Here is a 72,089-nt window from a genome sequence, read left to right on the forward strand (position 1 = left end):
ACATTTTTTTTATTTTTAATGTGTATTTTTTAACTTATTTTTTTTGCATACAGAAGGTTTAAGACCTCTGAGATGGAACAGGCCAAAACCAGCATTTGATGTGTTTAAAACAACCTAGTTTTCATGCTATGTTAATTATAAATGTATCACAATCTTGCCTCCTTACTCTTACACTTGTACATTTTATTAAATATTTTCTGCTCAACTGGACTAGGTGTAGGTCAGTGTAGTTAGTTAGTTCAGTGTTGGCAGATCAAATCCTGCTTTAAATACTGATTTTATGGTTTAGAATGGTTTAGGTTAAGTCTAACCTGCATATAACATTTATATAACATTGCATATATGTATAACATTTTATTACAATAGTTTGAAATCAGTAAAAAACAGTAAAGAAATCTTAGAATCATTTAGAAGCATTACAGTAATGAGAAATTGGGGGTTAATGTTCTTAAATGTGATTACAAGGAATGTCACAATGAAATATAAATAGGACTCGCTTTCTTTATGCAAAATATGATTTCTTCTTTTCTTTTGATTTTAGGGTGAAATGTGACCTGTGATGTTTATGTGACATTCGTCCTTCAACACTTTTTCTGTATTTATGGGGAACATCTTTGTTGAAATTTAAGACGATGTTCTTCTCATCCTGTGATTCTGTGTTATGTCACAGTGACACATTGCTTCGAGGCAAATTCCTGGCAAATTATTCAATTGTTTTGCTATTTTCATTATGTTCAGTGGAGATAAAATATCTGTGCACATAATAATGTAGAAACACAAGTGGAATGCAAACTTACCATGAGTATCTCTTGTGAGGACCCATAAAGACTGTTTTCTCTGTAGTCAGCTCTAAGGCTCTTCTGACATATAATGCCGGCATGTCCATGTACTTTGTTTTGTGCAGTATGATAAACATGATCAGCATTGGTTGAGCCACAAGCTGACATGTTGGGCAAACAAACAGAGGTGTGTTTTTACAGAGCTACAGCCTCAGTGTTTACACTCTTCAGGAAGTCAACCGTGATATTGACCATTTTGCTGCCGCTGAATTAGACCCCGTTCTCAAAAACACAGCCATCAGTGGATGCTGACTGGCCATTAAAATACACAACACAGCTAAAATGCACAATATATTTACAGATTAGTGCTGGAGGTCTGCAAAGAAGATACATAAAACACTGTTTTACAATGTTTTTAAAAGATGTCTTTTCTGCTCACCAAATTATATTCCAAGTGTTCTGAAATTGTCATAACAGAACAGGAACAGAAATGCATTGAAAATATTGCCCTCCACTGTAGAGGCCAAATCCATTAGTTGCTGTTATAGACATGTACACTAAAAAATAAACATACATTTTTTTAGGATTTACTTTGAAACATTTTTCACTAGGGAATTTCCTAAAGTTCAAATTTCAATAGTTACAAAGAATCGGCAAATAACACATTGAATAAAACATTAAACAAGCATTTTCTTGTAAAACGTACTCCTGTAATCTTTGTTTTATTTACAACTTTGAAAAAGAAGTTTGTACAGTGTAGCATTAGGTTTTATGTTGTCATGAACTGCAAGTTATTGCATTATATTCCAAGTGTTCTGAAATTGTCATAACAGAACAGGAACAGAAATGCAATGAAAATATTGCCCTCCACTGTAGAGGCCAAATCCATTAGTTGCTGTTATAGACATGTACACTAAAAAATAAACATAAATTTTTTTAGGATTTACTTTGAAACATTTTTCACTTCGAAATTGCTAGGGAATTTCCTAAAGTTCAAATTTCAATAGTTACACAGAATCGGCAAACAACACATTGAATGAAACATTAAACAAGCATTTTCTTGTAAAACGTACTCCCGTAATCTTTGTTTTATTTACAACTTTGAAAAATAAGTTTGTACAGTATAGCATTAGGTTTTATGTTGTCATGAACTGCGTGGTGACATGAAGGTAGGGGATCCAAATGCAGTAGTTTATTGAAGGAGTAATCCACAAATGTCATCCAAAGGCAGGCAAAGGTCATACATAAATAGGCAATCCAAAACAAGGACAGAGTAAGGGGTTGAGGTTGAGTAATCCAGAAAACAGGCAGAATAACAAGACCAGGAACCAAGATACTGGAGTATACAAGGCTTAGAATTGCAGTAGACACATTCAAAACTTAGCAAAGAATGACAGTAGCTATGTTTCCATCACTCTATTTTAATGCGCATTTTGAAGTGTCGCATGAGAAACGAGTGATAGAAACGCCAAATTTCGAATAAAAATCCCTTAATTCGCAAAAAGTTTTTACGCTCACTTGAGGTGGTTTTTGATTTGTGCAACAAAGGGTTGATGCGAGTAATGGGAGATGGAAATGCATTTGGCAAATAAATTCCTCCAAGCGTATCAAAAAAGTAATGTGACTTTGCGCTATGGGACGGCAAATCCCGACTAACCAGTGGACCGATCTCATTCCACAGCATCTGAAATGTTGTTATGGTCATTTGGAAATGCACGAGCAAAGTCTGTCATCAAAGTATTTCTGTATAATTGCCTCCCAGAAATGTCTTACACGATGTCTTAGCATCTACCTCCGAAAGCAATGACCGCATTCATTGTGTTTCGTCTGCTCGCTCTGAGGCGCAAGTAACTTATTATATATGAAAATTATTATATTCTCCTCCTTTTCTTAGTGATTTATAGTGCCAGTTTATCAGGAAGTGACGATTTTGTTCTCTTTGAACGATGCTTATTCACAAATGTTTTATGCGATATTCCAGTTTTGCGCACAAGTTAAATTCACAAATTTGGATGGCAACCCAGCTACTGAGAACCTGGCTTATATAGGGTGAGCTAACCATGCTAATGAGACACAGGTGCAAACAATGAGGGCTGATTAGCCCCGGGCAGAGGATTATGGGGAATGAAGTCCTTGATAGAGTGGCCGAAATCTGGGATGGAGTGCCCACTAGTGGACAACCAGGGCACTCCAGCTGGTGATCACGACGTCAATTAAGTCAAATATCATTGGCTCTCATTTGTATCTTGTGACCAAATTATATTTGCATTAAACATGATATGGCACATTTATTGGCTGTATGTGATTTGAGAATTACAGTGAAGGGCAGACTTTTAGCAAATAAATTACGTTTAATATTTTCAGATTTTTTTTTTTAATGGCCTACTAAAGCAATTAAACGAGGTAATCACCATCCTATATGGCTATAACGCACTATTGCGAGTGTGATATTGCTTTTCTGCAAGTAAATGTTTTGACAGACTGTAAATAGTGACGAAACGGCGTATATAAGTAAAGACAAACTTATAGTGTCTCAAAGACCCTCTTTTGTGTGAGACTACTTTTTATGCTAAAATGTCTATTAAATCTATAAACATAAAGTTATATCATTATAGGTCCCCATGCTTTGACCAAACAGACAAATTATATAATCAGTGTTGTTAGCTGAACCCTCACCACCAAACTTCTTGCTGCAGTTGGCTCATACAAAATAGCCTAAAAGTTGACTTTATTTCATTCTTGATGTAATGTCAACTTTTTCTACATTTAATAATCAATAAATCTTTAAAATAGAGTTTGCATTAAAAAAAAAGAATGTGAAACCAGAATAAAATAAGTCATTTGAGTTTGTAACGAAATTAGTAATGATGACAGAATATTTATGTTTGATCACGTTCATCATATCATATCATCAGCTCGTGTTTTCTGTCTCCTCAGATTCGTCCCTGGCCGAGGAAGGAGAGGGTCATCGGATCCGGTGGCAGCGTTCCTCTACAAACAGCTCCAGTTCACAGAAATCTCAGAGGAACCGTAAGGAACGGCGCAACCGCAAGCGAGGCCGGAGCAGCCAGGACTGCCGTTTGGAGAGAAAAGAGATGAAGGTGCGTGATCTGGGCCTCGGCTACGACTCGGACGAGATCGTGCTGTTTAAGTACTGCGCGGGGACGTGCATGAGCGCCCGTAAGAACTACGACCTGGCCCTGAAGGTGCTGACAGATAACGGCAGTATTCCAAGCCGCAAGGTGAGCACTCACCCCTGCTGCAGACCCACACGCTTCGAGACCATCTCTTTCATGGACGCCCAGACGAGTTGGCAGACCATCAAATGGCTTTCAGCAGCCAACTGCAGCTGTGTGGGATGAGAGAAGCCCAGGAGATGCAGCCGGTAAAATCAATCCAAAGCTCCGGTATAGAAAGCGAGGAAATTCCAGTGCAAGGAATCGGATGCAGCGCTCCTGATGATGCACTACAAACCCAGCGAATCTGCTACCATCAGCACGGGAGCCACAGGAATACAGGACGTCCTGCAGGGAGACAGTCGGAAACCGTAGGGATTTGCATCATGTGACATCAGAGAGCTAAAAACTGTTCCTGTGAAGCGAGTCGTCAGATTCCTGCTCCAGACTGCATGGAAAGTTTGTGAAAAGTAACTTGAAGGCCTACATTTCACATGATCTGCCTCTAGGCATTATGAGATTGAGAAACTGGAGATGTTTTAAGAACGTGGATACCATGAAGTTTCATTATAACAGAACAGAAGGTGCTTTTAATTCACTTATCAGCTTAGCATGTGTGTTTAATATACACATACTTTCCTTAAGCCATGTGCACATTACAAGACTGAAGCACGTCACCTTTTTATTCTTGTGTGTAGTCTACAACAAAAAGTTCCAGGTGTTTTGCAGACACAGGCCAAACATTTGTTCATGCAGCGGAGTTTGCAGGCCGGCTCTGAATGCTAAGTGGTGGATTTCTGCATCAGCTCTTTATAATGATGAAATCGTGCTCGGTTACACTGCATGTCTGGACATATGCCCAGTTATAACACTCTCTTCCATCATCTGATCATCATTAGATTAATTACTGCTGCCATGATCGCTAAAAAATGTACACAAACTATTTTTAACTCTTTTCAACTCTTTTCACTTTGAAACAAAATTCCGCCTGCTTTCCATAAGCAGTGCACGTGTTGAATTTTGTGAATAATGCTGTAATGTCTATAATAGGCCTGTTTTACATAGAAATTAATCATTCTTGGATTTAAAAGAATGTCAATGACCCAATTTACTCTATTGTTCAAAAGTTTGGGGTCAGTATGATATTAATACCATTATTCAGCAACAATTGACTGAAAGTGAGAGTAAAAACATTTATAATGCTACAAAAGATTTATATTTCATATAAATGTTCTTTTGAACTTTCTATTCATCAACAAAATCCTGAAATAAACATTCTGGTTTCCACAAAAAAATTGAAGCAGCACAATTGTAACCCTGGAGCACAAAAGCAGTGTTAAGTCGCTGGGGTATATTTGCAGCAATAGCCAAAAATACATTGTATGGGTCAAAATTATCGATTTTTCTTTTATGCTAAAAATCATTAGGATATTAAGTAAAGATCATGTTTCATGAAGATATTTAGTAAATTTCCTACCGTAAATATATCAAAACTTCATTTTTGATTAGTAATATGCATTGCTAAGAACTTCATTTGAACAACTTTAAAGATGATTTTCTCAATATTTAGATTTTTTGGCACCCTCAGATTCCAGATATTCAAATAGATGTATCTCGGCCAAATATTGTCCTATCATAACAAAACATACATCAACGGAAAGCTTATTATTTATTCAACTCATGGCCATTATGACTGGTTTTGTGGTCCAGGGTCACAATTGTTTTCAGCAATGATATTAATACGTTTCTTGAGCGGCAAATCGGCATATTTTCATGATTTCTGAAGGATCATGTGACGCTGAAGACTGGAGCAATGATGCTGTACCAGCGCAGATTAAACAAGACTGTAGGTCGTTAATGAATAATATGCAGGTTTTTGCGTGCAAAACTGTTTAGTGAGTTCATCCCCCGTGAGTGTTTAAATGGCTCAGGTTGACTTGTGACCGTCTTGTAATGTGCTCTTGGCGTTACACACTTTCACAAACACAACCGACAGCTAACCAGTTATCCTGATGCCATATTCCATAACCTCTGCTATCAAGAAATACCTCTTTAAATTCAAACTTCTTTGATCAACATTGTTATTTTGTTTCACCGCTCGAGTGGACATCTGATTATGGACTGGATCTTTGTCAGGGTACGTGACATATTTGATTTGTCAGTTAAATGAAAAGGTGTCCTGGCTAAAGTTCGCAGCACACAGCACTGTACCGGTTTACCAAAATGTATTTTAATTGAGACATTGTCACATTTCATTTTTTTGTTCTATGTTTTTGGGTGTTGACTTATTGTTAGGTGGATGAAATACCAAAGCAATAGATACATAAATAGCAGATGACCTCAGGTAGGGACAGTGAGCAGTAGAAATGCAATCTGTGGTTTACACCTCTGTAATCGACCGTCACGTTCTTCTGTTCCATTTCTCACACTTACTGTATTAATCTCATGGTTTACTTTACTCGTATATCACTTGTAATGTTCTCAAAGTCACTATAACTACCTGTGAACTTATTCTCAGTTTCACGCTAAATTCAATAGAAATAAACAGGAAATTTGACCAATTGTTTAAGCCAATTAAGTCAATATTTTGACATTTTCATGACATTTTTATTTTCATTTCATCAATTCAATACATTTCCTCCAAAATTCACATTCTCAATAATGTAATGTGAAAAATGAATGATGCATAACTTTTACATTGTATTTATGCATTATGGTTCAGCAGTATTTGTTGTACATGCTTTTTTACTGTAGTCACAGTAATGAAAACCCTAATCAATTTGTTTTTGCATTATTTTATTTTTATTTTTAAATGTGACCAGTCATGCGATTCATCCTCTTTTTTTGGCATTTTATGACTAAGGGAATTTCAAATCACAAATTCCATTTTTGTTACTGCGTTTGAATGTAACAGGGATTTTATCAACTGTTTTGTATTGATATTAAGCGTTCAATTAATAGAAAACAGCATTCAGTAGACACCTGTTTAACCTCCTAATGTTTCATTCGATTACTTGCAGTGTTTTGGCCCTGTTTGTTTCTTTTCTGCATTTCTGTTTTTTGACTCGTAGATCATAGATCTAATAGATTATCTACTATACAACCCAACGTTTGAAAGACGTCATACAGGGAGAGGCTTTATTCATCATGTCATGTTCTTCACTGACACTTCACTCACCTTTATATCAAACGCAGTAATGCTGTTCTGATAATCTGGAAGGTTTTGGTCAGTTTTGTTCCTCTGAGATCTGAGGGAAGCAGGTTTAGTCTTGAACTGCTCTTTTTGTTTCCCAGCGGCGCAGTGAATTCTTTTCTTTCAGGGTGGCATCATTTTACCCTTTGGATGCTATGCATCCCCTGCTTTATTTAAGGGAAATTACTGCTATTGTTTGATGTATTTATTGTATTTTTTTCATATACATGTTATCATAATTATATTTTTTATTATTTATAAACTGTATATACCTGGAATTTATTGCTCAGATTTTTATACAGATGATGCATTTAAAGAGAAATACATTTTATCTTTGTGTGTCATATACCACGTGGCTCATTTTGTGTTTTGCTTTGCACCAACATTTTCAAGTCACAGTTTCTCTCTCTAAACCACTATTTAAAAAAAAAAACAATAATGCATTTTCGAACTAATATATGTTATACTAAATGTTATTGCAATAGATTAGATTAGATTCAACTTTATTGTCACTGTGCAGAGTACAAGTACAGCACCAATGAAATGCAGTTAGCATCTAACCAGAAGTGCAAATAACAGAGTATATAAATAAATATAGATTATGTGTATATACATTAAGCTTTATGACATATAGTGCAAGTTATAAGGTTGGAAGGCAGAGACCAGCTCAATGCAAATGACTGTACATACAACATAGGGTGCAAGGAAAGTATAAACAGAAGGTGCATTATACAGTGAGGTACGTAAATAGCATGTTTATATATGGCCAATGACCATAACAGTGCAAATGGCATCCGGAGGTAGAAATGTGCAAGGGAATGTGCAACATATCAGAGAAATGTGCAAAATAGCAGAGGGAATAATAAGAACATTGAGAGTGAGGAGTGCAGACAGTTTTTTTTTTTTTTCAATAGTATGTTAACTTGTTTGAGGCCTCGTTTCCGTAAGAATGGTGTGTCTGAATACTCTCACAGCACAACATGTTTCCACAAAACACAGACTGAAGCGTCTGATCATGCCGCATGCTGTTAGTGTCTGGGTCTTTTAGAACAAAAGTTGAGTGAAAGCATGGGATCGAGGCAACTGTGCACCATGCAATGGAGATAGTTATGTTCTCCGGGGCTTTAGCAATGCTGAACTACTATCATTTTACTTATCTTTTCTGTTATTTTTCACACAAGAGATGATGAATTCATGATATTTGACCCCTGAGAATCAGAATGCACAAGACCCTGCTGCTGCTGTCAACGTAAATAACACAACTGCGCCATCTAGTGGACAGTCACAGTGGACGTTTATAAAATATGAGCAAAACATTCAGACAAACCTTAGAACTAAGAATCTAATAGAATCTATAAATGCATATTAAGCACATAAACCTTAAGGAAAATCCAGCTGTTTAAAACTATCATGTACTGTTATTAAAATAAAATCACCAAGACATTGTAACATATATTTCCATTTTGATGCCATATTTCCATAATGAATTCCTGATCGACAAATGCAAAGCTGCTAGCATAAATCTCTATAAAATTAACTATAAATCGTACCTTTTTAATCACTCACGAATGCGATTGGTCCCACCAGCCCAGTGCAGAGAAAAGTAACAGATACCACATGACAAAACATTTTTATAATTCACATATTTAATAATTTACATCTGAATAATAACAATATTTAAGCTAAGAATACTCGGTGAATACAAAACACCGAAAAATGTTCTTAATGCTTTACCACATATCTGTAGTGTACACTTATTGGTCTCATAGACTTAGACAAGTCATTATTTTAAGTTAGTCATATCTATCATGTTCTTTGTATACTGATGATGCTTATTTGCTCTTTATAACAGCCAAGTTATGGGAATAAAGTACTGAAAACAGTCGTTGTCTTTTCTTCTTTATTGTTTTGTGTTATTTGACATTAAGCAATAAACCCAAATTCTGTGTCAACATCACCTCTTTACTGATCTCAACAACAGAGGACACATGAGAGATGAAAACAGAGCACAGTTATTAACACTTCTGTCACAATTCAGCAAAATAGATGATTTGAAGAACCTATGGGTTACGGTGAGTTGTTGAATCTGGGACAGAAATCACATCTTATATATATATATAATCGAGCGCTGAGATGCTCCGCTTATTTGACTGACTGGAAAACCTTGTGGGCCACCTGCAGAAAACAAACAGAGCAGAACAAGTTATAATGAATATAAAAAATAGTTCATTCAAAAACAAAAATTCTGTCACAAAAATAAATAATTTTGGGAGAATTTTTCACAGAAAAAAATAGCAGCATGCAAGTTTATGATAAACGAGAGAATAAATAATGATAGAATTGATCATTTTGGTTAAACTACTGTTTGAAGTTAGGTGTGTGACCTCAAACCTAATCTGTAAACAAGACTCTAAGACTCTAAACTAAACCTCTCTAGCAATCACTGACATCTAACATCCAGAGCATCAGCACTCACACAGTGGTCACGAGCGTGCAGGAAGTCAAAGAGCTCCTCCGTACAGTCTTCCGTTGTCTCCGAGCGCGAGCCGACCCGTGTCTCGCACGCCTCGAGCCGCTCACGAGTGTGAACGCAATGCTCCGTCTGCTCACACTTCTCCCGCACCGTCTCTAACGGGTCCTGAGGAGCAAACATTCAACAATCATCTTCATCCAACTCAGTATGCACAGACATCAAGACATTATGAAGATGCACATCATCTATGAAATGAGACTTGAGACGTAACGTTGGGTCTTGGGATTGACCGAAATGATACAGTCTTCCGTTGTCTCCGAGCGCGAGCCGACCCGTGTCTCGCACGCCTCGAGCCGCTCACGAGTGTGAACGCAATGCTCCGTCTGCTCACACTTCTCCCGCACCGTCTCTAACGGGTCCTGAGGAGCAAACATTCAACAATCATCTTCATCCAACTCAGTATGCACAGACATCAAGACATTATGAAGATGCACATCATCTATGATATGAGACTTGAGACGTAACGTTGGGTCTTGGGATTGACCGAAATGAAAGAGAATAAGAACTGGTAAATAAGGACACGAGCGAAATGTAAGGATACGTGTCGAATTTATTACAGAGTTACAATTCTAGGTGGCACCATAAATTCAGAAAATCATCAAAACTGCACAGCGGCGTTCACAAGGCATCCACAGCATCTACTTTTTCAGATGTGATGATTTTGGCCATGTTCTTCGTACATGTTACGGAGCCTCATAATTGCTGCACGCAGATGCATTTTCTTTTGAATTGGGGGTGAAATTACCAGTTGTCACTAACGTTTTCATGAGATATATATATACACACACATGTATGTATGTGAAATTATAATTAAGATGATTAGTATATATAGCTATATATCCAAAGTGGCTTACAGAAGACTGATTCTTGATCAAGGGCATGACAGTATCCATTAATCACTTTTGAACAACTGCTAAATATGATTTTTAATTCATTTGAACTTATTTGGACATACTATGCCAATATAATATTGCTTTATAATACAAGACATAAAAGACATACCACCATGTCCTCCTCCTCTTCTTCTTCTTCCTCCTGAACACAACACAGTGTATTATTTGGCTACATATAAATGCTTATGTACATAAATAGTATGACAACAACAACATATGATACCTAGAATGCGTGTATTTATTCATACCAGACAAAGGCAAAATCTCAAGCAACAGTTTAGACAGCAGAAGCATAAAATAACAGTAAATATGTACATTAGGTTCAACGTATAGATCAAGCTAGGCCCAACAACCAGAGCGGATTTACATAAAGCGGCTTCTTTAACACACTAAATGACATTTAACCCGCTCTGTAAAATAGTATAGGCTACTATACCTCCTCTGGCTCTCCATTCGTGATCATTTTATCTTCGAAAACCATGATTTCAGCGGAGTTTTCCCTGAAGTGACCCTCTGCGGACCGTGATATGCGCCGATGGAGGACAGCGTGACCCTTTCCGGAAGTTGTAAGTGCTTTGGTGCAAAGAGAGACGGTCCCACCTCTGTCAACTTCCGGTTCAAGCTGTCTCGCTCAGCTGTAAATAAACATGTTTAGAGTCCAGCCATCATCGGTCTGTGCGGATCTTTCTGTATTCGACACAAATTCTCAAAATAGTGAAGTAATATGACATATGTTCACTATATTAATTCCTGCAAGCGTTGATCTTTTATTTTATTTTATTATTATTATTATAATTTTTTTTTATTATTGCACTCTTTAGAACAATGAACATACAAGGGCAATAACATATAGGCCAAATTGCATCAAAACAAATACCATAATAAGCAAAAATATTATTATTATAAAAAATAATAAAAGGAAAGCAATAAGAAAATCACATGTCCATAAACAAGTACAAATAGTTACACATTTTTCAAAGAATAGATTTAAGGCTGTTTTAGTTTTTCGCCTTGTTATTTCTTGCTTCTGTGTGTGCAGGTAGTGACCTATTTCTATTTTAAAATCAGTAAAATCATTTTTTTTACTGCCCATTTACATTTGTGAATAAAGAATTTTCCATATATAATGAGTAAATTCACATTATACCAAATTTTGAAGTCAACAGTATATCTTTGAGTTGCAGTTCAATCTTAGTATTTTTTTAACAAACAACAAAAAAAATCACAGCAAAATAGTTTTGTATAAACACATAAAATAAATGGACACTACTCTCATTTTCCTCTTTACAGAAAACACACTTCAAGTCAATGTCTTCACAAAACTTTGCAGAAATATAATTCAATACAAAAGAAAGAAATAATACAGAACAAAGAACATATGGAGCAATACAGAGGAGAGACGAAAAAATTCACAAATTACAATTTACTGAAAAACTGTTCTGTAATACGAGATGTCTTCAGAGCTTTTTTATTAGAGGAGACTTTTTGAAGTGATGATAATAATAATAAATGTAGATCAGAAGCAAATATTTTGCAGCTGGGTTTAAATGTCAGGCATCTGGCTTTGTGGATATGGAATTTACCCATCATACAAATAAAGTTTAAGACATCGTATAACTCCTTATTGTTAGAAATATCAGAATGGAAAAGAACCGTATTGATGGAAATACTACAGAGCTGGTGGAACAAGAAATAGAAGCTGATATTTGAAGCCAGAGTTATTTAGAATAATAACAGAAATAGAATAAATGAGCAGAGTGGAGAAATATTATGGTTAAGTTGACTTAGATACTTATTACAAGGGTATTAATGACGATTGATTTACTTTATTATTAAACAAAAATGTTTTTGGCACAGTCCATACCTTTAAAAAATAATGTTTGGTTAAAGTTCTGACCCTCTTTATTTATTTGACCCTCTAACTCTAGCACTCTCTATTCTAATTCTATTCTTTAAAAAACAACTTGCCTCTTTTAGACTTGTACTCTATTCATTTACTGCTTGTTTTCTTTAAAAAAAAAACACTAGCTTCTCTAATCTTTTTGTATTCTATCTATGTTTTCTTTTTATTTATTATACAATTAACAAAAGCAAAAAAAAGGCCTCTACCACTAGCTTGCTCTACTCTTTTTCTATTCTATCTGTTTTCTTTTTATTTATTATTATATTATATTATATATTGATATTGCACATCATTGCTCTCTTGTTGATTTTGATTGCTTCTATTGTCATCATTTGCACAGTCCATACCTTTAAAAAATAATGTTTGGTTAAAGTTCTGACCCTCTTTATTTATTTGACCCTCTAACTCTAGCACTCTCTATTCTAATTCTATTCTTTAAAAAACAACTTGCCTCTTTTAGACTTGCACTCTATTCATTTACTGCTTGTTTTCTTTAAAAAAAACACTAGCTTCTCTAATCTTTTTGTATTCTATCTATGTTTTCTTTTTTATTTATTATACAATTAACAAAAGCAAAAAAAAGGCCTCTACCACTAGCTTGCTCTATTCTTTTTCTATTCTATCTGTTTTCTTTTTATTTATTATTATATTATATTATATATTGATATTGCATATCATTGCTCTCTTGTTGATTTTGATTGCTTCTATTGTCATCATTTGTAAGTGGCTTTGGATAAAAGCGTCTGCTAAATGACTAAATGTAAATTTTGCCTTGGCAATAAAATTGTTGCCTCTAAAAAGCAGTGTTTAAAGGAACCCTGAGCCTGCCAGCGTTGATCTGCGTTACATTGTAAATGTTCTGCTGCCAGTTGTTGGCCTGGAGTACAAATAGAAATAAAATATAGAAATAAAAACAGGTTAAATATATATATAATGTTTAAATGCATGTTACCTAGGCTACCTAGCTACCTGCACCTAAGTATAACACAGCTTTTCTCCCTGTCAGGATCTTTTAGGCAATTTTGAGCGCAGCTCATAGTCTTCCTCTTATGCAGGGATCTGATTTCCATCTGCACACTGCACAGGAAATGGAATGATGAAAGTTGGAGCTCTTCTTCTTCTTTTGGAGTTTTATGGCGGTTGGCAAACAAACGATAGGTGTGGACCATTGATGGAAGAGGAATAACTAAAAAAAAAAAAATAATAATAATAATAATAATATATGTATATATATATATATATATATATATATATATATATATATATATATAATATTTTTTTTTAATAAAAAGAAAGTAAACCCTTCTAAATACTGTTAAACAGATCTACTTTTTTTTAAAGAATGTCATTAAAGCATTATATACTTTATAATGATTCAAGTCATTATTCAACAAAGTTTTAAGTGTAATATTTTCTATCCCTGTTTCTTTTCATTCTTCCAACAGAAATGCTCTTTCATTATCATAAGCAGAACAACGTAATAGTGCATGCTCTGCTGTTTCTGGTAATCCACACAGACTACAGTTCCCAGACTCGTGATTATTCATTTTATACAGAGAAGAATTTAAAGCAGTATGGCCGATGTGAAGTCTGGTAATAATCGTATCTTCTCTTCTACTACCAAAATGAACTCTTTCAACCCCAACTTGATTCTGAATATGATAAAGATGTCTTCCTCTCTCCTCCTTATTCCAAGCTTCTTGCCATCTCATATGTTTTATTGCTGTTCTAATTTTAGCCTTAACATCTTTGCTTAGTGGTATAATAATTTCTATATGTGATAATTTCAGTGCCTGTTTTGCTAAATGATCCACAACCTCATTTCCATCCACTCCCACGTGTGCGGGAACCCACAGGAAACATATCTTAATTCCTATCTTATTCACTCTATACAAGAATTTCATACAAAATGTCTGAAGATGAAGATCTTCCACTGATAAGACTTGATAATGCAGAGAATGAGTCTGAACATACCACCGCATTCATTGGCCGAGTATCCTCCATCCACCTGATAGCTAATAATATTGCTACCATCTCTGCAGTGTAAACTCCTACTTGATCAGAAACTCTTTTACCAATCTTGATTTGATAAGTTGGGACAAATACAGCTGCTGATGCTCGTCCTGTCTCGTGATCTTTGGAACCATCAGTGAAAATTGAGATTGCGGAGTTGTAATTCTGTTCTAGATACAGTTTAACCATGACATCTTTTGCTATTACTCTATTTTTGTCTTTAATAATTTCTTGCAAATTAAAGTCTACTAATGGTAAAGGGAATAACCAAGGTGAAATGGGTGACACTACTACTGCAGGGCTCATTTCTACATTTATTATTCCACATGACTGGGCTTCTTCTTCTTCTGCTATCCTTCCACAACTTCTAAACTTGTCTGACTCATGTTCCCAACACTTTTTTAATTGGATGAGTTTCATCATGTCCCTTTACAGAAATCCAATAAGTCAACATCAACTTTACTCTTCTAATATCAAGTGGCAGCTCTCTCATTTCTACCTGTAAGCAATCGCTCCACAACATATTCGTAATGCTTGTGACTGTATCATTTCTACTTTCTGCAGCAAACCTTTCGACGCTGACCCATATGCTATAATAGTTGCACAAACCTATGCCTAAACTACATTTGTTCATCATTTTTATAATGTTTTCATTAGTTTGCACGTTTTGTGCAGTCGTCACTGACACTTAAGCTAGTTGTAAATTACTTTGATTTCAGTTCGTTGTGCTGTAGCTTGCAATGCTTTAAAACTGTGTCTGTTGTTAGTTGTTTTCATTTAAATATAACAGCTGAAATAAACTTGTATTTGTGAATCGTTTTTCATCTATGCTGGTGTAATTGTTCTTAAACTGTTAGGCTTAGGCTGTATTTACAAAATGAATAGGAATCTAAGACCACACACACACAAGCATGAAAGTGTTCCTTTAATAAGTACAATTTTGGATTAAACAAAATTGTATGGACACAAGTTTAAAAAGTAGCCTATATTTGGTACACTGTAAATGAGAAAACAAATGCTTCTCATCATTTTATGGAATGGAATAAGAAACTAATTTCATGTTAAAAAAATAATTTCATTAATTAACAAATGTTCATAAGTGTGCTTGTTTTGATATGATATATACACTACTGTTCTAAGGATTTGTATTAGTAAGGTTCTTTGTTCATCAACTGCATCAATTAAAAATATTAAAAAACATTAATATTGTGGAATGATTTAACAATTTAAAATAAAGGTTTTTCCCCCTGTGATGTCAGATCTCAACTTCTTCTCTTTAGTGTCTCATAACCCTTCAGAAATCATTCTAATATGCTGATTGTCTGCACAAGAAACATGTCTGATTATTATCAGAGTTGAAAATGGTTGTACTGCTTAATGAAGCGTGGAAACCATTATACAGCGACAGGATTCCTTGATGAATGGAAAGTTCAGAAGAACAGCATTTATTTGAAATATAATTTATTTTTTACGTTATAAATGTCTTTACTGTCATTTTTATTAAATTGATGCATTCTTGAAGAGCAAAAATATACATTTCTTAAAAATAAAAATAAAAGAATTCATAGTAATCAGAAACTTTTGAATGTTAATGTCATGTATCAAATGCCAGAATCAAGTGAAGAATTTGTGTTTTTTTAGCTTTATTATGTCATTTTTATACAGCAGATTCTACAAGGGCGTTAACATCACACTCTCTTGTCTCCAATGTTGTCTTGTTTTGGTGCATACATCTTTTTAATTTGTAACAAGGATTCAATAGTGATTCATGCTCAAAATTCAGGAAAACTTGACTTTATTAATCGCATCTTCCATGACTAACATTTTCCTGGATTTTGAGTGTGAATCACTATTGAATTCATATTTTTTAAAACAAAATGTCACTGTCTCACATAATATCAAACATTCACACCAACACACATACACAACTAAAAGAAAACAAGTAGATAGAAGAGAAAAAGAATAGTGAAAGCTAGTGTTAGAGGCCTTTTTTTAGAAGAACACAAGCGCGCATGTCCGGGAAACTCATGAATATTCATGTATGCCCCGCCCACTGAAACCAAAAATATCGGAAACCAAAAATCTCGTAACACCTGGTTCTTAAAAACTCAAAAAATGAGAACACGATCGCCACACACACACACACACACACTGAGCAGCAGTTATGGAGCGCATTAATGTGCAGCAGCTTGTATTAGACATGGATATTAACTGGACGCCGGTGATTGCAGCCACAGTTTGCGGTACAGGTGCATTATATCTCTTCTTGAAATGGAGAAATTACCAGAAGATTCAGAAGAAAATACTAAACGCACGGAAAAGACGAGATACATCTCTTCTACAGGCTGAACAAGCGGTGCAACAATTTAAAATACGGGTATAAAAACTAACATGCATCTATTATTAATGCAATATACATGGAATATGCATTGTGTGTAGAGTAAGTGTTTATGAATGTGCCTGTCGTGTATAAAAATTATATTGTCATATAATATGGGGTAAGTTGTCACAATGGAATCTTCTGCTACTGTCCATCTTTAAGCTAAATGGAAACAGTAAAGTTTATGTAACTGTACAAATGGAAGCTGTAACAAAATCCACTATATTTTCCATTCTTACAAATCGAATAATTAACACATGTAAAAGATATTTACATATTTAAAACATATTTTTGATAATTTACTCAATTTTTTTTATTTCAAACTTAAATTTTTGCAAGCTTGAATTGAGTACTATAATTGTTTTTTTTTGCCTGAACTAAATCTGTAGTATTTACTTAACCACAGAATAATTTTTGTCAGTGCAGTCTGCTTTTTATAGAGAATCAGATAAAGATAAAGTCTATTTTCACTATATTGTTGACTCTTTTCTGAATGGAGGTGAGTGTGGTGTAGTTTTCCATTTTTACATAACTGATGTTACAAGAACATTATGATACGGCAATTTTAGTTTAAACTAATTTGACACATTTAACTAGATGTTTGGAAACCAACATATAAAACCACACTGCTAGAGGAAAAAAGCATTTGTGTAATTGGACATTTGACTCAAAACCTTCTAGTTATGTAGTTTGTGCAACAATGTAAATATATTTACCTTTAAAAAAAAAAATATATATATATATATATCCCATTAAACCTGCTGAAATACAAGGAGCATGAACTGAAATTCTCAGTTCCACGCGCATGTCCGGGGAAACTCATGAATATTCATGTATGCCCCGCCCACTGAAACCAAAAATATCGGAAACCAAAAATCTCGTAACACCTGGTTCTTAAATTTTTGGCATAAAAGAAAAATCAATAATTTTGACCCATACAATGTATTTTTGGCTGTTGCTACAAATATACCCCAGCGACTTAAGACTGCTTTTGTGCTCCAGGGTCACATATTATAAGAAATTAAACCTATAGCAATTATGATATATATATATATATATATATATATTCATATATTATATCATATATTGCTTTCTTTACTTTGGGATCCGTGTGAAAAAGTGCACAAGGCCAGCAGGAAAAGAAAACTCTTTGTTGGGTTGTGTAATGTTGTACTTCAAAGTCTCTGGAGGTGAACAAGAATCTGAACTGCAGCACTGAGATCTTAATGGAGTCTGTGGCGCAGCTGGAAGACATCAAATCTCAAAAGAAAGGTCTTCTGTACGGAGTGCCCATCAGCATCAAGGACAACGTCGCATATGAGGTGAATATGATGGCTAGACAGGTTCAGAGAAGTGTCTTCCTGTTTGAGGTGTATCTAACATCCTGTTTGTGTGAGCAGGGTCATGACACTTCCTGTGGTGTGGTGAGTAAGTTGGATCAGCCTGCGCTCGTGGACAGTGTGGTGGTTACAGTGCTGAAGAAGCAGGGCGCGATCCCGTTCATCAAGACCAACATACCACAAGGTCTTCTCAAGTGAGAAGATTTTTTTTCTTTTACGAAGAATATAATTTCTAATTTTTGATGTTGCAGTGAACTTTATTCATGAAGCTCAGCTGTTCACCTTACAAAGCAATTTTGTTATTAATTTGAAACCATTTATCTATGGAACAGAGATATACAGCCCAAGGACAATTCTGGGGGGGGGGGGATTAAATGGAAAATCCTGGTAATATCAAATGATTTGCAGGCCAAGAAGAGTCAGAATTTTTTTTATCTTAAACCAGCAAGAGTGTATGAAGAGACCATGCAGTTAGTAGCTCATTTGCTGGAGCTTAGTCACAAAAGGTCCTTTTTTTTTTTTTTTGCAACATTATTCATGATATTTAAGCTCATTTATCCTACCTCTGACAACTGTCAATGTAAAATCAAATTTTCCAACAAGGAAAAAATGATATATGATTTATATTGTAAAGAACATTTGTAAGTATAAAACAATGTTTGTTGTTGAATTTGAATTAAATTTTTGCTGATTTTAATAAAATATTGTGTCCAGACAGGATGAAAACTAAAACCACAAAAAACTTTTTCACTTGAAATTAAAATAATATATATATTAAATAAACATATTATATTTCAGCTGGTTGCCAAGGCAACATTTCTAATTTTTGTTTAGTTTAACTTGATAAACTATAATTATTAAATCTAAAAGTGAAAAAAAAATACAAAACCATATTGATTTTATTTTTTAATGACAAAAACATACAACAAAATTACTACAGCTTTAACTCAAATTGACCTGAAACCAGAAATAGAAAATGAAGATATTGAATGAAAACTATAATAGAATCTCAGTGATACTAAAACAACAATGTGCAATATTGAGGCAAACATGCATTGTCACAATAAAAAATGCTTTTAAAGATAGGTTTAATTTTTTTCCTTTTATGAAGAATATCATTTCTTTCTTTTCCCAGTAGCCTTTATTCATGAAATTCAACTGTTCACCTCACAAATCAATTTATGTGTTACCATTTTGAGACATTTATCTGTGGAACAGAGGCATACAGTCCAAGGGCAAACATTCCTATAACTAGTTTGTGCTTTCTAAAAGTACTTCAGTTCTCTCCTGCAGACCTCAGTATTCATAACAGAACAGATTTTTATTGCCATTTGTTAAACTTATGGTATTATGACATTATGGTCTGCTATTACATGTATAAGATCTAAGGTGTAACTTATGCTGAAACCATGATTTTCCCAAGATAAGACCCCTGTACAGTTAAAAAAACAAAGAGTGGTTTAACACCACTCATAAACACCTGGGGCCCCACAATCATTATACATTTTATGAGAAGAAAATGTTCATTATAATGATCTCGATCACAAATGCCAAGTTTCAGGGGTCAACTAGGTTAGAAGCTTTTTTCACCACTCAGGAAGAGAGAGAGTGAAGGTTCTGGAAAGCTACTTTGTGCCTTTGTATCCACTGTTGTTACCAACTCAAACCCTCTGTATTTGTATCTACTGTAGTTATGACTGCAGTAACCCCATTTATGGGGAAACCTTGAACCCCTGCGACCTTCAGAAGTCCCCTGGTGGTTCATCCGGAGGGGAGGGAGCTCTGATTGCAGGAGGCGGCTCCTTTCTAGGCATAGGCACTGACGTTGCTGGGAGCATTCGTATCCCAGCATCCTTCTGTGGGATTTGTGGATTTAAGCCCACAGAAAGGAGGATAAGGTTCATATGCATCTTAAATCTAATTTGTGTGAGGATACTGTATGCGGTGAGGAAGAGTTTCATAAAGCAAAGGGTTTACAGTAGGTTTTGGAAGTGTAATGCTTGTTACAGTAATTGAACATTTTAAAGATTCTGTCCTACAAATAACCTCTTGAGTTCTATAAATCCCCTTGTGTCGACTCAACATAAATCATAAAAATTAATATATGTTGAGATATTGTTGTGTGTTAAAACAGTAACAGGGTTAACCTGGTGGCTAGCCATTACTAGCATGTGCTCAGGTATTTAGTAGAAAAATAATTCAATGCTTGTATTCTTGCAAATCTCCAGTTTTAAATAATCACTTGTTTGCAATAGAAAATCAAGGTACCAGGGATGATCATTTAAAAGAGAGAGAGAGAAATATATATAGTAGCCTAATTACTAATGTAATGATGTTTCATACAATAACCATAATGTAATGTCCTTTATTAATTGCATATGTGTGGCTCAATCGCAAAAACATGTCTAGGTCATATTTTCATTGACATGTAAATAATGTCACATTGTAAAAATGCTTTATTTTATTCAAGAAATATATAAATTCTTGTTACCTGTTTTTGAATTTGAGGTGAAAATGTCCTGTTCCAGTCTTGGCATGATATTGACAGGTTTTGTGAAAGTCACCTTTCACCTTAATCTACCTGTTTCTCTTGTTCTCTGTTTTGCTTGTTTTTTTATTTTATCACTAAGGATTTTTCATTTATCCTTAGTGTTCGTGGAATCAGTTCTTGCGTCAAAGGCCAGAAATCAGGTGAGATCATGTTTATCATCGTGCTGTTCTAGTCCTGAACTTTACACTTACAGAACATCAGGTACTGTCTATCATGTAATTGTAGCATTGTGCTGGTGTGTTTGCAGTGTCGTCCTCTCTTGGCCCTTTGGCAAGGGACGTCGAGAGCTTGGCACTGTGTATGCGGGCACTGCTCTGCCAGGACATGTTCTCCTTAGACCCCACCGTCCCTCCCATACCGTTCAACCAAGAGGTTGCATATTAAATATCACACACCAAAGATGCCTGTATTTGTGATGTGTTATGCAAATGCAGAATCTATGATACTTTGCTCTTGTTAAACAGGTGTATGAGAGCTCCGAGCCCCTGAGGATTGGTTACCATGAGAACGACGGGTATCTGCAGCCGTCTCCGAGCATGGCCAGGGCCTTCAGGGAGACTAAGGACCTGCTGGAGAAAGCGGGGCACACGGTACACAGACACACTGCCTTAACAGTTGTTATGTAAATCAGTGGCAGATTGTAGGTAAGAAAGAAAATGCAGTGGTTATGAATTGGTCATGAAAGTCTGAATGGTTTTCAGTCCACTGTAGTGGACACCATACATCTGAGGGTTAAAAGCTGTGTCAGAACACTTGAAAAACTGCTCTGATGTTCTGGTGTGTCGTTCACATTTTAGCTGGTTCCATTGCAACCCCTGCGGCTCTACCATGTCTTCCATGAGTTGGCTTTCAGAGGGATCATGGGTGACAGAGGTCATACCCTCATCAGTCATCTGTACGTCTGGTATCAGCACATTTAGATAGTCATTAAAGGCACTGTAGCCACGTCTTATTCATAATAACCATGTGTCTGTTGTATATTGTATGTGTTTTGTGTGATTTCAGGAAGCCAGGCCCCGTTGACCCGTGTCTCCGCGATCAGTACATCGTGTTGAGCACTCCAGGCTTCATAAAGAGACTAATTTCTGTTGTTCTCAAGCCTTTTGTGAGTGATGAAATTGCAATTGTTTCCTGCTTCTCATTTGCATCTAATTAAGCAATCAGTTGTTTTGGAAAGAGGATATTTAACCTAATGTGTTTTTCTCTGGTTTTGATGTTTGTACTCTTCAGTGTCCACGGATTTCTGCAAGCATAGATGCAACTCTTGGAATTGGGTCAGTTATAGAGATGCACATTTTATTCATTTGAATAATTAACATAATTATGTTGATAAATATTATTTGCTAGAGTGTTATCTAAGTTGGTTACAATTACGTTTTTTTTATTTATTTTTTTTACAATTTAAAAGTTTTCGAAAAATGTGAAATACACTACCGCTCAAAGTTTGGGATCAGTACGATTTTAAAAAAAAAGAAATTAGTACTTTTATTCAGCAAGGATGCATTAAATTGATAAAGCAACAATAAAAATTTACATTATTAAAAACAAAAAGTTACAAATGCTGTTTTTTCTAATCTTCGCACTCATTAAAGAATCCCAAAATACATTTTATCATGTGAAATATGAAGCAGTACAACTGTTTTCAACATTGATAATAATCAGAAATGCTTCTTGAGCAGCAAATCAGCATATTAGAATGATTTCTGAATGTAACCTTTGACTCACTTAATGAGTTCACAAGTAAACCATATACGAATAGACAAGCAGTCAAAACGGTGTTTGTTGCAAAAATATTATTTGCTAGAGTGTTATCTAAGTTGGTTACAATTACGTTTTTTTTTTTTTTTTTTTTTACAATTTAAAAGTTTTCGAAAAATGTGAAATACACTACTGCTCAAAGTTTGGGATCAGTACGATTTAAAAAAAAAAAGAAATTAGTACTTTTATTCAGCAAGGATGCATTAAATTGATAAAGCAACAATAAAAATTTACATTATTAAAAACAAAAAGTTACAAATGCTGTTTTTTCTAATCTTCGCACTCATTAAAGAATCCCAAAATACATTTTATCATGTGAAATATGAAGCAGTACAACTGTTTTCAACATTGATAATAATCAGAAATGCTTCTTGAGCAGCAAATCAGCATATTAGAATGATTTCTGAATGTAACCTTTGACTCACTTAATGAGTTCACAAGTAAACCATATACGAATAGACAAGCAGTCAAAACGGTGTTTGTTGCAAATGCTTTTACACAGTAGCTTTATTAAAAATAACAAACTTATTGAACAAATAAAAAAATGGAAATGGGTAATAACAAAAAAACACCAGTTCATCCAACTTCAGCTTCACACAGAGTATTTTCTCTCACATAATTTAGTGTACATTATGCTTCTTAGTTGGTATATTCTTTCTGACCACACATTTCACCTTTCAGTTTCCCGTTCTATCCTTCTAATCTGCTTCCTTTAAAACATCCGGATCATGTGACACTGAAGACTGGAGTAAAATTCAGCTTTGATCACAGAAATAAACTACATTTAAGAGTATATTCAGATTTTTTTTTTAAGGTTAAATTGTAATAAAATTTCACAATATTACTGTTTTTGTGGTATATTGATAAAATAATTGCAGCATTGGTGAGCAGACTTCTTTCAAAACATAAAAAACCACATCAATCACAAACATTTGAATGGAAGTGTATTTTCACCCAAAAATTAAAAAAAGAATGATTTACTTTTAAAATGTATTATTTACCCTTCAAAACCTAAAACATGACTTTTTTTTTTGTATTTATTTTTATTTTTCTCTCTCTCCTGTTAAACAAAAAAACACCATAATATATATTCTCAGTCTTCAGAAGTCTGATAGCTTTGTGTTTGTGCAGAATTTAAATGCATTTTTGGGTTCATTTAATATATAATATATTTAAATTATTTAACTTTTTTTCTTCCTTTTTTAAGGTCTGTGGCAGAATTGTGGAGACAACATGTAAATATTGAGGTAGTTATTTATTATATTGATTTCATAATGTGGATTTTCAACAGCTTTCATCAACACCACTGTAGAAACTATGTAAATGATTATCAACTTTATCAAGGGAAAAAGAGCTGGTGATGTTTTGGAACTGAGGGGGGCTTATTGCTATAGTACATTAAACCATGCGAAGCGAGTTTAATCATTGCTAGAAAAAAATTCAAAGCCATCCTGATGAAAACCAGCATACACTTTCATGGCTTCTTCACATCGGCATATCCTTACTCAACCAATAGCTTTTGCATAATTCTCATCTAAAAATCAAGATCTGCTAAATAGTTCTGGCACAACTTCTACAAACACACCTCACACCTTCCTCAACTTTTAAATTGGACGTTTTTCTGCCAAATTGACCACATTCTTCACCTCTTGTGTCTGAACTGTATTTTACATGCTGTATAATGTTTATGATATTGTTACGTGTCCTCGTTCCAGTGTATTATTGTGACTTTGAATAACATGGATATGAAAGATTCTTATTCTGACGTGATTGTTTTCTTATCTGTAGGAGTACATTCAGGAGGTGATAGCAGAGTGGAGGAGACTGAATGTGGATGTTTTGTTGTGCCCCATGCTTGGACCAGCCTACAATTTCAATTACTGCGGGAGACTCACCAGTAATGTCTTACCTCATATTTACATTACCATTACATTTACATTATCTTTTTGTCCGTAAGGCCAGGTTTTTGTCATGAAGTGCAATTATATATATATATATGTATGTGTGTGTGTGTGTGTGTGTGTGTGTTTGCTGTATGTGTATATGTATGTCTTTTTTTTTTTACTACTTAATCACTATACCACATCTGATGTCTCATTGTTTTTTTTTTTTGCTTTTAATTCCTTCAGCATTACTAGTTAGTTTGACTAGTAAAACATTTTTTTGACCTGTCATACGTCTCCGTTTGATTACATCTCCTTGATGGTTTTAAAGGTATAGTTCACCCTCAGACCATCCAAGATGTAGATGAGTTTGTTTCTTCAACATATTTGGAGAAATGTAGCATTGCATCACTTGTTCACCAATGGATCCTCTGCAGTGAATGGGTGCCGTCAGAATGAGAGTCCAAACCTCTGATAAAAACATCACAATGATCCACAAGTAATCCACACCACTCCAGTCCATCAGTTAACATCTTGAGAAGACAAATGCTGCATGCTTGTAAAAAAACGAATTCATCATTAAGACATTTTTAACTTCAAACCGTTGCTTCCAGCTAAAATATAAGTCCTCTATATATAATATTGCTTTCTCCAGGGAAAAAGTTGTCTTATCCAAATCAGGAGAGAAATCTGCACAGATCAAGCATCGTTTACAAGGCAAAACATTCTGACGGCACCCATTCACTGCAGAGGATCCATCGGTGAGCAAGTCATGGAATGCTACATTTCTGCATCTTGAATAAAAGCTTACTTGTCCAGAAGAAGAAGCAAACTTATCTATATCTTGAATGCCCTGAGGTTGAGTACATTTTCAGCAAATTAAAATTTTTGGGTGAACTGTTCCTTTAAATGTAACATATTTATTATTACATTTTTACTGTATTTAACTTGTAAAGCTGAGGGAATAAAAGCTTACATGCTTTACCTATGTGCCAATCTTATACTTCCTGTTAGGGATTTACTTAAAAACTGGGCTGATGTGGATTGTGATTCTGTGGTTTCTGCGGTTTCATGTTACTTATTAACTTGACCGTAATGATTTCAGCATTACTTAAGGTCAGTAACAGTCACCTAAGTTAATTTTCTCCACTCTGAAGGTGCTCTCAGTTACACCAGTCTATACAACCTGCTGAACTTCCCTGCCGGGGTGGTGACCGTGTCTACAGTGACGGAGGAGGACGAGGCACAGCTCAGTCAGTACACGGGTGCCCATGGGGACATGTGGGACAAACTCTTCGTTAAGGTACATTTTCCCAGTGCAAGACCACTGAGGTAAATTGCCATTAAATGCTTATGTGTTTTTGTCCGTCTTAATCAGTGTTGGGCTAGTTACTCAAAGAATGTAATATATTACTAGTTACTCCATTCAAAATTAATATTGTTACTTATTACTTTCTGGCAACAGTAATTAGTTACACTACTAGTTACATTACTTTTTCTTCACGCCCCACAGAAGTTGTAACTGTATTTTCCACATGAAATGCTTCTAGAATGTTACTAACAACATATTTCTGCCTCATCATTTGACCAAAATCCACATTGGATCGCAGTCAGAAGTTATTACAAACACTCAGTAGTGATTGATAGTGACATTCAAGAGAAAGTGTTGTATTAATCTCATTAATTGTCATGTGTAGCTTGAAGCTAATTGTAATCTCTCCATATATGATTATATTTCATTATGTATTTTATCAAATCACGTTTGTAAGAAACTGTTTAATTTTCCAAAAATATTTGTAATTATAGTAATATAATGTACCACATGCTGATCAGAGGGATGTGGGTGGGATGTAATGTCAGAGTAAAGTAAAGCCACAACTTACTCAACAGTGTTCAGATCATCTTTTTTCCTGACAAAATCAATATAATGCAATATTTCTATCTGCTGAATGTAAGCTTTTCCATATTCCAAGCTTGCCTGCTGCACTGGGGACATCACATGCATGTGCGAGTTGTGAAAATTATGAAAATAAATCTAGAAATGATTTGATTGTTGGATTTTAAATCAGCGGGGTTGAGGCAAAAGTTCTCTAAGCTAGTAACTAAGCTGTTTGATGGATGGTAACTGTAATATTATTACTGAAATCTTATTAGTAATTAGTTACACTACTAGTTACTGCAAAAAGTAATATTATTACAGTAACTAAGTTACTAGTAACTAGTTACTGCCCAACACTGGTCTTAATACATTGTAAACTTTGTGTGGGTTGAATGCCTGACCACCACAAGGAGGCAGTATAGTCAAGATTACAAAGAAGTAACCACACAGAAAGCGGCAGGCTGACATATGTTTTATTAAACTATAAACTTTATAATTTTACTAAATATAATGGTCTTATAACTTAGTAGTAAATCCATATATGACACTGTGTATTTTTGGGTCATTCTAATCTAAGGAGACTGCACTATTTGCTCCTGATTTTTTTTTGTTTGTTTTTAATTTAATAATTTCATTACAAACAATTAACAGGTGTCAAAAAATTGTTTTACCATGCCCATTTTTTTTTATATTAGACCAATCCTAAATATAGGATGACAATCTTACAGAGTACCAATAGTTTTTTATTAATATTCTGATTCACATTTTTCAAATGTGTTGTTACAAATAACGCATAACAGCATGAAAAAAAATGTTTCCAAGCATGTTTTTTGTCATCTCCATAACATTTCATATGTTTGCATTTAATTTTTATTTAATTGTAATTAGGTTTAATTGTCAGTGTAGAAATGACAAATTTCTTTTACAGTCAATAATGTTTCATTTTGTGTCATACAAATGCTTTTCTGAAGAAATGCATCATTGTGTTGTGAGTTTTGGGCGTGGCGATTTGGATTAAATACTTATGAAGACTATATAAGAAACGTATGATCAAAACATTATCACTCCTTTAAAAACGATCAATTCTAACCATTATTTTTAAAGGTGGAATGTCAAATGCAGTGCATTAAAAAAGCCTAAAATGTTATTTTTTTTTAATTTCATATATTTTATTTTATATAAACTATTAGACTATTTAATGGTGATTATTGGGAACATACAGATTGGTTGATATTCAGACAATAAACAAAACTAAAAATAAAATTGTTTTAAAATTAATTTTGTATTACAAAGCAAACCCATGTTAATGGTTAATTATATCAATAATATGGCATGGGATGCAAATGAGGCACAAAAAACTCTGTGTTTCTCTGTGTGTGTGTGTACTTCCTTAGCGAAACTTGTGATGGGCAAACGTCCTCACTTACATGGTGAAATATCATGACAGCTAACTAGTGAGGACATTGTGTGCCATCACTAGTGAAAAAGTCTTATAATTCGGTCAAATCATGTTTCGTTATCAATGTAGTGTTTTGCACAGGTTTCTGTGATGGTTGTGTTTAGGAGAAATGCCATAGAAATATCATTAACCTGATATAAAAAACAATGGAAGTCTATGAGATGTCCTCCCTAATATAGTGAAACGTGTGTGTGTGTGTGTGTGTGTGTGTGTGTGTGTGTTTTCAGGCGGTGAAGGGTGGCGTTGGTCTCCCTGTGGCAGTGCAGTGTGTGTCTCTGCCGTGGCAGGATGAAATGTGTCTGCGCTTTATGAGAGAGGTGGAACAGCTCACAGCCAAGAGCAAACTCACCAGGAAACATTAATGATTGAAATTCTGCTGTGTATGTTTGTGGGCTGCTAACGGTTCAGTCCCAGGTGAGCCATGAGCAGGCCTACACTGAATCTGCGGCCGCAGAAACCTCTACAGATTCTATCCTACAAGTTCTAGGTAACTCACAAATCCTATATGTTGTTCATCAAAAACTTTAACTGACCTTGATTATGTTTTCAGTTAAGAACAAGTTCTGCTGTGTGTTAAGGTTTTGGAAGAAAGAATGGTACTGTAACGTTCATTAACTGTATTTTTTTTTTAATTTTCTGAAATTACTACAAGTAAGCCGTTTATATCTGTTTGTCAACCAGTGGAAGACAGGAAGAATCTGTGTGAAATCAGTCTCTATATGTTGTTCATCAAAAACTTTAACTGACCTTGATTATGTTTTCAGTTAAGAACAAGTTCTGCTGTGTGTTAAGGTTTTGGAAGAAAGAATGGTACTGTAACGTTCATTAACTGTATTTTTTTTTAATTTTCTGAAATTACTACAAGTAAGCCGTTTATATCTGTTTGTCAACCAGTGGAAGACAGGAAGAATCTGTGTGAAATCAGTCGTTAGTTTTTGCAATAACACTTTGGTGAAGATTTTTCGCTGCTGAAATTTCACACCTTTAATAAATAACAAGTAACTCTTAATCATTCTTCACAATGTTATGAATATATATATATATACGTATATAATCACAATGAAACATTAATATTTGCACTCACTATAGAAGCAGTAAAGCTTCATCAAAACTGAATGAGGATTTGAATGTTTCTCTTCATTTCTGTATCATTTTGTATAATTTAATGCCTCACAAATTCATTAAACGAAAATGAATCAGAGCTGCACATCACAGGTTCACTGGAAAACCATCGTCCTTGCTTTGCTGTCGTTATGAGATGAGCGGCACTCATTTCTGTGCCCTGAATGATGACTTTGGTTGGAAAGGCTTTAACTGGACTTAATGACACGTGACACTATCAGCTCCGATGTAATGTAAATATTTGTCTGTTCTGGGTTTTCCACACATTTTACATTCTTCATTTACATGAGTCATCAAGGATGGAAACTCATTAGGGACATTTTGATTTCCTCTCATTTTATTGTTCTCTTTCCTGTTTCACTGTTGAAATGGATCCTAATTGTAATTCTGGCCTGCAAGGTAATGTATTTAACATTTAAAAAAAAAACATTGCTTTAATAATGTAACCTTGACAAACGTTCAAAATTTGGGATCAGTAAGATTTTTTTTTTTAAGAAATTAATACTTTTATTCAGCAAGGATGCATTAAATGGGTCAAAAGTGACAGTAAAGATATTTAAAATCTTACAAATTATTTCTATAATTTCTATTCACTGTCAAATCAGTGTACTAGAATTGATTTCTGAAAGATCATGTGACTCTGAAGACTGGCATAATAGCTGAAAACTGCTGAGAATTCAGCTTTGCATCACAGAAATTAATTATATATATATTCAAATAGAAAACAGTTATTTTAAATATTAATAATTTTTCACAATATTACAGTTTTTCTGTATTTTTGTCCTGAAAACCTGCCCTTGATTTCTGGTTTTCAGTGTTGTCTGCAGTTAGAGACAACTATATGGCACAAAAATTAACCCAGCACTCCTAAGTCTGACCAAATCAGCATTTCAAAACCAAAGATCAGATTCAAAAGCGTGATTTGTTCATTGAAATAGAGCTAAATTTCAGTCTGTACCTCACACAAAGCAACCGTACACAATAAATTTTTTTTGTTGGTGAATATTTTGGTGGGAAAAGATTTTCCTCTATTTGTGCATAATTGTTATTAATTGTGTCCAATTTACTCAATTCCTTAAGTTGTGGTTAAAGATGGAGATTATTGGAATGAGTAATAATTGTAGTTCTATCACAACAACTCTCTGAAGATTTTAGCATGGTAATGGATATATGACACTGTTAATGTATTTGGTCTTGGCAGAAAGATCTGCTACGCTGCTGCGGCTGAATTACTGCTGCTGTTGGTTATTGCTGTTGTTGTAAATGATTGCTGCTGCAACGCAAGTTCAGGAACGTGCTACTGCCAATACATACACCGATATGGTGCTGTGAGTAGTTAAAACATACTGCTGCTGCACAAATAGCATAACCCGTAGCAGATCTATACAGGTGGAGCTGGGGAAGGTGGAGGGTTTCAGAGGAACTCCGAAAGTGCGCTGTGAACTGTTCTAGTGAATGTTAACCAGCCATTTAAATGTAAAGCATTACATTACTCATCATCGTGTACTAAGACTAACGGAAAAGGAAAAGTTGCTATTTTCTAGGCCGATATGGCTAGGAACTCTACTCTCATTCCGGCGTAATAATCAAGGAACTTTGCTGCCGTACCATGGGTGCAGCAGGCGCAATGATATTACGCAGCGCCTGAAAAATAGGCTAACTTCCGTCAACATAACCAACGTGACCACCTGCTTGCACAGGGAGCGTGCTGGGGACTATTTTCAGGCGCTGCGTAATATCATTACGCCGGAATGAGAGTATAGTTCCTAGCCATATCGGCCTAGAAAATCACAACTTTTCATTTTCCGTCGGTCTTAGTACACGATGTAACTACAGAAGTGTCAAGTTTTAAATAGGAAAAATATAGAATTTTTTTGTCATTTTTGAGCGAGATGCTAACGGTCTAATCAGATTCAATTATCTATGCTAAGCTACAGCTAAAAGTGCTACCGCCAGACCCGGAGATCGGCTGAATGGATTTGAAAATGGTAAAACTCAACTGTTTAACTCTAGGGGAGTCGGAAAATGAGCCGATTTTCAAAAGTAGTGGAGTGTTCCTTTAAGTCCGTTCCTGGTTACAGGCAGGTGATTTTGATCAGGGTTGACTCTAAACTCTAAAGGGCCCTAGAATCATGGTGGTGAGTGTTTCTCTATAGAGGAAATGTATTTTTGAGATTTCAAGCAGTGGATGAAACTGTATGTGCAAATGTTTCATGCAGTAGGCTACAGACACCTGTCTGGACGTTGAAAAGTATGTCTGGCCCGGCACGTACAGCCGGATTAGGGGATAACGATAATTGTGAAGATTTCTGCGATTCAACAGTCCAGTGATTCAGGTTTTGGCAGCTTTTGGGTTCTTATTGCACAAACGGGAAGCATCGCCTCTGGACAGGATTCTCTTTTCTCCTGTGCCATTCTGCTTCTTTTCTTCTTTTCTCGTTTTTTGCTCTACGTCACAGCACTCCTTACGCGCTTCTGCTACGTTTGAGTTTTCCTTTCTTTCCTTCGGCTGTGAGCTCGCCCCGAGGCCCTTATAGCCAAATTGGTTTACATTGGGGAGATAAATGCTCTGCAAATGCGCTTAAACACATACAGTAAAAATGCAGACAGTGCGTATCGGGATTACCGACCGAGTCAGAAGGCGGAAAGAGAGCCGCTGCTCGCCGAGTCTGTCTCATCTTTCAGGAAGAGCAGAGGAGGATTTAGCATATCCTTGCCTGTCAGTAATTCCTGGAATTATATAATGCCGTGGCAACAATAAAAGTCCGGCGGTATTGTGAAAGTATTGTTTTGCAGGGCCGGCAGATCGAGTCGTCGAGCGGGTCAAATGGAAGGGTAAGACTGTGCGCCGCTTTGCAGAGTTTTCAAGTGAGAATCCTGTCGAGTGGAATTATGGGGGATCTGCTTTAAACCTCTGAAGTGAGGAAGGAATTTCTGCTGAGCGGCTTCTTCTGTTGTCTTAGCGCTGAGAGCGGTGGAGGAGTTTGATGTTTCAAGTTACTCCTACAGAATGTTTTGCAAAAGTGGTAGCGTTCAGTTACTCGGAGATAAATGCTCTGCAAATGCGCTTAAACACATACAGTAAAAATGCAGACAGTGCGTATCGGGATTACCGACCGAGTCAGAGAGCGGAAAGAGAGCCGCTGCTCGCCGAGTCGGTTTCATCCACTCTCAGGAAGAGTAGAGGAGGATTTAGCATATCCTTGCCTGTCAGTAATTCCTGGAATTATATAATGCCGTGGCAACAATAAAAGTCCGGCGGTATTGTGAAAGTATTGTTTTGCAGGGCCGGCAGAGCGAGTCGTCGAGCGGGTCAAATGGAAGGGTAAGACTGTGCGCCGCTTTGCAGAGTTTTCAAGTGAGAATCCTGTCGAGTGGAATTATGGGGGATCTGCTTTAAACCTCTGAAGTGAGGAAGGAATTTCTGCTGAGCGGCTTCTTCTGTTGTCTTAGCGCTGAGAGCGGTGGAGCAGTTTGATGTTTCAAGTTACTCCTACAGAATGTTTTGCAAAAGTGGTAGCGTTCAGTTACTCTTTTTTTTTGTCTGAATTTAAAGGTGAACTCTGTCATATGAGGAGCCTAATAATTACATTGAGCGGGTCGCCTCTTGGGGGCAAGCATGTTGAGATCACATGACCAGCTGAACACTACTCATTGTGTCTTTGTAACCACTGTTATCGGACAATTTTGCATGGAATAAATGATTCTCAGTGAATAGGGTATTTTTTTTACAATGGCATCAGTAACTGCTTTTATTGATTGTACCTTTAAAACACATGCAAGAAATCTGTCATATCATGAGAAAACTATTTTTTCTTGTGCTTATTTTTTGTGCTACATTACATCACTTTCGTCCCATGTGCTCCTACCTTGAAAAAATGTTGAGCACAAAGAATTTTAGGGGTGCAATGAAAATTATTTAAAAATGTTAATAAAGGGATGCGTTGACTATTTTTTTTAACTGTTTCAAACTGTATTCATTTAATAATTCTGGAATTGTTAAAAAATGTAAACATTTAATACAGTTTGTTGTAACCAAAATACCAATAATATACAGAGAGAAAAAAATGCTCTGCATAATGCAAGGGTTTTAATTATAATAAGCCTGAAATACACTGGGACTCTTATTTTGAAATGTCTTTACTACTTGTAGCTGATTATTCAAACAAATGAGGGAGTTAATATGCTGTCTTAAAAACATCTAAAACATTGCAATATAAACACCATAAAGTAATGCAAGTCTTTTAAAGGACAAACAGGACCTACTTTTTATTCACGCATATACTCCTAAATGCATTTTACAGTTTGCACACATCTATCTTTAGTCACAAAGATGATTGAAATGCTGGTACTGTTGGGCTCTGCTTCCTCCCCTCTCCAAAATAAGCATATATAGTAAAACTGCCTTGGAGTTTTGTTACATTAGATAAATACATTTAATACAAGACCGCCAACATTGATATGCAAATAGCTCCTGTTAAAGAGGATATTGCTTGATACAATTATTCCCAAACACCAGAAGAACCAACGATAGAAGTAAAAAACAAACAACAAAAAAACAGTTTTGTAGCAGCAAAAATAATTTTTTTTATTTTGCATGGAATAAATGATTCTCAGTGAATAGGGTATTTTTTTTACAATGGCATCAGTAACTGCTTTTATTGATTGTACCTTTAAAACACATGCAAGAAATCTGTCATATCATGAGAAAACTATTTTTTCTTGTGCTTATTTTTTGTGCTACATTACATCACTTACATTACATCACATGTGCTCCTACCTTGAAAAAATGTTGAGCACAAAGAATTTTAGGGGTGCAATGAAAATTATTTAAAAATGTTAATAAAGGGATGCGTGGAGCCATTGACTATTTTTTTTAACTGTTTCAAACTGTATTCATTTAATAATTCTGGAATTGTTAAAAAATTTAAACATTTAATACAGTTTGTTGTAACCAAAATACCAATAATATACAGAGAGAAAAAAATGCTCTGCGTAATGCAGGGGTTTTAATTATAATAAGCCTGAAATACACTGGGACTCTTATTTTGAAACGTCTTTACTACTTGTAGCTGATTATTCAAACAAATGAGGGAGTTAATATGCAGTCTTAAAAACATCTAAAACATTGCAATATAAACACCATAAAGTAATGCAAGTCTTTTAAAGGACAAACAGGACCTACTTTTTATTCACGCATATACTCCTAAATGCATTTTACAGTTTGCACACATCTATCTTTAGTCACAAAGATGATTGAAATGCTGGTACTGTTATTCCCAAACACCAGAAGAACCAACGATAGAAGTAAAAAACAAACAAAAAAACAGTTTTGTAGCAGCAAAAATAATTTTTTTAAATAAAATAAAAAATTACAAAATTAAATATATCATTCTAAAAGTCAGAACGTGGAAGGAATTGTGTAAAAAAAAAAAATATATATATATATATATATATATATATATATATATATTTAAATAAAGTGCTGATGTGAGCCCTTTAAACTTTTTTTTTCTTGGCTCTACACCCAATGAGATGGAGTTTAAACTTATAAACTTTATAAATACTTCTATGTAAATGCTTGTTCATGCAAAGTCTGAGTGTTTAAATCAGACGCACCCCTCTGATATTTCCTGACTTCTCTACTTTATGCACACCCGGCAAGGTTAGAACAAAACTCATACCATGCCATTGAAACAGCCCTTTTTCACACTCCTTTATGGCTCCTCTAAAGGTCTTAGCCGTGCTGCAAAGGAGAGCTGTCACTGGAGAACCTGAGCCCATTGATGAACTGACAGCCACTGCCAGAATATGATCCTAATCCTGTTCCCAGCATTCTTTAACCCACTGCCATCGCAGTACCGCCACATATTCAAGCAGCTGTCAACTCAGAAAATCCCTATAACAGAGCACAACCCTGATACACATCAAAGAGCTCAAGACGACCTCAACAGCTTAACACACACACACTTAGGTACAGACGGGGGAAAAAAAGCACCCAACCCAAAAACGGCACGCACACACATATTTACAGTGACACACACACACACAAAATGTTGGATGTAACTGTCAAAGAAGAAATTCAACATCTCGTACTTAGCATCAAGTTAATTTTATTATGGTGTAATTAGGTTAATGATCAGTAAAGCGGTGGTTCTCAACAGGTTTTGCTTTGCTTTGGACACAGGATTTATGTTGGAGATTTACACAATAACAAAAAATTGCATGGTTTATTTAATTTATTTATTTATGTACAATCACTAAAATGGTACAGACTGAATAAGAAAATGTATGGTTTTAATGTATTTTTATCATTTTGATTTAAATGTGTACAATTACGAACACGGCATAGGCTGAATAAGAACATTGACATTTTTAATGATTTATTTATTTAAATGTGTGCAATTACTAAAATGGCATAAACTGAATAAGAAAATTGAGTCTTGATATTTAATTCTTTAATTTTTTATTTAAATGTGTACAATTACTAAAATGGCATAGACTGGTTGAAAAAATTATGTTTTAGTTTTACATTTTTAACAATTGGTATCATGCTCTTGACGGTTACTAATTCAACATAAACTTTGTTTATCCTTGTGATAAAAACTTAAAGCTGTATTTCATGTAGTCTGGATTTTTTGCAGAAGAAAAGGTTTGAAAGGCATTTTCTTTTAAATGTTGATAAGTATACTTATTTTATCATACCTATTTACGGTAACATAATTAGTTACATTTTATTGTTTGGATTTAGCATTGGGTTTTTTTTTCACCCTGCTGAATATATATATATATATATATATATATATATATATATATATATATATATATATATATATTTAAATAAAGTGCTGATGTGAGCCCTTTAAACTTTTTTTTTCTTGGCTCTACACCCAATGAGATGGAGTTTAAACTTATAAACTTTATAAATACTTCTATGTAAATGCTTGTTCATGCAAAGTCTGAGTGTTTAAATCAGACGCACCCCTCTGATATTTCCTGACTTCTCTACTTTATGCACACCCGGCAAGGTTAGAACAAAACTCATACCATGCCATTGAAACAGCCCTTTTTCACACTCCTTTATGGCTCCTCTAAAGGTCTTAGCCGTGCTGCAAAGGAGAGCTGTCACTGGAGAACCTGAGCCCATTGATGAACTGACAGCCACTGCCAGAATATGATCCTAATCCTGTTCCAGCTTTCTTTAACCCACTGCCATCGCAGTACCGCCACATATTCAAGCAGCTGTCAACTCAGAAAATCCCTATAACAGAGCACAACCCTGATACACATCAAAGAGCTCAAGACGACCTCAACAGCTTAACACACACACACTTAGGTACAGACGGGGAAAACAAGCACCCAACCCAAAAACGGCACGCACACACATATTTACAGTGACACACACACACACAAAATGTTGGATGTAACTGTCAAAGAAGAAATTCAACATCTCGTACTTAGCATCAAGTTAATTTTATTATGGTGTAATTAGGTTAATGATCAGTAAAGCGGTGGTTCTCAACAGGTTTTGCTTTGCTTTGGACACAGGATTTATGTTGGAGATTTACACAATAACAAAAAATTGCATGGTTTATTTAATTTATTTATTTATGTACAATCACTAAAATGGTACAGACTGAATAAGAAAATGTATGGTTTTAATGTATTTTTATCATTTTGATTTAAATGTGTACAATTACGAACACGGCATAGGCTGAATAAGAACATTGACATTTTTAATGATTTATTTATTTAAATGTGTGCAATTACTAAAATGGCATAAACTGAATAAGAAAATTGAGTCTTGATATTTAATTCTTTAATTTTTTATTTAAATGTGTACAATTACTAAAATGGCATAGACTGGTTGAAAAAATTATGTTTTAGTTTTACATTTTTAACAATTGGTATCATGCTCTTGACGGTTACTAATTCAACATAAACTTTGTTTATCCTTGTGATAAAAACTTAAAGCTGTATTTCATGTAGTCTGGATTTTTTGCAGAAGAAAAGGTTTGAAAGGCATTTTCTTTTAAATGTTGATAAGTATACTTATTTTATCATACCTATTTACGGTAACATAATTAGTTACATTTTATTGTTTGGATTTAGCATTGGGTTTTTTTTTCACCCTGCTGTATGACAAACAAGGCATTAGAGATGTTAACCATTATTATGCTTTTGATAAAGATCTTGTTTTTTCTCCTCCCTTCTCTTTCTGGAATGTGAATGAAATCCATCTTTTTAAATGCACTGCAGTGCCAGCCTATAACGTATGGTCTGTTAACAGGTGTCTGAACACGACATGTCTTCTCACTCCACTCCTCTGTTCTTCCTCAACTTAATCCACTGGTATCCTGACCCGTGTTATTCTGCCGCAGAGCTGCCAAACCTCTGACAGGTGGGTGGCGAAGGTCTCGCTGAGGCTGATGTGGCTGATGGACTCATTTTCTGCCACTGTGTTCTAAGCTTTTCACTGGATCCGTTATCAGGATCAACATGGATGTGAAAGAGGGAAAAAGCCAGACAAGAGGAAGGGAACATATGGAGAAAACATTTTGTTTGTGTGTTACCCAGTAATGGTCCACAGGTAATGCAATGCATTTGGATTAAAAAGCTAGTTTTATAAATTAAACATGAGAAATGAGCATGATTAAAAATCTAATCCAAATGTCTTGTTTTTATTTCTTCCGGAATATTGCTAAACTTAAAATTAAATTTTAGTTCAGTGATCTGTTGTAACTCTTGTTTTTCTGTGGACTATATATTTTTACAGTATTAGTATTTACTTTCATTATTTTCTTAATAAATCTCTTATTAGGATTTTTGCATTTCATTGTAATATTTATATTAAAACAATAATATTTATATTATTTCTAATATTTAACTCACATTTCTTTTAAAATAACAAATGTAGTTGTATTTATTTTTTATTTCCTTATTAATATATGAATTTATTTTCTCTTTTACGTGTGGAAAAGTAAGAAAAGCATATTTTAACTTTTAAATAGCACATTGAAATGAATGTAACCCAGTGGCAGAGAATGTGTGTGCTTTAACTATTGTCAGATATTTAAGCTGAATAGAAAAGGGGAAAAAACACCTTTAAAATAATTGAAAAAAATATATGGAAATATAGATTAAGCAAAAGAATCCACTAAGTACTGTTGCACATTCAGATTATATATGTGGTTTATTCCCTTTCATTTCACTGATAAATTATTCACATTTAAACAATTCAGAGATATCCGATAGACTCTAAAACGGCAAAACACATGGCATGACGTCAGGAGCGTCAGTCTGAAGTCTTTCTGAAGTTTGCAGGGGCTTCATCCATTCATTTTATGTCCATTTACAACATCCAAAGACAGTGAAGACATTTAAACTTCTTCAAATATACAAACGGGAGGCTTCACTAACCTTCTAACAAGGCTGTGGACCTGAATACGCTTATTTACAGAAACAAATGAATTAATGTGCTCTTTTTTTACGTTTCAAAGTGCAAAGCCAGGGGCGTTTGGAAAAGTTTAAAACCTCTGCCATGCAGCCGGACCGAAACACTTAAAAGTCGTCCAAACTTCTCCACTCCGCCATGCTATATAATAATGAAACAGCTCCAGCTGTTTATTTCAGCACACTAATGTGATGCAGAGCCTGAACACAAGACGTTGATGGCAGAAATGCATTGATTTGCATGAATCAGTTTGGAAGTGTGTCCAAGCCGAGTGATGCAGCATGCTGCTTGGCCCTCAGACGCAGGTTCTCAATGCTTGTGGTTTTGCTGTTGAGGGCCGGTAGGGCACCGGAGCCCTGCAGCAGAGGGCTGCTCCACATCTGCTGGGCTTGGGACAGGCTCTGGTAGTAGGGCTGACACGGCAGGGATCCCAGCGGAGACGCCATGTTCACGTTCACACCCAGGTAGGGTAAGGAGGAGGGCGTGGTCACGTCGAAGGCGGGATAGTGCATGAGGTTGTTGGTGGCGGCCATGTGCTGGCGAAACTGTTCCTGCAGACGGAACAGACTGAGAGGAGATGAAGCGTAGGAATTGGTCTGAGCCACTCCGCCGCTGACGCCACTGGAGGAGGGAAGAGCTGGAGAACCCAGCGGCTCATCTGAGGGAGAGGAGACAATGTAATACTATTAATCCCAAAAAACCTTTCAGTGAACAGTTGTTAAAAGAACTATTTTTTTATTAGTGTGAAGAAAATTTGAATAATCTAAAGAACCTTTTTCCACTAAAAAGAGCCTTTTGTGCAGTGGAAAGATTCCATGGATCTTAAAGGTTCTTCATGGAACCACAGAACCTGCACTTTTGACCCAATTCGAGTTTTTGTAAGTACTGGTTAACCTTTTTTTCTTGATATTTTGTGACTTTTTCTGATTTAGAATCATGAACATACATACAGAGTTTCAACACTCTGATGTGTTGTGGAATGTGCATAAAATGTGTTACGTTTGTGATGTTTCTGGGTCAGTTTCATGGTAGGTATATATATATATATATATATAAATAAAAATACATTTTTAATGTGTGTTATGTCATGTCAGTTTCTCAACTACCTCTATAGGTGTTATCATTTACATTTATGCATTTAGTAGATGCTTTTATTCAAAGAAACCTGTGTATATTTCTTGCATGCAGTTTAGGAATCGAACCCATGATCTTGATGTTGCTAGCGCCATGCTCTTACTGTTTTGAGTTTCAGAAAAGCACACAGAATAAGTGCTTTTCCAGATTTCTTCTTGTTTCAAATGTTTTAAAAAATAGTTACAATACTGTTTATAAAATGTAGAATTTTTGAAAAAGTTCTTATTTTTAAAAGTTACATTTTCTATGGATTTTTTTTTTTTTTGAGAACTGTTAATGTTCAATGTTTACTGTTTTACATGATTTATTTATTTATTTATTTAGCATTTTTCATATTACGATTTTTGGTGAATTATTTTGTCTATCCATAAAGACTGTACCCACATTTTTAACATAATTAAAAATCTGAAAACATAATTCTGTTATTATTTACTGTTATGGTGACTTTCTGACATTTTTTGGAGCTTAGACCCTTTAGTATGTGCACCCCGGAAGAAAGAAAGGGTGTGGAAATTATGACAGTAATTGAATTTTTGGTTGAAGTATCTCTTTAATTCCATTAATTCCTTAATCTATTTGAAAAGTGTTTCCGTTTGAGCATTGTGAAGGAAAGATCATATGTAGCTATTCTTACCTGATTTAGGGCTGATTGGTTTGCAAAAAGGTGAACTGTCGTCTGTCGTCAGGGTTGGCCCCGCATCTTTTGTTTCATCTTTGATGGACAGTGACTCATCCTCTCTGTCAGTCATGTCCTCAGCCCCCGATTCCGCCCCTGACTGTTCCGGTGAGGTGACATTCACCTCTTCACTCAACTCACAGGGAGGGGGGCATGTGGGGCCACGCTCATCTGAAGGGGAGGGCCGGGCTTGTGCCTCAACAGGCGGAGCTTCTTCTTCTTGAGTGTCCTCCGTCCCAGCTTCCTTCAGCCGCTGAAGCTGCTCTTTCTGCAGGCTGCGCTGCTTCTTGCGGAACTTTGCACGGCGGTTTTTAAACCACACCTGTTAGTGTGAAGACATTGGTATTTGTGAAACTTTAAAGATTGTCAATCACAGAATTAAGGTGAATAGGGTAAAAATCTTGATATCAACATACATCCCCGGTTAATTAATCACAGTACATTAAGACAATTGTTTTGTATTACAGTTTTCTGAAATGTTATGTTTGAATATGTAAATGAAGTATTGTCTGCCTAAGTAATTAAGTAAATCTGAATGTTGGATAAAGCTAAGTTAAGTTTTCTTGTTTCATTTTGTTGAAGGGTTTTCAAAGAATGGATTTTAGATTTTTCTTTTTATCATCTCCATAAATCAGAAAACACTATCAATCAGTAAAAAACAGCAAGAAAATGTTCACCATGTTTTCAGGAAAAAAACACGGGCGAGTGATATATATGAACAAATCCCTCTGTAGATACCTTCAGAATACAAATCAAATTTAATAAATGTTGTGTAAGTGCAGCTGAACTGAAGATTTCTGACTCAGGAGAAAAAAATGTATGTATAGTAATTGAAATCTACTGAAGCAAATGGATAAATTGTAATAAAATCAACACTTAAAAGTGTAGTTTGGCTGTTTTCTTTCTAGTCTGAAAGAAGACTGGTTTTGTAAGCAAAATAGCCCAAAATCTCAAAATTGACCAGTGCATGGAAAAAATAAAAACCATGGTCTTGCCCGTGTGCCTTAAGGTGTTAAGTTTACAATATGTAACAATTATGTAACAATGTAATTCTGCAAACAACCTGCATAGTTGAGTTGTGCACTGGCAAGTTTATCTTATTTGGGGATTTTTTTGTTTTGTTTTTCACTTATTGGCTCTTGCGCTCATTATTGTAGTAGACTAAGTTCAAGTTAAATTTTAAACTCAATTCTGTACTGAACAGGCAGCCAATGCAGGGATCTCAGAATGGGTGTAACATGATCAAATTGTTTGCACCCCTTCAGAAATCTAGCTGCTGCATTTTGTACTACCTGTAAACGAGAAATTTGAGTTTTTGAAATGCCATAGTTCAGTGAGTTACAGTAATCCAGCCGTGACATGATGAAGGCATGTATGGCAATCTCCAGGGAAACTACAGAAAGAAATGGTTTAATTTTAGAAAGGGACCGAAGGTAGAAGCCTATATAGCCTATACGACAGAACTGATCCGTTTATCGAATTTCAAAGAATTATCAAACTCTACACCCAAATTTCGCACTGAAGGGGAAATAAATGAATTTAGGTGCTTAAAATCAAATTGATTTTAAATTGATTGAGGAGTTAAAAACTATGACCTCCGTTTTATCTGCGTTTAAGAATTTTTTTTTTTAGAAAGCCAGGATTTAACATCATCAAGACAAGCAGATAAAGTATTCACAGCACTTTCTTTTTTCCTAGGAACTGGTAAATATATTTGCATGTCATCGGCATAACAATGAAAAGAAACTCCATGCTTTCTAAACACAGAACCCAGAGGAAGAAAATATAGAGAAAAAAAGAGTAGGAGCTAAAATCGAGCCCTGAGGAACACCACATGTTGAAAGACCCAGAGATGAAGTACAATTACCTATTTTAACCCTAAATCTTCTATTAGTTAAAAGGGATTTAAACCAACTTAGAACAGCACCTCCCAGCCCTACAAAAGATTATAATCGAGAGAGAAGTATCTCGTGATCAACAGTATCAAAGGCTGAAGATAGGTCCAGCATTACTAAAATGACTAACCCCATTGGCTGCTATCCTCTCGTGTTGTAAACTCACCTGTACTCGAGCTTCGGGTAGGTTGGTGCACATGGCCAAACGTTCACGCATGACCACATCAGGGTAGTGAGTTTTCTGGAAAGTTTTCTCCAGCGCCTCCAGCTGCTGAGCGGTGAAGGCTGTGCGGCTGCGGCGCTGCTTTCTGTGCTGAGAGCCGTAGCGCGCCTCCAAGATGATGTCTGAAAATGTGCAGTCATTGAGCATGAAGACTTATGGTCAGTTTTATAATCTATCTATCTATCTATCTATCTATCTATCTATCTATCTATCTATCTATCTATCTATCTATCTATCTATCTATCTATCTATCTATCATTATTTCAGGTGAGCGGATATGATTTCTTCCCTGCCAGTCTCTCCGCTAGCGTGAGTGCGTGCACGGAGGGCCGGTAGTCGGGCGCATGCTGAGCGTGCTGTGCGGCCTGTTGATGAAGGTTGTACATGGCACTCAGAGAGTTCATGGCGTGCAAAGAGTAGCCGTTCACCCCGTAGTGCTGCATCGCGTCCCTCTGATCAACGACAGACAATGCACATACTGTCATGACTAAAACCATCATTTATGTTTATGAGTTCATGGTGCTTTTTAAGGTTGCAGCTTTGCGTCTAAAAGGATTTTAGTCACGGTCATATTATAAAGCATATTTATATTCATGAAGAGACTTGAATAATGCAATTCAGAAATGTATTGTAGCCTACTAACCTATTTTGCATCTGTACTTTAAAATGTTTAAATACGGCACGTGCTGCACCTGCATCTTTTTCATTATAAATAGCATACACTCTAAAAAATGCTGGGTTGTTAATTTAATTTAATTTAATGTTTGTTTTAATTGTAAAAATGTAACCCAACAGCTGGGTAAGTCCATATTTGACCCAAAGTTGGGTTGAAACAACCCAGCATTTTTTAGAGTGTAGCCTACTGTAAATATTTTTTCCCCCGCGTACAGTATAATTTTAGTTTAAATTAAATAATTTATTCCCCTAATAAATAATAGAATAATTATTTCTCATATGCTGTTTTTGACAGAATGTGCACTGCAATAGAACAGAAGTTTCTTACTACAAAAATGTTGTGTAGCAGTCGTACACAAACAATATGTGGTTATAAATGAACTTTGTTTCTTGTAAAACGCTTACTTATTAACGCTTATTTAATAGCTTCAAATCTACATATTTTTAGGCTACGTATTTTGTCATTTTATTTCATTTATATCGAGTCATATTTAATTAATTTTCAGTGCTACGTGATACTAAGCTTTTCTTGTATCCCTTTAGGTAAATAATGTACTGACTTTTTGACATAACCTACAAATATTATAAAACGGTAGCTTATACATTGTGTCTATTCACCTTTATAAAATTGGGAGAGGGGGTCTTAGGACAAAAAAATAATCTAATCTTGGGGTTATAAAAGAAGAAGAAGAAGAAGAAGAATATATAAAACAATTGTTTTTTTAATTCAATCAAACATTTTACATTTTACATAGCAAAAACATTTTAGGCTATTTATTGTTGATGGCGCATGAAACAATCGGCACAATCGATGATGGATGTTTTCGTTTAGTTTGCAAACAGCCTGAAAATCTCTGATCGATGGGGTTATGACAGGTCGTCTATCAAATTAAATGTAGGCATATAGCATACATATGAATAATTCGTTTAGGTATGTTTAAGACATTTAACAATTTGTATTAGGCCTAATTATTGCCCATTCTCTTTAACAAGAAGGGCACATGCTTTGACTATATCTATCTTTCCAATAAAAAAACTTGAACTGCCATAATAAACGACAGTTAATAATAATAATAATAATAATAATAATAATAATAATAGCAGATGATTGCATTTTTGAATGTGTAAGGATTTTTCATTATTAAACTGCAGTTTGATCAGTCTTTAATAGGTGATAATTGGCTACAGTGGGAATAATCTCTTTATTATGCCCATTCTCTTTAACAAGAAGGGCACATGCTTTGACTATATCTATCTTTCCAATAAAAAAACTTGAACTGCCTAATAATAATAATAATAATAATAATAATAATAATAATAATAGCAGATGATTGCATTTTTGAATGTGTAAGGATTTTTCATTATTAAACTGCAATTTGATCAGTCTTTAATCGGTGATAATTGGCTACAGTGGGAATAATCTCTTTATTAGTCATTATTATTTTTTGAAGCAAGAATAAGTGTAAGCAGCCTGAGGGTTTAGGATTTAGTCCTCACTAAAGAGCCCATGGCAATTGTGTCACTGACACCAAATTCCCCAATGTAATCATATTCCAGCCACATGGGAATACTTTAATTCGGCTGAACAAAAAGTGCTTTGCTAAACATTTACTTTGCCCTCCCAGTGTTAAGCTCAATTGCTGCTCTTTCTGTCCTTCATCGCCTCTGGGCTGGTTCGCTGGAGATGTATGTGTGCATTTATAAATGCTGCTCCCAGTTGGGCCGCGTCTAATGTTGGTGCAAATAGCTTTCATTACCAGTCTGTCATGATGGGCCGCGATGCAGTTTGTGTTTGACGACACTTGGTGCACTTTTTTTTAAAGCCATAACAAGACGACAAAATTTTCCACCAAATTTTTTTTTGATTAAAATAATTTTAGGCGATCGACACAACACATCACTAAAATACAGATATAGCAACATGTATTTGTGTCTTCATTCTTTTTCTTAAAATTGTCATTGTACACTGCTCAACAAATCAGGGCTTAATGTAGCCTAAAATCAGTATAAATATATATTTGAATATATTTGAAATTACACTCTTAAAAATAAAGGTGCTTCAAAAGGTTCTTCAAGCGATGCCATAGAAGAACCATTTTTGGTTCCACAAAGAAGCATTCAGTCAAAGGTTCTTTAAAGAACCTTTGACTGAATGCTTCTTTGTGGAACCAAAAATGGTTCTTCTATGGCATCGCTTGAAGAACCTTTTGAAGCACCTTTATTTTTAAGAGTGTATTATAAATATACTTCATATATAGGCCTAAATATATAAATCAAATTTGAATAATTTCTAACTAAACTGAATATGCATTAACGAATGATCCGTCGAGCATTAAGCTACACTGTAAAAAAAAATGGTTAGGAATAATATATCAAATTTTATAAATAGATCCTCAAAAATGCACATATTACAACGTTTGTTAAAATTATTTTGAGGTTTCCATTTTTAATAGCCTAGACTTTAAAACAGAATACCTCAATAATATTGAACAAAACAACATTTTGATTTCAATCTCAGTCAAAAGTAATTCGATTTATGTGTGAGTTAAAACAGATACTTTTTCAGTTTTCTGTTTTGACTGACGAAAGCAGATTTTCACAGGCTCATATGAATTTTTAAAATTGGTTACTACTCACCTCTCTGAGAAGTTTTTTTTCTCTCCTCGGAACAGTAACAACAGCTTTGTAGCTGACAATGTACGCAACTGACCAGAAATGATTTTTCCCAGCCTGTAGTCTTATATCCTTTTGGAAGTCCAAAATATTCGAGACTGTTTGCAGCTGCTGTGCTCTGAAGAATGTTTGATGTTAGTCCTCAGAAAATATCACAGGGTCAGCGCGCCAGGAGGTCCCGCCCACCGACCAATGAGGAACGAGATGAGCTCACAGAAGAACCTCAGTGGCTAGTTTCACTGTCAGTCAGAGGCTCCCCGTCACCTTCAGCTCCAGCAGTTTCATGGGTTCATGCTGACCTGTGCAACGGAATGCTTTTCTGCCTGTCTCCATAAATATATAAGAAATAATTCTATATTTAAATAATCTAAACATGTTTTAAAAAGCTAAAGTTTTTAAACCTCTAAAAGAGATGCTCTAATTGCATTTTGCTTTTAGGACTTTCTCATGAATGAATATGATTTATTATTTTTTCACCATTAAGAAACTGCAAAAACGGTCCATTTAGGAACAGCCCACCAGTTAATCTAAACTGTAACACAGTTGTAGTGATGGTCAGGCAGGATAATTATGAAAAAAGTATGAGATGTGGAGGGGGAAACAGTTCTAAACGAATTCAGTGTGTTATTTGCGTTACACCTCTGACAAGCTGTTTTTAAGAGGGACCGAAGCAAAGGAGGTGGAGAGAGAATGAGATCTCTAATAGATGGCAGAATCTCTCCCGGCCTGGAGGATTTACAGAGACAAGAAAAACAGTCTGAAGATGACGGATGGTAAGAGGATTAAAACAATAATGCCCTACTCTTCTACAGACTTACTTTTTTTTTTTTTCAAGATTTCTTTCTTTCTTTTTTTTTCCCCCAGAGAAAAAGAAAAAACGTTTAGGCTGGAATTAAGAAGTGGCCATTCATATAAAGCTTGCATATTTTGTTGATATGTTGGGAAAGATCGGAGATTCTGGGTGATATTTTCAGTCCTGGCAAATTCATTCAAGCCTTTATTGATGAGACACGGGGGAGAAAAAAAACTTTACCATAGAACATATTGTTTATTTTTATGTATTATATATATATATGTATATATTTAAAATACTATTTCATTTATTTGTTAAATTACCTCGCTTACCTCGTTACACAATAATAATAATAATAATAATAATAATAAATGGTAAAACTTGTACTTTTAAATGTTCCTGGTCTTCCCAAACTTCCTCCTGTTCCTCTTAGTATTTTTGCTCACATCTGCGCGCATTAGGGTCTAGAAAAAAATCCGATTAACTTTTGAACCAGTGGAAATAAGGAGTTAAATAGGAGGAAAATCTGGGTAGTGTCTCTTTGTAAAGACCATTTTTAAGGCAATTAAAGCGAGGAGAAATTCCTCAGCGTCTCAGACTCTAATGCGCATGCGTCCAGCACGTCTGAAGGCTTTCTGAGTCACTATAGAAATTCTAAAACTAAAAGTCTGACATTCCAGGCAAAAATGGTCATTTAAGTTTTCGCCTGAGACTTGTCCATTTTAATAACAACTTTTAGTGCTTACCAGCTAAAAATAATTAGGTTGCTTAAAGTCATAGTTATAGTCAGGTGACCCTTACCAAAAGTAGTATACTTCAAGTTTATTTGAGTAAGTATACTTAAGTAAAGTTCAAGTATATTTTTAAGTATACTTGATGTAGTAAGTATATCAGTGTACTAGTAGTATACTTGTAAGTGTACTATTTCAATACTCGTTGGGACTAAATTGGCCCACTTTCTAGTATATAAAATAACTTTTAAGTATACTTTAAGTATAACAGTAGTAAACTTTGAGTACACAACTAGTTTACATCAACATTTTTAGCTTGTACTGCAACTATACTAAAAGTGAACTTATAGGTATACTGATAGTTTTCTAATTAAATACTTGTAGTAGCATTTTTAGTACACTTTTGTATATATTTTGTTACATGAATATCTGAACATACAAAACATCAAAAGAACAGGGTATCTGCTTGTAAACAAAAACATTTTATTCTAGCTTCATGCATTCTTTTTTTAAACACTTGAATGTGGATAAGTTTCATAAATAAAAAATAAAGAAATAAACAACATTTTGAACAAAAAGCTGAAAAAAGACTATGCATTGGATTCAGAATGATAATCAAAACGTAGATAAAGTCGATCAACACCCCAAGGCTTGACAGTCATTATTACCTCTTCATGGGTCGGGATTTTATTCCATAATGTTACACAGTTTTGATGCTGTTTTATGTCTGATGATCGTGTTAGATTACATGTGGAAGCATCTGTTGTTTCAGTTTCTTCTTCACTTGTGTTTTTTGGAAATTCTGTACAGAAGATGTGTACTAGCTTGTATAACAATGAAAACACGGATTCTAGGAGCACAATTATAGCTCAAATATATTTAGACTTTTTCTAAGTATAAGTCAAGTAGACTTAAATGTCATTTTAAGTATATTTCTGAGAAGTACATAAACCCCATTTCTGAGAAGAACATAAAAAGTAGACTAAAAGTATACTTTCCTATTTTTTAGTTTAAAAGAAGTATACTAATAGCACACTTGAATAAACTTCTTTTTCGTAAGGGGAGCTTCTCTGACAGACTAATCATTTTTTTAAAAACCTTATCGTCTTCCTCGACCTTCCTCAAAATCTTCAACTTCTATCACTTGATCCTATAGCGTCATGCACATTGTAAAAAAACAATTTGTTGAGTCAACTTAAAAAAAATAATTTTTTACTCCGCTGCGTTAGATTTTTTGGTTACACTTTACTTGAAGGGGTGTGCATAAGACTGACATGACACCTTCATAATCATGACACGACACACGTCATGAATATGAAGGTTTTTTATGCATGTTTATGACAACTGTCATTAAGTGTCATTCGCTCAGTTATGTAATTTTTAATGCAAAGATGACATTGTTTGAGATGTCTTTGTTATGGGCTATGGTTAGGGGTAAGGGTAGGGGTAGGGTTAGGTCAAATAATGTCATATTTGCATTAAAAATGACATAACTGAGCGAATGACACTTAATGACAGTTGTCATAAACATGCATAAAACCTCCTTCATATTCATGACATGTGTCATGTCATGATTATGAAGGTGTCATGTCAGTCTTATGCACACCCCTTCAAGTAAAGTGTTACCGATTTTTTTGTTATCTTAATTTTTTTCGATGTGATGCAGTTGTTTCAACATGCGTTTTTGTGTTGAAACAAGTTATACTAGTTCATTCAACTTTCAGCTTAGTTGAGGGCCAATAATAAGGTAGGCCTTATTCAATTTGATATGACATTTTATTCGAGCCACCTGGTGAGTTTTCTTTGTCCTAAAATATGTATTTAGCAAGGGAATATAGAGATTGACAAAATTGAATTTTATTAGTAATTGTGGCGTTTGTTAGTCAGCGATAGGCACACAGAAAAAAGTGAAAAAAAACGTTCTCCAAACGGTTTTCAGTGTGAACGCTTTTTAATTACAAGCAATTTTAGCGACATTTAAACATCACTAATTAAAGTTGCCTTTAAAGACATTTTCCGAAAACATAGGCTAGAATTACATTACACATTTCAGCATTTACAAAGGTTTGAAGGAGGAAGAGTTGAGTCCCTGTGTTTGCTCTGACCACCATTTCTAACCACTTTTGCTTTTCTGGCCCACATCCCTGTTAACATATTTAGTCTCCGTGGACGTTGTTCTGTGGCATCAATCTCTGTATTTGACTCCGAACAGACTTCATCACAGAAAGCCTCTTTAGATGATTTAACGTCTTTCCTCTTGGAGATGATGCGCTGGCATGGCAGATCTTCAGAACAAAACTTTATCCTCTTTTAAAGCTCAACCGACCAGCCAAAATGTGCAAGCTTACTCAGTGAGGTGTAAAAACCAAATTTAAACCAATGAGCCAAATGCAATACGCTGGGTTTTAGTCGGCCTACTTGAATTTCATGTTTATGATATGGATGCATCCAAGACTTTATGGTCTGAATTCGATCAAGTCTACCTCTGAGAGACATACTGGAACACTTGCAAAATTATCTCTTATTGTGTTTTGAACGTAAACACCCTACTTTGCCATTCATAGTGGGCTGAACCTCTCTATTTCTGGTCAAGGGTATATTGTAGTGCTGACATAGGGAATATTAATAATTTTGATTAATGGCTTTAAGCTGACTGCTGCCTGGTCACAGCCTAATGGTGATTATTATTTGACAAATCTGTCACTTGTGTTTTCTTTTCTAAAAGTGAATTTTGTCAACTTAGGTGTGCATTTATTGACGACTTCAAAGAGATTGAAAGCCTAAAAGTGTCATACTAATCAAATGCTGACATACTGTTTTTCTAGATAAAACACATTCTTTGGATTCTTTCCTGAAAGAAGGATTTTGAAGAGTTGTAACTTTGGGACCCCAAAATCTGATCTGAAGTCTGACCTGCCATCCCCGTGAGTATTTGGACACCAGAGCTCTCCTCAGTTGGTTTTCCTAACTTCCCATCCTGAGAACATTGATATATTGAAACTGGCAGTTGAGTTTCTTCGCTCCAGCCTGCGGCCGGACACAACAACACCCTTTGTGTTGATCTAATCCTGGGGCTCCACCGTCTTCGCAACTCTGGAGGATAAAAGCACCATCAAACCAGTACTTTAGGGGGAAAATCTTCCCTAATCCTAGCTTTACCTAAACAAAAGGAGGGGAAAAAACAAGAGGGTGGAGAGAAATTGTGCAGAAACAGGGCAAGAGATCCATACAAACCATTTTCCTGGAGAAACTAAGCATTTCTGACAGGCTTTCAGGGCCACTATATTGACACAAAGTACCAAGTCATAGAGAACGCTCTACACATTAGATATTTGACTAGTTAAATGAAACTTTCATAGGATTTGATTTTAAGAAATATGTTAGTTTTCAAAGTATCTTAACATGTGTTTTTTCTTATTTACCCTCCTGACTGATGCTAGTAAAAGCTGTTTTTTAATTTGCGCTAAATTCATTTTCCTTAACAAGAAAATAGGTGGTTGTTTTTGAGCAAGCGGATAAAAATGCAATTATCCATGTAATCTTGCATAAGACAGAAACAGAAAGCAGAAACTTTGTTGCTGAAGACAAATGTTTCCTGTCCAATCAAAATCTACAGGATGTTGATGCAAATTCATTATGTCACTTGGTAGAAGCTAATCAAATTAAGTAGATCCATGTAAACGTAAACCATCTGACATTTAGGTTACAGGTTGTTGCATCGCTGCTTGATGTCCAATTTCAAATCTGGCTCCTGAAGCAAAAGCCCAGTGCTAAATAATCTGCTCAGTGATCTACTCCATTTGAGCGCTAATAGTAAGTCTGGTTTGGGCCATGAGTTCTGCACCTGTTATATTCCAGTGACTGATTTCTGCAACTGATATAAATCTTAAATACGATTTCCTCCTAAATCTCACCCTCAGTGGCCACTTTATGAATCTAGCGATGAAGGCTTCCATTTTCTCCCTCGCACTAAACGTTCCACGAGAGAGCCGTTGTGCTCCTGATTCTTTCCTTCAGAAGGATATTGAGGTAAAGAATGAGCTGATGGAGTCGGACTCAAGCCATGCAATGACTCTCTGGAGTCTAAACACAGCCGCATACACACCAACGCCTCCAGCAAACTGCTTCTACTGACCTCTTTGTTTTCTGTTTCCTTGTACGTATTGTAAGACAGACTTGTTTGATAAGTAGAAACCCTTTTCAGCGCACTAGATAGTCAGGAGCTAATCCAAATTAGTGTTTGAAGCACTTCATGGGATTGTTAAACAATTTTACATTTCAATGACCATATACTGGCAGGTGGAGGAGTATCATAACAGTGGTAACAATGAAGATTTGAATATGCAAAAGCCAGTGGAATTTATATAGATAGTTATATAAAATTCTGTCATTATTTACGTGCCCTCATGTTGTTCTAAACTGATATGACTAATGCATTTTAGTCAGTTGATAGCTGTCGGTGAGAAACAGATTGATATTTAACTGATTTAAAAATGGTGTGTTAATAAATCCTGCCAGGTTTGTCTTAAATGATGCTAGGCATAAGGCTTGTGTGTGTGTGTCCCAGTTGATTTTTTTTACAGCAATAGTACATGCAGTGAGATTTGTGATTTGTGACTTTTTCCTTACAAAAAGTTATCATATGACTTTTGAAGACATGATTTTGGTTGAAGTTTAATAGCACCTTTGATAACCTGTCTCTCACTTAGCTGAAAGAGCCCTCATTGAGTTCAACTAACCATGTAACGAGTGAGAGCAACCTGTTAGACGGGAGACCGCTGGAGAACACACACACACACACACACCGCTCAGACGCTTGCCTAAACACAGATAATCCCTGTTGCTCACTGTAGCAGTGGGGTGCTAGTGAACAGAGCAGTGATGGATGTGTTTGTCTACTGATCTTCCCCTAATGATCAATTGATTTGCAACCCCTGGGCAGCCACACAGTCCAGCTTTTGACCGATACGGTGGTAGTGAAACCCAGCTGAGGTCAGTCCAAATTATTTCCACATGTAATACTTCCATGCACTGTTATTTTTTTGTCCATCTGAAAGTTTCAAAATCATTTTTAATGGAAGCTGCTGGTACAAGCGCAGCGCGAAAGTTCACCACTCCGCATAATAGCTTTCATTATTTACAAGGAAGTCTACTTTTCTAGGAGCACTTAGAAAACTATTATATCTGTGCCTTTTCACAAGAATGACATACATCATCTAAAACTATTTTGAAAATCATTTTGCTTCATATTTTAGTAGTTATTATGCAAGGCATTTTTATATTGTACTTTAACAAAATGCAAATTTTAAATATTTAAAACGCACCACAGGACCGTTTAAAGACCTTTTTTAATTAATTAATGAGCACCGTTTTCTTCCCTATGTTGACATATTTCCTGCAGGACATATTAAAGGACTTGTGCCTTATATTTTGTTTTGCCATTTTATTTTGTATTAATTAATTTATTTTATTATTGTAAATAAAAACTAAATTTATACATAAATTAATAATAATAATAATAATAACCCATAGTCTTTAGTCATCAAATGTTTGGTCTGTTTACCGAGATAAGAAAAATTTTTATGTTTTCATATCTGCTAGAATTTTTTTACATTTTTTTTAGGATATAAATGTTAATTTTTATGTTATATTTACTCCTTGTATAAATATAATCATATATAATAATAATATAATATATTATAAAGCTGACAGGTATAGACTTAAAGCTGCAAAAATAAATTGTAAGTAAAACTAAATTCAGTGTTTGCATGTAAATCAAAAATCAAATTACAGATGTTGAATTTCTTCAATATTTTTTGCAATATCTGTTAACATTTCAGACCGAATTCGCAATTGTTTTACATGACAATTCTTTACCTTAAATGTCATGAATTATTTTTAATAATTTGCATTTACATGTGCAGTAGTCAAGTGTTCACAATAACACTGATGCGACACTGGATCAAACAGAGAGAGAAAGTATAGCAAGAGCAGTAATTTTACAGTATGTATAAATTTATATACATGTTTCCTATTTGAAAAAAGCCACAGCTTTTTAAATAAGGCCGGGAATAATCTGTTTCCACTGTGCTGTGAGATCCTGCAGGGATTTGCAGAAACATTCGCCCATGACACAGATCTACATAATCATTTTAACTTTCTCCCCATTCCTTCCCATGATTCTCCTGCTGTCACTTTAGATACTGTTAAAACTGATTTGGGTTCCTTAATCTGGCGGTATTTCTCACACTTTTAAAATCTCTAATATTATAAGAAGATTATTTCATTTATAATTGATTGAGTGTGTTTCCTGGAGTGCCGCTTCAAAGTTGCTGAATTGAAGATGCATTTAATAGCCAAAGCATGCAGAAAAGAGAAGAGAAAGAGAGAGAGGGAGGGCTGGAATAGGGACGCCAGCCAAGAGCTTGACTCCCATGCTGTGGGAAATGAAGCTCGCAGTCTTTTCTTTAGAAAGCAAGAGGCGAAGATACCATGAGGGTACTGACATAGGGCAGGCGGTGGTAATACACTTCTGCTTGATTCGGTATAATTATGGTGTAAAGAGAGAGAGAGAGAGAGAGAGAGAGAGAGAGAGAGAGAGGGGGCTGGAATAGGGACGCCAGCCAAGATCTTGACTCCCATGTTGTGGGAAATGAAGCTCGCAGTCTTTTCTTAATAAAGCAAGAGGCAAAGATATAATGAGGGCACTGCCATAGGGCAGGCAGTGATAATATACTCCTGCTTGATTCGGTGTAATTATGGTTTAATCCAAAGCAAACCAAATTAAACTGACAAATACAGTGGGTATAGAAAAGAATCCCCCCCTTTAAAATAATCAAATAATCAAATTTTTGAATTGAAATGAAGACGGACACAGTTTTTTTTATCCAGCTGTATTTACTCAGTGCAACTTATAACATCCAAGTGAAAGATATAACACCAACATTTCATAAAAAAAAAAAACAGAAACGCTGTGTTGGAAAAAGGATCACCCCCTCCTAAAATGACTTGTAAACTCAATCAGGTGTAGCTAAACACCTTCTCAATGACACACAAAGCCATTTGACTTTCAACTGTGATCAGCTGTGCTCATTTTGATTAGCTCAGCATGAAAAGAGCTTTCCTGGAGCATTTCAGTCCTTGGTAGTGCAACTGAAGCAAACAATCAACTATGGGTGGCAAGGCACTATCAAAAGATCTCTGGGATAAAGTTGTGTACAGGCAAAAAATTCAAAGGCTTTATCAATACCTAGAAGCACAGTGAAGTCTATTATTAAGAAGTGGAAGGTATTTGGTAAAACACAGACCCTCCCTGGATCAGGACGTCACACCAAACTGGATGAAAGAGCCGGAGGAAACTGGTCAGAGAGACTACCAAGAGGCCGGCAGCAACTCTGAAGCAGCTGCAGGGATTTATGGCAAAGAGTGGTCGTTGTGTGCATATGACAACAATATCACAGATTCCCCATTACTGTGACCCTGGAGTCCTGGACCACAAAACCAGTCATAAGGGTCAATTTTTCGAAATTGAGATTTATACATCTAAAAGCTGAATAAATACGCTTTCCATTGATGTATGGTTTGTTAGGAAAGGACAATATTTGGCCGAGATACCGCTATTTGAAAATCTGGAATCCGAGGGTGCAAAAAAAATCAAAATATTGATAAAATCGATACTTCATACTTCCAAATGAAGTTCTTAGAAATGCATATTACTAATCAAATTTTTAAAAAATATATTTACAGAAGGAGATTTACAAAATATCTTCATGGAACATGATCTTTACTTAATATCCTAATGATTTTTGGCATAAAAGAAAAATTATTTTGACCTATACAATGTATTTTTGGCTATTGCTACAAATATACCCCAGCGACTTAAGACTGGTTTTGTGCTCCAGGGTCACAAATGTGGCTTGTATGGGAGGGTTGCAAGAAAAAAGGCACTCCTCAAGAAAGGCCACATGCAGTCAGACTGAGCTTTGCCAAAACATACCTTGAAGATTCTGAGGCAGATCAGACTAAAAAAATTTAATTATTTGGCCTCCACACCCAAAAATATGTTTGGTGGAAATCCAGTACAGCTCACCATCCAAATAACAGCATTCCTCCAGTAAAGCATGGAGGTGGTAATATCCTGTTATTGGGTGTTTCTCTGCAGCAGGGACTGGAACACTTGTCAGGATAGAAGGGAAGATGGATGGAGCAAAATACCATCAAATTCTTGAGGAAAATCTGCTGCCCTCTGCCAGAACGTTGTCAATGGGAAGAAGGTTTACCTTCCAACATGACAATGACCCAAAGCACACAGCAAAACTGAGCACACAGTGATTGAAGGAGAAAAAGCATGGCTTCGTCAGAGCCCAGACTTAAACCCCACTGAATGACTTGAAGACTGCAGTCCACAAACGCTCACTATCAAATTGAACTGAACTTGAGCAGTTCGGCAAAGAAGAGAGCATGGGCAAATAATGCAAAGTCTAGATGTGCAACGTTACTAGAGACAAATCCCAACAGGTTAAAGGCTGTAATTAAAGCAAAAGGTGGTTCAACAAAATACTGACACAAGGGGGTGATCCTTTTTCCAACTGAGTGATTCTGTTTTTTTATTATGTATGTTGGTGTTATCCGCTCTGACGTCACGCGTCACAGCTTCTGGTTCCAAACACTGCCAGAAGAAAACAACAAACGGCGCTAATATACACTCACAATGTAATATAATACTACCAGAAAAATTTGAATCCTGACCCTTAACTCCATACCGAAGTCCCAGATATCCAGACAATGAAAATATAAATATAAAAATGATTTGTGTCTGGGACGCTGTGACCGTAAGTTTTTAAATGTTTAGCTTAAATGTGTAATGTGAATGAACAGTGCTCATAAACAGCTGTTGAGATAGTATTCTTAAGTGAAACAAGTTGAGGCTTGGACCTGGAAACAGCATTTCTTGCGTCACGACTTAACAAGTGGATATCTTTCACTTGGATGCTATAAGTTGCACTGAGTAAATACAGCTGGATAAAACAAAAACTGTGTCTTCATTTCAGGATGCAAAGCAGCAAAATGTGACTATTTTAAGGGGGGGGGGGGTTGATTCTTTTCTATACCCACTGTAGTTACAAGCATTTACATTCATGTACTTTAACTTCATTTATTTGTAATCAGTTAGACAAAAACATCTGCTAACTGATTAAAAGTATACATAAATGCACAATAGATGATCAGTTTGCTCCACTGTTTTATGATACTTCATAAATGCCTATAGTGTAAATGATTGTGTTAATAAAGATTTTCTCTGTATTTTCTCAATAGTTCAACAGATTCGGTGCAGCAGAAATAACCTCAGTAGCAAAATTCTTTTTGCAATTACACTTACGCTTTCCCTATGGAGAGCTGCTGCAGTGTAAATACTGTAACCTGTTATTATAAGTGAAACAGGCCTAACTCTACTAGATCAAACCATTACTGATAATTACGATCACATTTATATACATTTTGCAATGCAAACATCTTCTATTATTATCTTAAAAAAAGCAGGGTTCAGCTCCTCTCTCTGTGACGTACATGAGTTTAGACTTCCAGTCGGGGCTGATCAGGACGCCTCGCTCTCGTTCTTCATTAACCCAGTGAGGAGAGGAGGCTGGAGCACATTTCCAGAATATGGGATTGCCATCTTGGTGATCATTTATGAGGGAAATGAGTTTTGACAGTGAGAAGGATGCCCCCCACAAGCCCCCGTCTCAACGGGGCCATGGCCAAATGGGATCATAATCCTCTTAGTGCCCATCCTTATTAAATACCTCTCTAAATGACATGAAAGGCTCCGGCGGGGGGGGAAATACTATTATTCCCCCAAAATAGAATTCCAGGCCCCTCACTGTACAGTATGTGTATTTTACTTTTGGTTTCATGACAAGTGTGTCTAAGACTTCTCAGGAATAGTATATATGAGGAACTCACCCCCCCCTACGCTTCTGATGTACACATTGAGCAGATTGAGAGCTATTAGAGCTCACTTGATGAACTTAGCACTCCAACTCTCCATTAAATAAATAAAAAATCTAATAAATAAATAAATAATATTTATTAGAAATAATACTAACAATACTAAGCATAAAAAAAATGAACAAAAAATGAAACTTTAAAAAAAAAAGTATTATTGATAACATTACAATAAGGATACATTAGTTAACGTTAAAAATTTAATTAACTCACAATGAGCAATTAATTTGTTACAGTATTTATTCATCTTTGTTAATGTTAATAAAATAATAAAAAGTTAATAAAAAATGCTGAAATCACTGAAAGTGTCTTAAACTAAACTTTTAATATTTTCTGAAGGTTTGATGCGCCCAGAAAACTGCGCAACTGTTTTCAACATTGATAATAATCAGAAATGTTTCTTGAGCAGCAAATCAGCATATTAGAATGATTTCTGAAGATCATGTGACACTGAAGACTGGAGTAATGATGCTGAAAATTCAGCTTTGATCACAGGAATAAATTACATTTTACAATATATTCACATAGAAAACAGTTATTTTGAATTGTAATAATATTTCACAATATTACTGTTTTTACTGTGATTTCTGAGACGTCTAGCACTTCTGCATGATCAAATACATTTACTGTATACAACACTGTATTTGAAATAGAATAAATGTGTTGATACTTTCCAGAGTACTGTGGTAGAGCTGTCAGAGCTGTTGCTCTCGGTTAATTCTTTTGGTTTTAAATTCCTTATATACTTCCTGTCTGTCTTAAGCTAGTGTGAGGACTGTATTATCAGGGTCCTGTCAGAACGTCACACCTTTATTAAAAATACTTGCAGTTTGCCTTCACTTTGACCTGCTCTGGCATCATCTAAACACACTCTCTTTCACACAGACATGCTAGAAGCATGGTCACTTGAATCTTCAGTCGAGAAATGTCTTGTCAAAAGCACTGAGCCATATGTTCAGAGCGACCACAACATGTTTAACTGAAGAACTAACACGCCTGAAGTTATTTAAATGGCTGTAAAGTGTAAAGTACACTAGAGTCTGTGATTTCTGAAGAGGGTTGATCTGTGTGTGTGTTTGTTTTGTGAATGCTGGCAGGAATCTTAAAGGGTGTGTTCACCCAAAAATGAAAATTCTGTCATTAATTACTCACCCTCGTGTTGTTCGAAACACGTAAGACCTTCGTTCATCTTCAGAACACAAATTAAGATATTTTTGATTAAGTCTGTTGGCTCTCTGAGCCTCCCATAGACAGCAAGGTAACTACCACGTTCAAGGTCCAGAAAAGTACCAAGATGATCGACAAAGTAGTCCGTGTGACATCAGTGATTCAACTGTAAAGATCCGGCGTGATGACGTCACTTTGTTAATCACCTTGGTACTTTTCTGGACCTTGAACGTGGTAGTTACCTTGCTGTCTATGGGAGGGTCAGAGAGCTCTCAGATTTCATCAAAGATATCTTAAATTGTGTTCCGAAGATGAACGAAGGTCTTACGGGTTTGGAACAACATGAGGGTGAGTAATTAATGACAGAATTTTCATTCTTTGGTGAACTAACCCTTTAAAGAGAAGGTCAGAAAGTCAGTCCAGGAGTTTGTGAGATGAAAAGTTATGTCACTTGTCTCTCCTCACAGGACTCTCTGGATCTGTAATCTCTCACACCTTCTTCCCATAAAACCGCCTGAGATTTTCGCACCGTTCTGTCAGAGTTCATATTTACCGTGACCTCTTGTACAGAGCGAGAGAGCCGTGGACTGTCTTTGTATCTGTCGGCACAGTGTATGCGTGTCTCAAACACACTGCTGTTGTCAACACAGGTTTTTAAGGCTGTTTTGCTGTCTTTCTATTTTTACTGATGCCTTTCCAGCCCTTTTTTGTAGAGATAACAGTCCTGGACACTTAAAACTACTTCAACCAAATTAGAAACTCATATTAACTGCTATTGATGCATCTTAATTCACATACTTCAACTGAATGTAAGGTCTTATATAGCCAGGTGTGTGGCTTTCCTAATCAAGTCCAATCAGTATAGTCAAACACAGCTGGACTCAAATGAAGGTGTAGAACCATCTCAAGGATGATCAGAAGAAATGGACAGCACCTGAGTTAAATATATGAGTGTCACAGCAAAGGGTCTGAATACTTAGGACCATGTGATATTTCAGTTTTTCTTTTTTAATAAATCTGCAAAAATGTCAACAACTCTGTGTTTTTCTGTCAATATGGGGTGCTGTGTTTACATTAATGAGGGAAAAAAATTTACTTAAATGATTTTAGCAAATGGCTGCAATATAACAAAGAGTGAAAAATTTAAGAGGGTCTGAATACTTTCCGTACCTACTGTATATATATATATATATATATATAGTGAGCTGGAAAAGTAGGCTACATACTTTTGAGTATGTCGTAGGCAGTATGTGAGACATACAGTACAATGTGAAACCATAAACTTAATTCGTTTTTACAATTACAATTATAAGTCAACTTGACAGTGTTTGATAATTACAAAGACTATTGTTTTTGTTAAATATACACTACTGTTCAAAAGTTTAAGATCAGTAAGATTTGAAAGAAGTCTATTCTGCTCACCAAGGCTGCATTTATTTACTAAAAAAAAGTAATTCTGTGAAATATTATTACAATTTAAATAAAGTTTCTATTGTATTATATTTTAAATTGTAATTTATTGCTATGATGCAAAGCTGAATTTTCAGCATCATTACTGCAGTCTCTCAGTGTCACATGATCTTCAGAAATCATTCTAATATGCTGATTTGCTGCTCAAGAAACATTTCTGATTATTTTCAATATTGAAAACATATTTTTGCAGAAACCATGAAACATTTTATTTTTCAAGACTTTTTGATCAATAGAAAGTTGATTTAAAATATATTTAAAATAAAAATCTTTCGTAACATTATCAATGTTTTTACTGTCACTTTCGATCAATTTAATGCAACCTTGCTGAATAAAGGTATTAATTTCTTTTAAAAAAAAAATTCTATATATACATATATATCTTACTGACCCCACGTATTTTAATTGGTAGTTTATTTGTTAAATATAAGGAATTGATAAAGTGGAGTCATAATCATCTGTTCTCTTCGGGTGCACACTGCTCCTAATCATGCACACTATGTAGTATGGAAAGTATGTGAATCGGGATTCAGCCTGTTTCTCTGTTCTCTCAAGGTAGTTGTTTATAAAACAAATGAGGCAGCTGAATAAATACCCAGCCTGTAGGAGGCGCTGCAGTGGCCGGACGGAGGGATTTACCCCGCATATAGAGCGCTTAATTCCCCCGAGTGTGATCACCGGGGCGACGCTGTCTCGTGGGGACAGAGATACTCAGCACGGGACTCCGCCCCCTTCTTTTCAGAGTCTGCGAGGAGCTTTGGGATGGCGTTAAAAAAGAAGATTAGGTTTCCTCCCAAGAGCAAAGCTCCTTAAGGAGTATCGGTGTGCCTCTCAGTCTCTGGTCACTAACAGTGAGAGGAGGAGGGGAACCACACTGCATTCATAACACGAACCCATGCAAAGGCCACCCCTGCAGGGTCATCCCGTACATTTACGTCTGAAAGATAGGCGTGATGTGATTATCGAGTCTCCCCTTCATATGGCTTTCAAATGGGGTGGAGATAAATTTTTACACGGGCCACGTTCGTGGCATAGATATATAATGTGCTTTTGCTCTTGCATATAGCTTTTGCTTATTTAATCCTAATTACTGTGTGATTGAAGATGCCATGAGCGGCCAAGTCGCACTGAGGCGAGAGAACTGCGTGAAGCCAAACTGTCTGTCTATGACTTTGTGACATAACAGCAAGCTCAGAAATTAATCAGGTGTCTTAAAAATAAAGTTTCTTTATTGGCATCAATGGCTCCATGAAGAACCTTTAACATCCATGGATCCTTTTCATTCCACAAAAGGTTCTTTACAGTGGAAAAAGGTTCTTTAGATTATTAAAATGCTCTTCACATGGGGGGGGGACAGTTCTCTGAAAGTTTCTTTGGGGATCACTGTGAAAACCCCCTTTTGGATCCTTTTATTTTTAAGAGCATGGTGCAAAAATGTCGCTGAATATACCAAAAAAAAAAGTCCCTATAGTCAACTAGCATTTGATATATTACTCCCATTACTCTATTCCATTGATGGTTTTAGTACCCTTACTGGTTCTATAGCAAAATTGGATGTGAGATATCAGAGTTGAACGTTGTTCAATGTGTAGCTAACAGGAAGTGTTTATGATAAACACTGAAAGTGCAGAAAATGCTCCAAAGTCTATACAATATAGAGCTGTTTAATCCATAGTAGCCAATGGGTAACAGTCAATGTACTGTAATGTGGAGGAAGTATGACAGATGCTACACTGAAAAAAAAAAGATTTTGGATATACTTTAAAACAATTAGAAATTGATAATACATTTCACAAATAATTACAAAGAAATGGGCAGTAACATTAAATTAAACAAAAGTTTGAAGTTGAAAAAAAATATTTTAGTAGTATTTTCTTGTAAAACATGCTGCAATAATCTTCAAAACTTCAACAAAAAAAAGTACAGTGTGACTACATAGGCTATGTTTTAAATCTATAGCAACTACTGATCTTACTTTTGTTGCCAAAAAATATATATATTGTGCATATATACCCAGACGACCTGCATCATTTGATCAAATGTGCAGTTTACAGCAAGAGCTGTATCCCACAATGCAGTGTGCTTGACTTGACCTTGCAGTCAAATGAACTAGAAGTAATATCAGCCACAGTTTCTGCCAAATGTTACGTAAGACATATTTACACAAAATTGGCTTAAAAATGCTAATAAATATCTACATAAATGAAGTTAACTTAATACACATTTTGTGCAAAAGCATGCAGACTGTGGTGAATGTTGCTTCATTAAATGAGCAAAAGCTGTGTTAATGTTACTGCAGTGAAGAGTGTCTTTTACTTGTTTCTTCTACATTTTCTTAAAAAAGTTATTAATTGAAACACATTAAGAGGAATTGGTTCAACTATAGTGAATTATTTTCAGGTGAAATTCACAGAATAAGTCAAATGAAACTGAAATGATTTAATTTAATTAATACTACTTGCTATTTACTTGCCAGTACAATTTTCACAATTAAAGTTCAGATAAATCTATTTAACCTTGTGGAAATGTGTATCATAATTTTATTACATTAGGCCTATTAATTATTTTTGAGTGTAAGTTATGAAATATATATAACGCAGTATCATGTAACTTGTTAGCTGCTGTCGTGTGTGATAACGTCAGAGAGAGAGAGAGCAATAAAGCAAAATAATTTCCTTACACATTCCTTTAGCTGATTGATGACAGTGCTGAATGAAAATGTGGAGCTAAAAAAAATCTAATGACTTATTGAGCTTTGTAGCGTAGGCGGGATAAGCTTTATCTGGTACATTCAAATTCACGACGGTTCCCAGGAGGCTGGATAACTGCTCACGTTTCAGGTCTGTCAAGGCCTGCCAATGGCCATAATGGCTCCTAATTCTACATTAATGCAGTCTAAATGAAGTGTCAGAGGAAGATTGATCTGTGGAAGTCGCGGTCTGAGTGCTGGCCGCTGGGCAGCAGAGCCTCGGGCCCAGAGCATCAGCTGACAGTCCAGCATCAGTGAGGGAGAGAGGATATGAACAGACCTGCTAAATGTGTGCGTTACACAGCTGACTGCAGCAGACACAGGGCTGTCGTGAATATTTAAGTGATAGGGGTTGTGGGTAAACTAGACTTGGCCTGTTAGTTTGTTAACAAGAACATGGGTTGCTTTGATTTGACAGTGGTTCTCACTCAGTGGGCAAAAGCCCACAATTGTTACCCTGGACAACAGGGAAAAACAATGCAAATAATACAATAAAAACTGATCAACAATTTAAAAAATAAAATGCAACCTTTAAAAATGTCTGAATACGGAATAGCATACGACTATCCTTATATTCATTTTCTGTTAAATTTTTTAAAAAGCATTAAATGAGATTCTTGAAACACAGAACAGACAATTCTAGACAATTCTAGGGGACAACATGACAATCATTTGGAAAGTAAAGAGATAGTAATGAAATAAATATATTATATTTTTTGATTACTAAGAATGCAATAGTCAATGATTTCTAATATGGAAAAAAGTTGAATCTGTGAATCGTTGGTTCTCACCTGGTGGGGAACAACCCAAAAATATGTTGTAAATATATTACTCTTGCAGATATAGCAGGGTAAAATAATAATATGCAAATGCAAATAATAAAATGCAACTCACTAACCATTTTAAAAATAAAATTTGGAATAGCATACTTGCATACAGTATATATATATATATATATATATATATATATATATATATATATATTTATAGATATATATATATACATACATACATACATACATACATACACACACACACACACACTTAAAGTTTATATATATATATACGTAAAGTATTATTGACTCTTATTTGCGTTTACCAAAGCTTTAATTGATGTAATTTTTAATTATGCATTTCCCCAATGACATTTTAACTACTGAAGCAGAAGTATGAAAAGAAATAATAATAATAATTATTATTATTTAGAAATATATATTTTTTTTTACTTACCTTTTTTACTTACATTTTTTAATGATTATCTCGTCAATTAATATCTAGTTCATTTTCCCTCTCAGACAGTTACTGTTCCTTAATAAATATATAATCTGACTTACATTAATCTGTTATATAATAACACAGTGCACACCTGTCTCTCTCTCTTATTTTAGACAACCTTCACTGGACTGAAGCTGTGTTGGGTCCATCATCACACATCCGGCCTGCGGTGGATGCTGGGAAAAGCGTGTGGATCCGCTCAGGTGCCCCTGATAGCGCTGAGGCTGCAGCGGCTGCAGTTTGATTAAGCGTAAAGCAGGGTTTTAGAGACATGCAGGCAGGTTAATGAAACTCTACAGGACAGCAGCTTCTCCTGGTTTACACCATGCCTGAGAACCGCAGGTGACAGAATAAGGTTTAGTATCTGTAGTTAAATCCCTCAACTCAGCCTACCTGCTGACTGCTGGGCCACCAAACCCCCAAAGTAATGTCTGTATGGCAGACTGTACAGTTATGCAGTTAGTTAACATATACAATTAAGCAGAAACAACTTAATCATAGTATTACAGCATATGGAAAATATTTATATATTAATAATATTTTACATATTAATCAAGAGTTTGTGTCATCCTCGCAGGGGACTTTTAGTGTTCTATTAAAAATACAATTGTATTAAAAGTTATTTTAAAGTATATTAGAGTAGTAATAATTAATTCAACAAATATAGCATTTCTGTTCAATTATACAATAAATAAAAAAAAGAAATGAATGATGGGAATGGGGTTTAATGCAGCTCCAAAATGCATCCTGTTTACTGAAAATATATTTTAATCAGAATTAAAGTGAATACATATCATATGTATTAACAGTTTGTATTTACAAAGTCAAATTTAAAAAAATTCAAATAAAAAAAAGATGCATAAGTGCCTTGAAACTCATGCATAGAACAGACATATATTATATATATATATATATATAAATTTATTTAAACTAACAAACTAACTAAATAAATTAATTGTAATATATATATATATAATTATATAAAATATATATTATTATACTCAGTTAAGTCTGAATTTCAATGATGGGAATGAAACCCACAGAACAGCCTGGACACACAGACACACACACACACACACATACACACACACAAATATATATATATTTTTTACAATTTAGTTAGTTAGTTAGGTCTGAATTCTAATGACAGGAAAAGGGTATTAAGCATCAGATCTAAATTCATGCCTCCTGTTTACTTCAATATATACAAATATTTTTATTACAATCAAAGTGCCTTTTAAAAACATTTTTATTGACAATTACAAAGTAAAATTCTGTTACATATGAAATTTTAAAAAAAGCCAGACATAGAACAGGCAAGTAATTTCGTTTTGTTTTAAAAAAAATTTATTTGATATGTTTGTTTGTTTATATATATATATAATAAGATAATAAAACTATGGTAGAGAGCTCCATCAGTTCATAAAACAGCTGTTAAACAGAACAGAGGTCCATACTGTATATGGCAATAGTAAGGGAATGTAGGTTAATCTAAATGCACCTGCCTTTGATTTCCACCCTATAAAGTGGCTCCTGCCTCCCCAGGGGCTGACAGATGCAGAAGTAGGACATACCGTTGGGAGAGGAGCACAGTTTTGGTAGCTCCATGCCTCCTCATCTAATCTCCAGCGATCCACTTGGGTCTCAGATTTATAAATTCCCAACAATCTTGGATTCTCATCTCCGTCTTGATTTTGTGGGTCTGCGAGGGTGCGGGGTGACGTAGGGGTAGTGCTGGGGGGTTGCGAGTTGTTTGTGATGTCCTTTAGAAAAAGAGCTTATGGGTTCAGTAGAAGAAACGTGGGGAGCTAATGTGAAGATTTAGGACTTTCTGTGAGGCTTGGCCTCCTCTAAGCTCTGTTTGCTTGAGCCGTTTGTGGGGTCCTGCTCGTACTAAACCCAGATTAATATTCCTTTATATCCAGCAGCCCAGAAACACACTTACACACTCACAGAGGAATCAGTCCCCCCTCCAAACACACACACACACACATGCATAGTGACGCACACACCTCCTTTTGGCCATAATCGCCTCCCGTCTCTAATCCATAGCTGCTCATCTTTCCTGTTATCTGTCCCCAGTAAGCACCTTTCTCATGGGTTATTTCCATAAGGAGAGCAGAAGGAACGACGCTGCCGTGTTTGCTGTGTTTCACTCAATGTTCTTGACCCCATAGACCATTTTTATTGATGAAGATTTCAGTCACATTTAACCTCATGATTGGTATCCAACTACACAAGTTGCACAACCTAGATTTTATCATTATCATTTATCAAAAGCTTGATCATGGGAAGCATTTCCAGCAGCCCAGAAACACACTTACACACTCACAGAGGAATCAGTCCCCCCTCCAAACACACACACACACACACATGCATAGAGACGCACACACCTCCTTTTGGCCATAATCGCCTCCCGTCTCTAATCCATAGCTGCTCATCTATCCTGTTATCTGTCCCCAGTAAGCACCTTTCTCATGGGTTATTTCCATAAGGAGAGCAGAAGGAACGACGCTGCCGTGTTTGCTGTGTTTCACTCAATGTTCTTGAACCCATACACCATTTTTATTGATGAAGATTTCAGTCACATTTAACTTCATGATTGGTATCCAACTACACAAGTTGCACAACCTAGATTTTATCATTATCATTTATCAAAAGCTTGATCATGGGAAGCGTATTAAAAGTTCACATGTATGATGAGCACTTGTTGCTGCCTTAATGAATTTATCAAAAAAGTCAATTAACAACAAATGGATGCACATACTGTTTCTAAAATGTGTTTTTTGTTTTTTAAGCAAGTCTCTTATTCTCAGCAAGATATATTTGATCAAAATATGGTAAAAACAGTAATATTGTGAAATGTTAGTACAATTCAAAATAACTATTTTCTGTTGTAATTTATGGTAAAATGTAATTTATTTATGTGATCAAAGCTGTATTTTCAGCATCATTACTCCAGTCTTCAGTGTCACATAATATGCTGATTTGCTGCTCAAGAAACATTTCTGATTATTATCAATGTTGAAAACAGTTGTGCTGCACAATATTTTTGTGAAAAACGCGATACTCCCGTGATTATCTGATGAATAGAAAGTTCAAAAGAACAATATTTATTTCAAATAAAAATCTTTTTAAATATCTCCACTGTCACTTTCAATCAATTTAATGCATCCTTGCTGAATAAAACGATTAATGTCTTTCAAAAAATCCCCAAACTCTTGAACAGCTGGGTGTATAATTGTACAAGATTTAGAAAATATGGAGAGTATCGCTTGTCACATTTCATATCAGCGTTCCAGTTCTTGTATCACCTTTTTTTTTGTTTTCCAATCTCTGAACGTGAAGCATGATACAGCCAGACAAAACCCCAGTGGCATCTCCTGAAGCAGTTTACAGCCCTTCAGTGCTTCTGATCTCCATCTGCTCAGCCTAAAAGCCTCTTCCCTTTCCCGCTTTGTCTTCCCTTTTGCTTTCTCACCTACTTTTCTCTTCTGCAAAGTTAAGTCACAGTGATAAAAAAGAAAACAAAGTGAGAAGAAAGAGGATGAGTTTTAGCACGCTAAAGAGCCGCTCTAAACCAATTACCTAAGTGTCTTTTATCCGCTATATGCTTTTGTGTCTTGATCAGCTTTGAATCTCTTGAAATCCCTCCCTGAGATAACAAACAAATGTATGAGAGGAGCGTGAGGAGGAAAAGCTTTTTGGCATGGGGAAATAAACTGGCACTGGTTTGAGATTTCATCTGTAGAGAAAATGCATATAATTGTATGAAATCATGTTCGCTCTTTCTTTTGTAGGTGAAAAGCTTGTGAGAATATCTTAGAGGAGACTGGGGCTAGATGTCACACTTTTAACTCCACTAAAGATTTCTCTTTTTTTAAAAGTCATTTTTGTGTACACTCTCAGAAAAAAATTTACAAAAGCTGTTACTGGGGCAGTACACTCTTAAAAATAAAGGTGCTTCACGATGCCATAGAAGAACCTTTTTGTCTAAATGGTTCCATAAAGAACCTTTAACATCTGAAGTACCTTTCTGTTTCACAAAGGTTCTTTGTGGCGAAAGAAGGTTCGGTAACACTTTACTTGAAGGGGTGTGCATAAGACTGACATGACACCTTCATAATCATGACATAACACATGTCATGAATATGAAGGAGGTTTTATGCATGTTTATGACAACTGTCATTAAGCATCATTCGCTCAGTTATGTCATTTTTGATGCAAATATGACATTATTTGACCTAACCCTACCCCTACCCTTACCCCTAATCATAGACCATAACAAAGACATCTCAAACAATGTCATCTTTGCATTAAAAATTACATAACTGGGCGAATGACACTTAATGACAGTTGTCATAAACATGCATAAAAAAAACTTCATATTCATGATATGTGTCATGTCATGATTATGAAGGTGTCAGTCTTATGCACACCCCTTCAAGTAAAGTATAACCGAAGGTTCTTCAGATTACAAAAAGGTAAGAAAGAGATGGTTCTTTAAAGAACCTTTGACTGAATGGTTCTTTGTGGAACCAAAAATGGTTCTTCTATGGCATCGCTTGAAGAACCTTTTGAAGCACCTTTATTTTTAAGAGTGTATCTTTTCAAAAGGTACACATTTGTACCTTATTTACCCCTAAAGGGGGTTTGTTGTAACTTGGCCTGGTGCGCTTATGCAATAACCTTATTAAAGGTACATTTTAATACCTAAAGTGCACATATTAGTACCTTAATAGTACATATTTGTACCTTTTGAAAAGGCATTGCCCCAGTGACAGCTTTTGGACATTTTTTTCTGAGAGTGGAGCTAAAAGTCTACAAAAAAACATTTTGAACATTTTCATTACTATTGCATTACTATAAACACACATTTATAGGCTTTTCTGCTCTCCAATTCTTATTTAATTGAAAATGTAAGGAAAAGCTGCTGATTGAGTTCTCATCATTTAACATCCATTAATTTGTCTGATGTTTCTCATATTTGATAAAGTCTGCATTGTTGATTCCGTTTTTGTTTTTTTCTTTGAAACAATCTGTATTGTATAAAGCACAATATATCATGAATAACCAAATTATGAGATATAATGTCAAAGTTTGTTCTTTCTTTGGTTTTATAAACTTGTTGTTTCTTTATATTCTTACACTTCTTACAACACTACCTTGTGATGCAATGTAGTGTACAAAACCACGTATTCACCACTTACTATAGAATAATGTAAAGTAATAATTTTGATTTATGCATTTAGTGGTTTTATACAAGATGACTTACAATAGAGGAGCATAAATAGTTCATCATAGAGACAACAGTAGTCACTGAATGCAATGTCACAATTATTAAAAAGCTAGATTAGATAAGTTAGAGCAGAGGATAAATGCATAGAAAAAAATTAATGCTTTTTTTCTGGCAAGTGCATTGGTTTAGCATCGTGGACTGGTTAAGTGCTTGTTTAAAAGATGTGTCTTCAGTTGCTTCTTGAAAGTTGTGTTGGTTTCAGACATTCAGGTGGAGGTCAGCTCATTTCACCAGTCTGCATTGTTGATTCCGTTTTTGTTTTTTTCTTTGAAACAATCTGTATTGTATAAAGCACAATATATCATGAATAACCAAATTATGAGATATAATGTCAAAGTTTGTTCTTTCTTTGGTTTTATAAACTTGTTGGTTCTTTATATTATTACACTTCTTACAACACTACCTTGTGATGCAATGTAGTGTACAAAACCATGTATTCACCACTTACTATAGAATAATGTAAAGTAATAATTTAGATTTATGCATTTAGCGGTTTTATACAAGATGACTTACAATAGAGGAGCATAAATAGTTCATCATAGAGACAACAGTAGTCACTGAATGCAATGTCACAATTATTAAAAAGCTAGATTAGATAAGTTAGAGCAGAGGATAAATGCATAGAAAAAAATGTATGCTTTTTTTTCTGGCAAGTGCATTGGTTTAGCATCGTGGACTGGTTAAGTGCTTGTTTAAAAGATGTGTCTTCAGTTGCTTCTTGAAAGTTGTGTTGGTTTCAGACATTCAGGTGGAGGTCAGCTCATTTCACCAAAGAGGGTGAATGTTTTGGAAATTGGCTTTGTGCCTCATGTAAAGTAAAAAAGGTGATGTTGGTAGTAATATTTTCTGATACTAATTAAAAAAAAATTTAATGAAAGAATTATTTTGTGCCTAAAAGGTTCTTTGTTTTTATATGGAATCTTGATTTGAGTGAAGAATGCTTTAAGGTTCTATATAGAACCATAATGATTTGTAATCTGTTGATTTCATTGCAATAGTACTGGCCATATGGGTGACAGGAGTTCATCTCTGGTCACTAGTTGGCTTAGTTTATTGTGGTTGTGTTGGTTTCAGACATTCAGGTGGAGGTCAGCTCATTTCACCAGAGAGGGTGAATGTTTTGGAAATTGGCTTTGTGCCTCATGTAAAGTAAAAAAGGTGATGTTGGTAGTAATATTTTCTGATACTAATTAAAAAAAAATTTAATGAAAGAATTATTTTGTGCCTAAAAGGTTCTTTGTTTTTATATGGAATCTTGATTTGAGTGAAGAATGCTTTAAGGTTCTATATAGAACCATAATGATTTGTAATCTGTTGATTTCATTGCAATAGTAATGGCCACATGGGTGACAGGAGTTCATCTCTGGTCACTAGTTGGCTTAGTTTATTGTTCAAAAGATTCTCAATCATTGCAAGCTGGAGAACCCAGTATTTGAAAGTGTCATAATGAATGCACCATCTCTGTGAATAATCTCACAATGGTGGTCATTCTTATCAGATTCACTGCAAAGACTTTTCGAATAGTTTAGTTTTTCTGTAGCCTGAGGCAAAAATGACAGAACAACTGAGGTGATGGGTCAAAAGCAGCTTAATCCGAACATTCTTCATCCTGGAATATAATATGGCTGGAAACCATGGGGCATGTAAGGGAAGAATGTGTTCGGGGAAGGTAAGAACATGAAAGAAATATTATTAAATCGTCATAAGAATTCAATCAAAAATGCTCGATGCTTAAAAAAAACCCCCAGTTTTTGTGCTCCACAAAAAAAATACAAGCATGTGAATTTGGAATGACATGAAGGTGAGTAAATAATATGATCTTTATTATATGACCTTTAATATGTATATGTTTGATAGTTGTGATGAACTACGGCGTGTCTTCCAGTGGCTCTCTTTCTCTCTCTACCAGTGGATATTGGAGAAAATAGATGTCATTAATAACAGCTTCACTCTTCCACCCCATGTGTGGTTCATCAGCTCCACCGTGCTCTCCTGGAGCAAGTCGTCCTTTCTAAGATGTCACACAATTACCTCTTAAGTGCTCAAACAAATGGAGAGACCTGGCAAGTGACATCAAATCAACTCTGTCACAGGTGATTGAGTCTAGTCATCAAGTCAGAGCGAACGCCGCTGCCTGACAGGAGAGAGAAAACACAAGAGCAGGACGGCGAGGGCTTGCCATCAGAGATCGTAATGGACTCCTATTAATACAGAAACACTTTTTTTCTGAACATTTTCGGGTGGTAAAGATGGAAATATATTTCACCTGTCCTCTAGTGTATTTCCGTCTTTTGCACACTTGTGGGTCATGACGTTCCAACCCTGGCAAAACTCTGGTTCTGTTTAGAGTACGGACTGTGCAAATCTGAAAGCATCAGGTTGCACTGATATTTTTTTAGGTTTTTTCAGCAATTCCTTTTTAACCATCATTCTGAAAATGTGTATATAAAAGTAGCTGTAATGTATAGTCCAAGATGATGATGATAATGAAACAATACGAAGTTTAATTAATAACTCAGAAGGTAAACACATGCGAAACAGTGTGCATAGCACAAACAACACCCGACAACAGAAAATTGAAATAGAGCAAAATAAATACAAGGCAAATGAGGGAACTAATGAATAACACCTGTAATGATTAATGAATGGGAAGCAGGAAACTGAAACCAGGAATTACAGAATACAAACTATAAAGTCCATGAAAACGAACTAACTAAAGAGGAACGTGACATTGGAGTTGTTTGCATTTACATGTGTGTTTTAATATTAATCTAAATTTGGTTTGGTGGAATTTTAGTTCATATAAACACTTTTTATTTTTGTAAATCATTTGAACACAACTTTTTAGAAAACATTGCTAACAAAATCATCAAAGAAGTGATATTTAATCTTTTTTTTAATCCAAATGTTGACGGCGCAGTATGTAAACGGGCTGTGAGCACTGGAACGCACATCTGATGGAGGCAGGAGGCCGTAGGATATTATCAGCGAGATAATATTGTCAGTGC

At 35.3% G+C, this 72,089-nt stretch overlaps 4 protein-coding genes across 4 annotated transcripts in view; 2 read left to right on the forward strand and 2 right to left on the reverse strand.

The window, feature by feature from the left end:
* LOC107554888 (neurturin-like) overlaps positions 1-5,001 on the forward strand; it is a 7,595-nt gene extending 2,594 nt beyond the window's left edge. Inside the window, exon 3 of the mRNA XM_016237533.1 lies at positions 3,717-5,001. Within this exon, the coding sequence (XP_016093019.1) occupies positions 3,717-4,141 (425 nt within the window). The 3' untranslated portion in view covers positions 4,142-5,001. The remainder of the gene's footprint in view (positions 1-3,716) is intronic.
* Positions 5,002-9,290: 4,289 nt separating this feature from the next.
* On the reverse strand, positions 9,291-11,171 carry LOC107554867 (cytochrome b-c1 complex subunit 6, mitochondrial-like). Its single transcript, XM_016237505.1, has 5 exons — positions 11,011-11,171; positions 10,684-10,716; positions 9,912-10,040; positions 9,625-9,786; positions 9,291-9,323 (listed from the first exon to the last, which is right to left on the reverse strand). The coding sequence occupies exons 1-5, from the start codon at positions 11,053-11,055 to the stop codon at positions 9,291-9,293; spliced, it is 402 nt and encodes a 133-aa protein (XP_016092991.1). The 5' UTR covers positions 11,056-11,171.
* Positions 11,172-16,690: 5,519 nt separating this feature from the next.
* LOC107554868 (fatty-acid amide hydrolase 1-like) lies at positions 16,691-28,437 on the forward strand. The gene is made up of 14 exons (XM_016237506.1): positions 16,691-16,867; positions 18,046-18,192; positions 18,271-18,404; positions 19,902-20,108; positions 20,861-20,901; positions 21,009-21,133; positions 21,226-21,351; positions 21,559-21,656; positions 21,767-21,866; positions 21,992-22,035; positions 23,727-23,766; positions 24,308-24,416; positions 25,560-25,705; positions 27,968-28,437. The coding sequence occupies exons 1-14, from the start codon at positions 16,691-16,693 to the stop codon at positions 28,100-28,102; spliced, it is 1,629 nt and encodes a 542-aa protein (XP_016092992.1). The 3' UTR covers positions 28,103-28,437.
* Positions 28,438-38,132: 9,695 nt separating this feature from the next.
* On the reverse strand, positions 38,133-45,626 carry LOC107554873 (diencephalon/mesencephalon homeobox protein 1-B-like). Its single transcript, XM_016237510.1, has 5 exons — positions 45,557-45,626; positions 42,534-42,696; positions 42,188-42,366; positions 40,085-40,448; positions 38,133-38,974 (listed from the first exon to the last, which is right to left on the reverse strand). The coding sequence occupies exons 2-5, from the start codon at positions 42,685-42,687 to the stop codon at positions 38,562-38,564; spliced, it is 1,110 nt and encodes a 369-aa protein (XP_016092996.1). The 5' UTR covers positions 42,688-42,696; positions 45,557-45,626; the 3' UTR covers positions 38,133-38,561.
* Between the last annotated feature and the right edge of the window lie 26,463 nt (positions 45,627-72,089).

The sequence above is a fragment of the Sinocyclocheilus grahami genome, unplaced genomic scaffold, assembly GCF_001515645.1.
Source record: "Sinocyclocheilus grahami isolate Dianchi unplaced genomic scaffold, SAMN03320097.WGS_v1.1 scaffold517.1, whole genome shotgun sequence".
Taxonomy (NCBI): Eukaryota; Metazoa; Chordata; class Actinopteri; order Cypriniformes; family Cyprinidae; genus Sinocyclocheilus; species Sinocyclocheilus grahami.

Coding starts and splice junctions, on each gene's coding strand:
- LOC107554867 (XM_016237505.1), bottom strand. CDS start 11,055: ATGGTTTTCGAAGATAAAATGATCACGAATGGAGAGCCAGAGGAG. Junction 10,717..11,010: donor CGAATGGAGAGCCAGAGGAG/GTATAGTAGCCT, acceptor TGTTGTGTTCAG/GAGGAAGAAGAAGAAGAGGA. Junction 9,787..9,911: donor CGGAAGACTGTATCATTTCG/GTCAATCCCAAG, acceptor TTTGCTCCTCAG/GACCCGTTAGAGACGGTGCG.
- LOC107554868 (XM_016237506.1), top strand. CDS start 16,691: ATGGATATTAACTGGACGCCGGTGATTGCAGCCACAGTTTGCGGTACA. Junction 21,352..21,558: donor TGGAGAAAGCGGGGCACACG/GTACACAGACAC, acceptor TTCACATTTTAG/CTGGTTCCATTGCAACCCCT. Junction 22,036..23,726: donor GATGCAACTCTTGGAATTGG/GTCAGTTATAGA, acceptor TCCTTTTTTAAG/GTCTGTGGCAGAATTGTGGA.
- LOC107554873 (XM_016237510.1), bottom strand. CDS start 42,687: ATGCAGCACTACGGGGTGAACGGCTACTCTTTGCACGCCATGAACTCT. Junction 42,367..42,533: donor GCTAGCGGAGAGACTGGCAG/GGAAGAAATCAT, acceptor GCACATTTTCAG/ACATCATCTTGGAGGCGCGC. Junction 40,449..42,187: donor TACCCGAAGCTCGAGTACAG/GTGAGTTTACAA, acceptor TCACACTAACAG/GTGTGGTTTAAAAACCGCCG.